The sequence below is a fragment of the Vidua chalybeata genome, chromosome 10 (genome assembly GCF_026979565.1).
Source record: "Vidua chalybeata isolate OUT-0048 chromosome 10, bVidCha1 merged haplotype, whole genome shotgun sequence".
Classification (NCBI taxonomy): Eukaryota; Metazoa; Chordata; class Aves; order Passeriformes; family Viduidae; genus Vidua; species Vidua chalybeata.
Genome location: NC_071539.1, coordinates 10,075,866 through 10,145,975, shown reverse-complemented (window position 1 = coordinate 10,145,975; position 70,110 = coordinate 10,075,866). Strand labels below are relative to the sequence as shown.

Here is a 70,110-nt window from a genome sequence, read left to right as displayed (position 1 = left end):
TTGTCAACAACTAGGAAAACTGCAGGTGTGGTATAGGGGAGCAGGACCTCTACACCTCTGTGTTTCTAGAGAAACACACAGACCCAGAAACAAGGTACAAAGCCCAGTTCCTGCAGAGCAGGTACTGTGGTGAATTACTTCCAAGCCTGTTTTTCCCAAGCATTGCTCAAAAGAAGGAAAAAAGCCCCTTTTGTTGGTGGGATACCCATCTGGGAGGTGTGCCAGTTTTGCCTTGGCCTCCAGGGAGTTTCTTAGCACTGGTGAGCATTTGAGGTTCTTAGATACCTTTTTGAAGTTGGGTCTTCATTTCTCTGGGTTTCCAGCCTCTCTCCTTTGTGTAGCCCTTTCAGACTGTAAATGTTTCAGAGCAGGAAGTCTCTTTTATTATGTACAGCACCTAGCACCGCAGAGCCCACTTGATGATGCCATCAAAAGCCCGCTACATACCAGCAAGGGTAAAGAGGGCTGCTGAATCAAAGGAGCTCTCATTAGCAAGCCAGGCAGGGAATGCTGGAGGAGCTGCCACACTTCTTGACACGCTGCATATGCACCCAAGAAGTCAAGAGCTCCTTTCAAAGCTGCCTGACATCCCCCTGTGATGTGCTTGCAGGATGCTAACAGGGCCAGCAGGGAAGCGATGTGTGGCAGACAGTTTCTGATTGCTGTTGTAACCTGGAGTGCATCAGTAGAATTGGGTGCTGGGTCCATCCCTCGGTGTTTGTCCATGCTCAGTATTCTCATGTTGCTGTGGCAGAGCCTCCCCTCCTAGGTAATCTTCTTGGGAAGTTGTGGTGACTTTGGCTTACTCTTTGGGAAGTCGTTCTGGGGAGTGTAAAGGGAAGAATCCCGTAAGCAATTAGCAGGAGGAACACGTGCATTGCAGATGGTTAATCTGCCTGCTTTCATGTGAACAAAGGAGAAGTCCCTTGAATGAAAGGAAACGGGTAACTTTAATGCAGGCTACAGTAAATGCAAATTAACTCCACAAATAAAGAAGCTTTTCTTCTTGGAGCCAAGAAAACATTTCTCAAAGTCTGTATTTTAAATATACAATAATCTCTTTTATACCTCAGAAAGCTGTCCCTGCCGTGAGCAGTCTGATATTTTCCTTGCAGAGAGTAATCAGTCCATCACCAGTGCTCAAGGATGAATATTAATATTTGATTGTTCTCTTTGTATCCTGGCACGTCCAGTTGCAGGGCTGGAACCAGACTGACTTCCCCTGCAGCCTGCAACCTGCCTGGCCTCAGGTTTTGGCTGGAGTCCAAGAAGGTGTCTCACATCAAGCTCTGGAGCATCCAAAGACCTTGGTATGGACCTACTTCCCTCCTAAGCACTAGGGTGTATCAAAGTTTTGATCCATGATGCTGTAAAGACCCCAGATCAATTCAGCTAGCTCCAGGGAGCTCATCCCTTGGCAGGGGCTGTGCATCCCTTTGGGGACACCTCAAGGTGCTCCAGGACAGCCTGAGAGCCAGGCAGAGGCAACAGCTTTAATCTGATGAGGGGTAGAACTGAGACAAACAGAAAGTTTGGGGCACTTCTTCAGCAAGGGTGCCCATGGTAGTTATAAGCAGCACTGCTGTCCTCCTTATTCACGGCAGCACAGAGGTACCTTAGTGAACGCCCTTGGGCTGAGATCGAATTTCCATGAGGAGGGCAAAAGGTGAGGGGGACAGCAGCTCGCTGCAGCTGGGAGAGCCAGGTCTGTGCTTAGGGAGCAGCTGGAGTCACTGCTAAGGGCCTGACTAATGCAGATGCAGGGGAAGAGAGTGGAGCCAGATGGAGGCAACAGGCTGAGCCTCGGGCCAAGAGTCCAGGGAAGCTTTGCTTGAAGATATGACCAAGAGCAAAAGCTCCCAAAGGAGTAACCCTGGCCCCACTCAGCACTCACCAGCACCTTCACCCTCAACACTGCTAGTCCCACCTCCAGCCCAGTGTGACACAGAAAACAGGCACTTCAGATAATGCAGGAGAGGATATGGAATACCAGTCTCCAGCAGTGGCTAAGGTGGTCCCAGCACTGGTTCTTTCCAGCTGAAGTTTGAAAGGGACATGAAATCCAAAGCAGTGTCAGGCTTCTTAGCCCACTCAAGCACAACAGATTTGTAAGTCAGTGACGCTGGTGGTGCTTGTGAAGATTTGGTTGCAGACAGATCAAAGAAAATCCATCCCAGGAGAGAACATTTGCAATGAGAAGTAGAGTGTGTGTGTGAGGAGGGAGGAGGGAGCACAGTGGGGGTAGAGGAAAGGACACAATGCAGAAGATTACTTTAATTTCCTTCTCCTTCGGGCTCTTTATTAACACCCAGCCTGATCTCTCTCCCTGGCTGTTGCAGCAGTGGTAGGGGCCAGGCTAAATGTGATGGCAGTGGGGTTCAAATCAGGGGCAAGAGAGACCAAAGCATCTACACATCCTGCTTCTCTCACAGCAGCCATGAGATCAGATGGGGCTGGAGGGGACATGGGAATAAAGGACCAGTGACAAGCTTCTGCTTCTCTGACCAATCCAAGTGACCTGCTGCAGACACAACTCTGAGAGGTGCTAATATGTGAAGATGTAATTTTCTGGCCAGTCCACACCTGCTCAAGCCTGCACATCACCTACTGCCAGCACAGCTGTGCCAGTCCAGTAGCCACTTGCCTCCAAGGCTTGCCTGCAAGGTGGCATTCATGGCCTGATCCTAAGCAGGACACACAGGCAGGGAGAGAGGAGAAAGCCTACAGAAGCTCTGGCTGGTTCTGGGGTTAAAGTCCATCCTGAGGCTGTAGAAAAGCGGATCTTGTACAGAAAACAAAAGCCAGTTTCAGCCCTCCAATACAGAGCTGCTGCCTCGATGCTGCCAGAGCTGCTGCTTCACCCTTGGCTTCCTAAAGAGATGAAGCTCATGTGGACCAGCTGAACCTTGGAGTACCACGCTGCCAAAGGGCTGCCAGTCCCCTTGCTGATGCTTTTAAACCTTCTGGCCATTTCCAGAGAGGAAGAGATCCTAGAGAAGTGAGTCCCCACAAATGTTGTGAGCTAGCAGATGTGACTAAGCTGAGGAAGGGCTCCTGCTATTTTTTCCACCAAGGCAGAGCAGCTGGAGCTCAGCCCCTCGGTCCACAGCAGGGAATATACACAAATACACACAGAGACAAGCACACAGGCATGGAGCCAAGCTGGGATGCACTTTCACATCTTCTCCATGCCAGAGTGCAATTGTGAGAGATGGAGGCACAGGAAAGATGGCTTGATACAGGCTCAAAGACAGCTCTAAGTCATTTCCAAAATAAGAACACATATAAGTGAAATAAAGCCAGGACTGAGGGAGATATTAAGGAGAGGGAGCACTTTCCAACTCTCCTTGAGGTGCCTCAGCAGGTGGGTAACTGAGCAAGTGCCTGGAAGCCTCTACTCTGTCAGGGGCACAGGAAGTTAAAGCACCACCAGCGAGGCAAGCCCTGGAGTATTAGTGCTAATAGCCATCCCAGCCAAATTAATTCAAATTGCGTTCAGCCAACCATGAAAGCGTTGTTGGTGGCAGCACTTCCCCATCCGCTCACATTTTCGTGAAGTAATTAAAGCCATTAGAATGTAAACCAGCTCTTTTGGCTTGGGAAGGAAAGAAAGCAGGAAGGGAAAAGGGAAACTGAATGACAGCTTAGCTAATTCAGCTAATATTCCCACTATTTCCGTATATACTGATTAGTTCCATTCTCCAGCCATTTCCATACCGATGCAAAGGCTCGGGTCCTCTGCAGAGGTTCTTACACCTCCATGCAGCAGCACATCCTGTCCCCAGCTCAGCATCCCCCCCATGGAGCATTTGGGCTTTCTTTCTATCAGCCCTCACCCCTCAAGCATTCACATCCCAGGATGCAACTCAGTTCTCTCCCCCACCAGTAATATGAGGAAGGAGGAGAGATAGCAAACAGGCTTTGTGCTCACAGGAAAGAAACCCCACCATGAACTTCTAAACAAATGGACATAAGCAGTAGATTTGAGGCAAACACAGTGCTCTGGAAAGTCATTTCATGTCTGAAAAATCCTGCACATTACATTCAGCTGCTACATTCATCTTCTCAAGTGATGGAGCTACTTCTTCAGTGTCTTTATTTATTGGGCAAGCAAAGGGAAGCAGCATTGTGGATAACAGATGGCCAGAGCTGGTACATGGGGCTTAGTTCTCTGCCTGGTGCTGGCCCGCATGCCAGAGGGCAGGCAAAGTTCAGGGCCAGCAGGATCTGGAGTGAGGGTGGTCTTGTGGCAAGTCCAGGTTAGAGAGAAATGAGCTTGAAAGTAGAGAGGCAAGAGAAGGAGATGCCAAGCAAGGTGCAGAGAGTTGCAGGGGAGAGATAAAAATGGCAATGCCAGGAGGAGGAAATACTGCTAAACGCCAAGGCCAGATGTCAGCTGTATCTAAGCTGGTCTCCACTAGTGCCACTGGGGCTGGGCCAGTGGCAGATTCTCCAGATCCTCCCTGGACAGTAGCTGGGAACTGCTGTCTCCATGTGCATCTCCAGATGCTGCCTGCAGGGCTGTGTCTGCCTAGGGACATTTCCTCACACTATCCTGGTTAAATAGAGGTGGAAAAGCAGCAACTGGTTACAGCAGCAACTGTCCTGCTCATACAGCTTTTTCCTACCTTCCACCCACTTCATCCCTGCTGAAGCAGCCCTGTGCCATGGCAGGTGTCTGGACTGCAGTGAGGACCTGGGCAGCACAAGGTGTCAGTGAAGCCTGAAAAGCAGGACTAGCCCCACGTCTTCCTGTGTGCGCTGGAGCCATGCACAAAGTGCTGTGATGGACGAAGAGGGCACAATAGAGTCATTCAAATACCTGCAGAGAAGTTCTTTGTGGAGGTGCTCTGTGTGTCCCTGGCTCTGTAGTCCCTCCCTCATCAGCCTGCCTCTGCTTCATGCAGGCCATGTGGGGGTATCCTGACATTTATTTTTGAGGCAGAGGAGTTCAAGAGCATCAGAGGGACATATTTTGTCTGTGAACAACAGCAGTAATTCCCTCTTTGGGAGGACTTTGTAGGAGACCAAGAGGCAAGTAATATTGGATGCAGCAGCTATCTGGGGCTTCTGAGCTCAGCCTGTGCTTTATTGGACCATGTCTCCCTTGGTGGACTTTTCTCAACACTTCAGAGCTAAAAGCCTGGCAGCATTATGCAGTCTACAGGATCCAGAATGATTTAACCAGCTGGGCCTGTTGTGTCTCACATTGGCAGGCTGGAGCATTAGACTGAGATCAACTTTCCCAAAGGATCAGTCTAACTGAAGGATGATTCCCCCACAGACAAGCTGTGCTAGCAGGCTGGTGAGCACTGCTGCAACCAGCTCAGCCGGCTGACTTTTGCACAGGACTGACCTAGGAGCACTCACATGGATTGTCCTGTGTGCCACCTGTGGAGGGCTACTGGAACTCAGTGCATGCAGGTCAGTGACAGGATCTGGGCTGAGAAAGGTATTCTTTATCTGTATACTTGGACAGCAAAGAAAAAAACCAGTCAGGAAGATAAGGAGCAAATTTACCCCAAGGATTACTGAGATAGCAGGTACTAGTGCAAAATCCAAGGGGTTTGCCCAAGAAATACAATATTATTGATCCCAATGGGAGCAAGGAGTGCCTATAGTGCAACCCTCAAACTGAGGTTCCCACCAGGAGCTGCTCTTGCACACATGCCCCAGAGATCTTGGAGTAAGAAGAACGGGGAAGCAGCAGGAGGAGGAAGGAGCTGCATTTAACTGGCAGATCTCTGTAGTGGGATTCCACTCCCAACTCCCCCAGTGCAATCCCACCACTGCTCTCACAAAGTGTGCCTCGAGGAGCACAGTACAATGCATCCATCACCCAGGCATTCATCCCACCTGGGCCTCCTGGCGCAATGTGGCGAGCAGCACTTTCAATCAGGCAACATTAAAATGAGAGAAATTCACTTTTTCATTGACATCAGCAAAAAAAAAAAAAAAAGAAGAAGAAGAAGATGACACCAATTGAACCCAATGGGCTAAATAGCATCTTTCACTCAGTTTTCTATGGGCTCCCAAAACTATGGGAGAAAATTGAAATCTGTCTCTTTCTGTCTCCTTTTCTTCCTTTTTTTGTAATAATTCCTGGTATGCAAGGCCTTGTGCCAGGGCTGGTATTGTGGGTGATGAATCCTGAGTCAGGCAGCGGGGAGGTTTCTGTCCTATCAGCGCGGCTTGCCATGGTTTGGGATAATGTGCCTGCGGCTTGTCAGGTGCTGATGGGGAGCAGGAGGGGTGGGGGGATGAATGCATTTTTGATTGCTATAATTGCCACAGATTGGATGCTTGAGAGGAGCTAATTAACAAGGAGGCTATGGGCGGATTATACTTGCAGAACAGAATCCCATGCAGATCCTTTCCCTTTGTGCCACATGTATGAGATCATTGGTAGGTGATTATGGCTGTGAATACGGTGCTAATTTACTTTGCACGTCTGACGAAAATCCTGTACATAATAAAACGCGGAGGCAACTTAAAGTAGCCCAGTTCAGAGGGGAAGGACAGCCTTGCTGCTAAAACTGAACCCAGAGCTAAGCTCCTGAGGTCTCCTACTTTCCCTGAGTAGCCGTGGCTGTATGACAGCTCTTCCCCCTGCCTCAGTTTCCCTCCCTACCAAAGGGAGAAGGCAAGCTTATAACTGTGGATGTTTGGCAAGGCACTATGCACCCTGTCAGGGAAGATGTAAAGGATAGAACAGAAATATCATCACGCCACAGGAGCAGATCAAACAGCGCAGCAAAAATAGCAGCCCAAAAGCTGTGCACTTGGAAAAAATACACATCTTTGTGAGGACTCTTGCACTCAGAAGAAAGGAGTGTAAGCAGTAGTTACAGCTGTTTCTGCAGCCTCGGGATTAGAAAGAACTGACAGGCAGGAATAGCTCTGTCATCCTGGACTTGCTTCTCCAACCTTGTCTTACCAGCATAGCTCCTATGTTCCCACAGGGCCTGAGGGGAAAAGGAGCAAAGGTTTCTCCATAAACATTCTCCTCATCCAGCTGGAGATGTTTGGGCTGGGGTTTAACCCAGGCTCTGACTTCAGGGCAAGGCTACATTTGTTTTCCTCTCTGGTATCTGGGCACTCATAGCGTTTGAAAATGAGGAATTATCCAGTAGATTCTGTGCCAACACACAGCTGGAACATCACCAGCCAAGCAGGGAAAAGAGTTACTGGTGAGGGATGCTGAGCATCCATCCATCCATCCATCCATCCATCCATCCATCCATCCATCCATCCATCCACCCACCCATCCCTCTCTCCATCCCTGCAGGTTTTAAGAGTAGGTTGAACTACAGTACCCATCTTTATTTGGAGAGCTGCTGAAGGGTTTGCCCAGGGTCCTTTCCCTGCTGTCTGTGCTGGTGGGAGTTAGGCTGGCCAAGCCTGCTGGACTTTGGTTTTTCCATGCAGGAACACTTGCTGGGAGTCAGGCAGCTTGATGAAGTACTGGTAGACTTTTTTAGAAAGTTGCAGTATCCCTCACAAATAAGTCACATCTTTACATTCAAAAATGGAAGTGATATTTATAGTATTGGATAATTTTCACTTGAAATATTTTCTGCATTTTTCAATGGAATTTTGGGGGGGCATTAAAGTCAGCATTTTCAGAAGAAAAGAAACAAAACCATTTTCCAACCTTTTTTCCTTTAAAGTCAGCATTTTGGATTCCAAATTATATACAGGGATTTAGACCTTTTCCTTCCACAGATCATTTTACCACAGTAATTTTTAATTAAGGTTACTGTTTCCATAATAATGGCTACACATTGATTCCAAAATGAAAATATCACTTGCAGATCTCCTAATAAGAATACACTGTTTCATAATATTTCCTTAGTTTTATTTCATTTTGTGCTTATTTACTATGCTCTGGATGATGACTCCTAGAAAACAAAACTCCACAGCCAGCCTTCTCCTACAGTCAAGAACTACTCACCTAAATTTTACATTTAAATTAATCAAGACCAAGAGAGAAAGCAATCTGTCTGCAGGTTTAAAAAGAATTTAAATGTTGGACTCATTTCAACAACAGGAAAGGGTTTTTTTTTCCAGACAAAAAGCCCAAGAGGTGTAAAAATGGATTTCCATTTCTGTCATGACTGAATTTGAGGAGAACAATCCATGAATGAGAAAGAATTGCTCTGCTGAGGGAAGAGACTGCTGCCTATTAGCAATCTGGGCTGCTGGAGTCCAGGGAGATAAACTGGAGAGGAAATACTTCATTTATTGAGAGACAGGAGTGACTGTCTGTGAATGCCTTTAGACAAGATAACAATTGAACCTTGCCTCTGTGCAGCTCCTCTGTTCCTACAGGGATGAGCACAGAACATCCATGGACTCTCTCTCACTGCAGAAAAGAAGAGTAGCCTGAAACATGAAACAATACAGAGAAAGGAAAAGGCAGCCAGGATAAAACACTGTTCCAAGAAAGAGTTCCAGTTTCTTGCCAAAGCAACCATTTGTGACACTCTGGTCCAGGTCCCAGTTTTACTGCTGGCCATTTTCTGACAATGTCTCAACCCCAGGTTTTGTTTTGGACCATTTCAAACAATGTCCCTCATCATGCTGAAGTTTCTCTCTTTGAACAAGAGAGAAACTTCATTCTTCTTCTCCTCCCCTTAGCAAAATATTTTCCATCCTTCCACGTCAAACTCTGGATATTTGCCTTTGGAAAGTTGAAGAGTGGAGCAGATGGCAGGAAGGGATCAAACTCAAAACCACTTCCAAAGAAAATGTGGTGGGAAGCTCAGCAGGACAAGAGTGATGTGTAAAAAGAAAGAGGACACTTAAGAGGATGGTGTAAGAGTGTTGGCCTTTTTTAATCACTCATATTGAAACATTAGCATGATTTGCCGTAATTTCTATGCAAAATATGTATCTCTGGTGCTGAGGAGAGGTAGGTTGTCACATATGTGGAACAAGTAAGGTAGAGACGCTGGCAGAACACACTGCTGAAGGATCAGCATTAGCATATTGGCATTTGGGCTGACACCTTATCTTGGGCTGACTTCTGAATGAAAAGTAATTCCAGCTACTCTCCTTCTCCTGGAGCAGTCTGTTACTTTATTATTGAGATTGACTTTTGTCCTGTCGAGCTCTGCCTTCCCCCACTGAGTGACCAGAGAGGCCAACTCCTGCTCTGGGGAGAGGAGGGGGCAGTGGTGGAGGCACAGCCTTGTCTCCTGACAGCACTAGCGGGTACTGAGGCACGGGGGTGGCTGATAAGGGACAGAAGGGGAGCAGAAGAAAGGCCCAGTGACAAATTTGGCACAGGCAGAAGTGCTATCCAGGCATGCAGGCTGGCAGTGCTGGAGTGCACAGCCCAGATAACAAAGCATCGTCCTGGTGCAGAGCCTGCGACCGCCTCCCCCGCGATGTCAGGGTGCTGCTGTCCCCTCTGTCACTGCCCAGCATCCCCAGCCCCAGACATGGCTTCATGAGGTTCAGCTGCTGCTCCAGCTCTGGGTCCCTCTCTCCAGCCCCCCATGATTTGTAGACAACGTTCCTCCCTGCTGACAGCTCTCCCCGTGAGATTCTGCTTCTACAAAGGGCTCTTGTCCCTCCCACCTTTAAATAGAGTCCCATTAAATACTATAAAGTATTTATTGGCCAATGGGTAAAATGAGTGGGTTTCTTTACGGCTGCAATGATCATTAATGAAACTTTAGGGTCCCTGTTGGGACCGTGGAGCAGAATAAATGACCTCTTGCTAGTCATCATCTCCCTGGTTTCTAGGACTCTGCACCAGAAATGATCCAACTTCATTTAAGGAAAATTAAATTAAAAACAGATTAAAGTAAAAGCACCTCATGCCCCTGTTCTGATTTAACTGTGATGAAAGACAGACCATGGAGTAACTTTATAATGGGAGGAAGCTCATTTAAATATTCCCCTCCCAACAGAAAGAGATTTAAGAATTAAATGAATGAGGAGATTTTCCTTTTAATGAGATTAGCCTTTTATAATTGCTCATTATGGACCACTCCAGAGATTTGGAAGAAAAAAAGTTATACAACATACCTGGAAAACACTGCATTAGAAACCAGCCAACCCTGCCCCTTCACCATCAGTTCCAAAAAGTGATATTCAAACTAGTTTCTACTTACAAGTCACTCATCTCAAGTGGCTCCAGCTCCTCCAGATCCTCTCTGCAATTACTGGCTTTGTAAAGAAAGTGAAACAGAGGTTTGAGATTAGCAAGGCTTAATACATTTGCTAAAAATTCTCCCCTTTTCCCATGGAAACACATTTATTTTTGACTGTCAGCTGTCTGGCAAAGCCATGTGATTTCATTTCATCTTTCCAAATTTCAGTCCTACCTAAAATAAAGGCTGGGCAGAGCCGCCCCTTCTGGCTTGGAAAGGCTGGCCTGATTCAGAGACACTATTGGGAGGTTAGACCAGAATTTTTTGTCTGAACTTGAAGCATTTGACTCTGAAGTCCCAGCTTTGGGCTGTACAATAATACCAGAGTAAGGACACATAGACATGTATAATTTCATTCATCTCTGACTGTGATTTATGTTTAGTGTCAGGTTCTTTTGGATGAGCTGAAACTAATACTCAGGGCACGAATTTCTGACAAAGTGGGACTGGGCAGCTGTTTGCTCCATTCCTGTTGACAGCACCAAGCAGTAAAGGAGATCAATGGCTCTCTTTGTTTCCTCCATGTGCTGGGTATTCACAGCTATCAAAGTCTTGCTCCTTCTCCTTATCTCTTCACCTGAAGTGGCTGCAATGGATGAGCATCTGGCCTTGCTGGCATGCAAGGCTGCAGGATGGATTTGCACCTTTCCCACTGGTACCCCTAGATGCCTTTCCCATCTGTTCCATTAGGGTGTGAAAGCTACTAAATGCAGGGAAACACTCCATTCCCTGCAATCTGGCTGCCTTGGAGCTGGCCATGTCCTGCTCTCCCTGCAGTCAGAGGGGAGATGGGCACTTCCAGAGCATGTTTTGCTCCACTCCAGGAAGGGGTTTCAAGGCAGATGGGATGATGATGTGGCAGGACACCACCTTGTCTTGTCCTCTCCTGCAGGACCAGCTCAGAGCAGACTCCTCATTGTCAAGGCCTGAAGTCCAGATCCTGGACCAGGATCCACTCGGTTTTGAGAAGGCACAATTGAGTGCAACCACACAGGCCCACTGGCTGTGACACTGGGAACTCAGGCTGGGTGACCACAGCCATGCCCTGGAATGCTCACAGGGAATGGCCAAACCAGCTCACCAAGGCCATTTGGCACTCAGCACTGGTCAATGTGTCAGTGGCTGCTTACCCGCCTGCCAGAGCTGCTCAGCCCTTTTCTGTCAAATCATTTGGCTCTCAAGGCAATATTTTATTCCAGTGTCATTTTGTTATCAGAAGTCAAGTCCATTTCTAGAGCTGTCAGTACTAGTTTACTTTGATTTATACTTCCTTTCCATATTTACCAAGTCAAACAGACACAGTTTTCCAAGCATCTCTGCTACCCACTGACTGCATTCCCTTGCAAATCTGTGCTGGTACCAGAACCAGGCAGAAAGGGAAAAGTGTCATTAATGAATCCAACCTCTCATTCCCACCATCAGATACTGTCTGCTCCCTCCCATCTCATCGGGGCTTTGTCGATAAGAGGAATTCAGCCTAACTTTGGCCTTTAATGCATACAAATGGGCTTTATGTTAATATTTGCAAATAGCTTCTCAGAGGAGCAAGATATTTCCCAAGCCTCCCATATTCTCGGGCTCTCCAGGCAATGGAGTGGGACAGATGAATTCATCAGCACAGCTCAGGGATGAGGTCAGAGACAGAATCACAGATATTCTGTTTAAATCACCCAGCTGATGGGGAGTTTAGAAGCCCTGTGAGGTCTTGGCACTCCAGAGCACTCTGTGGGCAGCCTCCTGAGTGGACCTGGGCAACTTTATCCAGTGAATAAAGAGGGGTGTTTTTGTTGAAAACCAGACCTTCAGGAGGGACAGAACTATTTGAGAATTCAGGTCAAATGCAGCAAAGAGTCTTGATGGAGACAAAAGGATGGTGTTTTGAGACAGAATGTCAACACATATTCTCTGTCTTTCTCCCCCCATTACAAAGTAATTTTTTTTTCTTCAAAAACTGCCCTAATTTTCTGGAGACACTAAAACAAAACACAGACAAAGAAATCCATCTGCACAGGACAGAGTGAAGATGGGGGCCAACTGGAACCCACATTTTCCTATCTTTGCTTTCACATGGGCAGCACAGAGGGCTCAGTGAGAAAGGGCTGCTGTTGTAAAGAAGAAAAATAACCCCTTTAATCTCACCCAGATCATTCTCCACAGACAGACACTGACCTTCCCACGCTGTTAGTGATACAGCTCCTCCCCTGGAGCAGATAAGGATGGAGTAGCTGGGACAACATCCTGTCAAAGACCCCTGAAGCTAAGGCTCCAGGGTGTCCATACAGGCTGAGTTTGGAGGCTCCAGATCACCTCTTTTTTTCAGGCAAAGAAAAGGAATTGTCATGTTCATTGCTGGGTTGGCAGTGTCCTAGCCCCTGCCCTGCTCCCTTAGGTTGCTGCCTGGGGACTGATACCTGTTGCCCCAGCCCCAGTGCATGGCAGAGGAGAGCCTTTCACTCCTGCCATGCCGTCACCCTGGCACCATCTACACCTGCCAGAGATGAGGAAATTAAAATAATAAACAAAGCAAGCAACACTGCATGTAGAGGCTAATGTACCATAATGCTCTGAAACTCGGGCAGCTGTTGCCTCATGCTGAGCACAGAGGATGTGTTTGAAAAATATATCTTCCTACAACAGCAGTTATTTCAACATTATCTTTCTCTTTTTTTACTTCAAATAAGACATTTACTTTCCCCCAGCTCATAATCTCCATATGGAGGAGAGCAGAGGGCAGTGGGGAAAGGCAGAGAAATTACACTTTTTAACACAGTGGGATTTAAATCATAGGAAAACAAATGGAATTTAACTGCCTGGCTGAAGTCTCATTCGTGTTGTGGGTATTTATGGCAATCATCACTAACAACAGGAAGAGATTAGATATTGCTGAGAGCCTGAGTGCCGGCTGGGGAGCAGGGACTGGCTGTCAGTGTGTGTGATCTCAAAAGCAAGGACAGGATGTGTGCCTGTACACACACATCCCTGCAAGTACCCATGTGTGTGAGACTGTGCTTGGTCCCTGTATTCAGTGGCCATTCCAGAAAGGTCTTTGCTGGACAACATCAATTTCACACTTTAATCTCAATTTCTACCTGAGATTTGATGAAGAAAGGGGAGCTCATTCTGTTGGAACTGACAGAGAGGGACTACAAGATTAACTCCAAATGTAGATGTGGGTGTACGTTGAACATCTCTACCAGCAGAGACGTGTACTCATTTTCCAGCTAAGAGTGAGTCTAAACAGGAACTGTAATGGATATGGAGAGCCTTCTGAGATTGGAAAGGTGGTTTATCTCAGATCTGAGAGAATGCTGTTTGTCTAGTTGAGGCATGCAAACACTGCTTAGGGTGTGCAATGTGTTGTACAGTCAGAGAACATCACTTCTAGCAGCTGCCCAGGAGCCAGGTGAGCAGACAGCATCCCTCACCTTGTCCCTGTCCCCATGCTTGGAATGGGTCAAGACCCAGATCACCCTTTCCCTGAAATGTAGGTTTGACCAGGGATGCAGCAGCACCTAAATACTGACTGCTGGTATTTTACTAACCTGAGCATGTCCCCCCAGCCAGCTGAGCTGAAACCTAACGGGTCAGTTCCCCAGCAAAACCATCTCATCCTTACTCTAGGAAAATAAACCACAAACAGCCAGAACCACTGCATTGTTTCAAAGGATAAAATTCACTCAGAAATCCTCCTTTTCCAATTCCCCAGCAAACATGTCCATATTAATAAAGCAAAGTGCTCTCACCCAGAACAGCTCTGGCAGGGAAAAGCATTTTAATGGACTGACTGGGAGGGAAAATTGACTTGCAAGAAGAAGAGTTCTGGCTGGTTCCCCTGAGCCTGGGCAGGGGCACGGTTTAGAGACCTGTTTTAATAAAATTGCTTTTAAAAAGCAGAAAGGGAAAAGCTCTCTGACAAATTTGACCTTTGGGCACCTCAAAGATGAGGGCACAAAATGTATTATACACTGGCTCAGAGGAAAGAAAATAGGGTGGGATTAGGTGGAGTCTCATCTTGGAAGTGGAAAGTAAAGGAGGGAAGAGGACAGACAGATCATCTGCTGGCTGGTGGTGTTGGATTCAAACCCACCTCAAGGCTATAGATAGGACCCATAAGTCATCCCCAGTGGGAACAGCATCAGCATCCTCTTGGCCAACTCCCTGCTATGATCTTACTCCACGCTTAGGTTTATTGGTGTTGGGGGCTCTGCAAGGAAAGACAACCATGAGAACTCACCGCACCTGGGGGGAACCAAACAAAACAATTAGCAAAAACATAATGGAAAATAAATTAAACGTGCACCAAAGGAATGGGAAATCTCCACTGCCCACCTCTGCCCCCTGAACAGCACTTCACAAAGGAGAGGTTGGAGACAGTGGCTGACTTAAAACTCTCTGGTGCAATGTGGATATTGAAATCCCAGAGGCACCAAGCACATCTGCCCAGATGGGAAAATCAGAAGTTACAGCACTTGGGTGGTATGATAACTCTTTTTTTTTTTTTGCACCCTGAAAAACAACTCAATTGTGGGAGGAATGTGTCAGTTGTAATTTTGCAACTTAATGAAATAAATCAACCAGATGGAAAGATGAGATGAAGATGAGCCCACACAGTCTCGTGGGAACACAAAGGCCACATGAAGCCAGCTGCTGGGAAACCAAGAGCTTGCCTGGAAGACTTGGGAGCCCCCTTTGTGGTGATGACAATTAATTTCCCAAGTGAGGAAGCATCTTTGAACTTTCTCCAGCCACTGGGGCTGAGGTTTCAGGAACACTTGGTCACTGGACCACGAGAGGGCAACTGCTTGCTCAGCTGAGCAGTGATATCAGGGGTCTGTAGGGAGAGTTCTGCTCCTCCTCACTTGCCAGGATGCCTCCTAAGGGGAACAAAACCTGAATACCTAGAAGGCTGAAATTTGTAGGATGAGGAGGGAGCAGCCGAAGGAAGAACCAGAGCCATGCAGAAAGGTTGGGAGAAATGGCATGGCTAAACCCTGCAAAGCTGAGGAGACACTGCTGGCACCCTCCTGAGTCTAAGTCAACTGAGTAAACACAGACCTGAAGAGTCAGAGCAAGACTTGATAAACCCTTGTCACTTAAAGGAGGCAGAAAATGCATGGCAGTTAAATAAGGAGCATCTTTCCTCAGCAAAAGCCCAAGACAGAACATCCTTTGTCCAAGGATATGGAACGCTGCCATCCTAAAATAAACCCCAAAGGCCCACAGCACCCAGCTCTGCAGAAAGGAGACTTTACAGCAGCAAATTGATTTCCAGAGGCTCCCTCATTAATTTTCATGGCACCCAGAATGTGGTTTCAGAACAAGCAGAATTATTAATGTTCAAAGTTACCCAAGCACTGTCGGGAGCACAAGGCCCTCTGAGAGTCAAAGCAGGGCTGACAAACTGAGGAAGAAAAAGCCAGAATTGAGAAAGTTCATTCTTCAGGGTTCAACCAGGCTTGACCTTGGAGGCAGGCAGATGGAGAAAAGCAGGAACCTTCGAGAAAAGGTCCTGTGCCCCCTTGATGGCTCTGCTGTTTGGAAGGAATAAAATATAACAGACACTTAGCTTTTAAAAGGAGAGAAAATTGCCTAATTGCACTAATTCAGAGCTGCCCTGCTTCTGAGCCAGTTCGACTTTCAGGGAGTGGGACAGCAGGCAAAATATTCACAAGGGGTAGATCTCACCACTGGCTGCCAACACTGCTCTTGCCCTCGAAATCACATCTGAGCTTTAGTGACATTTCAGCTAATTAATGAGAAAGTCAGCCCAAGTCTCCCTGATTGAAGAATTGGTTCTGGACAGACATAAGTCAGTCCTGAACTATCCCCTGGCTCACCTGGGAGGGAAGATGGGAGCCTTATAGCTGCAAAGGTATCTGTCTAGCTTTCCCCCTCCTGTTTTTGCACCCAGAGCCTCATTCCCAAGCACCTCAGTGCTTTTGGGCTGCCCCATGCCCAGAGCCTCCTCCTGCCTGCCCCAGCTATTCCTAATCCCAGCCACTTCTTTGCATCTCCAAACACAAGACCCAGCCATGGCGAGCTGAAGGATGTTGCTGTGCCAGAGGATACTCTTTGGCTGGCACCACATCGCCTCTGATCTTGCCCTGTCGGAGCAAGAGAAAATAAGTACCATTTGTTAACATGCCAATCGTTCTTTACACTGGCTGATTAAAAAATAATTACCCACAGCCATTATTGAGCACTCTTGCAAATGAGCTGTGGGAAGCTGTGACCGTGTGCTTAGCACACAGTGTGTCTTGCTTGTTTCAATATTATTTTAATTAAGTATCTGGGTAAAAGGCCTTTCTAATGTAACTTTCTTTTCATGAGCAGAGAGCCGGGCTCTGTGCTTGGCTGAGTGGTGACGAACTGCTGGAGCCCAGCATCGCTCCAGGCTGCTCCCACTCTGGTGACACAGTGGGACACGCTGCTCATTGGAATTCAGGAGGACTAATCTTAGGCAGCCCCATGATGGGAAGAGAGTTCTCTTTACCCGAGAGAGCTCTCATGGCCACAGCATGAGCTGTGATAGCTCTGGCAGCCCATCACCCTGAGACCGACCAGCTGGGACCACCTGGTTTGGTCTGGGATGTGGACAGGATGGAGATGATCACCCAGGACATCATTTGTGGATGAGGGACTTTGGGCTACCTCTCCTGCTGGCACATGGGACCAGAGGAGAGCTGGCCCTCTCAGCCAGGTGAGAGGAGAGGATCTCAGCTTCATCCCACAACAGGACCACAGACCCCCAGCACAGCTTCATTTGCCAGGGACTTCTTTCTATTCTTTCCACAAAAGATTTTGCAAAGGAAAAAAACAGAAGAGGTGGAGGAAAACCCACGTTCTGGTTGCCCATCCACCTCCTGTAGCTGCCTTTGTGCATGACTCAAAGCAGTCACATCAGACAATCCCACCTCTTTCTTATTTACATGTTTTCCACTTTCTGCATCCCAGCTGGAGCTGTATTTAGCAAAGCACGTGGCCACCATCCATTATTTTGGGGGGTGTTTGCTCTTTCACATCAGCTTACATTCTCTCATGTAGCATTTAAGCTGCAGCACTGGTGTCAATTGTTGTTTGCAAGCAAATTAACCTGGCAAACAGAATTCAGATCCTCAGCTGGTGTAGGATGAACGTGGCACTGGAGAAATTGAATTACTGCACAGGTTCAAGCAGCACAAAACAGCCCTAGAACTTCCTCTTGATCTTTCTTTTATCAGATGAAATTCCCTCTCCAGATATTTCTAGCAGGATAAAAAGAAGGCTCTGAGCAGGTGCACTCTGAAGTCCCTCTCAGACCTGCCAACAGGAAATTGAAGTTGTTGCTGAGGCCTGGCTTGGGTCTCAGTGACATATTCTGTTTTGGGGCATGCAAAACCTGAGGATAAATAAGATTATTGGACACAAAAGGAAATTTTTTTCACTATGATAACAATTAGTCATTGGAATCTTCTTCCCAGTGGCATATTGCCCATCACTGGGCACTTCTAACATTCAGCTGGAGACAGTTCCAGGCCATCTTGTCTGGACCATGCTTTTGCCAAGAATGGTGGACCAGATAATCCCTGAGGTCCCTTCCAACCTGGTATTCTCTGTTTCTATATAAGAAGGTGTGGAGAAAGGTGCAGCCATAACAGACTATCAGCACCTGGTGAGCTTGCAGCAGGATGGGTAAATGAGCTCTGACTGATTCTTTGGCAGAGTCAGACCAGTCATGTTCTACTCCTGGAGCAACACAGCAATAAAGCAGCTTTTTGATCAAATGGACACTTAACATTTCCCCAGATAATTCCTCCCTGTGAGTTGAGAAGTGCAGTAATTCCAATAGACACTCCAGCAACCTGAAACCCTGAGCTTCAGAATTTGAATAGACTAAATAAAAATCAGAGGGCTTTTCTCTTGCTTCAACAAAAACATATGTTCTCACCAGACGTTTTTGATGGGAAAAAAATAACACATTTCCCAAACAGCTCTAGTTACTGCAGACAACTTCATTTCCCATCTCAGACACTGCTGTGGCAGGAATGTAAAAAGCAGAATTGATCAGACCAGATTAGGTTAGATAGGGAGCCTGGTGATGAAAAGCTGCTGCTGCTCTCCTTGCACCCACTCAGGGCCATTAGCAACCTCCATCCCTTACACTCAGGGATGCTGCCCCATTGCTGAATTATGCTCTAAAAAGCTATTTCATGTCTCTCAATTTCTCCCTGCAGTCTCTGTTTGCAAGCACATTTTTCCCCCATGTGTCCTTCCCCCACTGGAGATGGAGCTCCAGAAAAATGGCAAGGAATTTCTGTACACACAATTTGGCAACACACTTTGGGATCCCTTAGGATAAAGATTACTAGATTGGTCCACTTTACTATCACAAGGATGATGATGACTATCCATTTTCCCCTGAAAGCTTTTTTTTTGTTTGTTTGTTTTTCTTTTTTCCTTTTCTTTTAATGCAGTAACACTTCCTTGTAGCTTCCCCCAGGAAATCGATCTTTCCAGCGTAGCTTCACACTAGGTCACTCAAATAAGCTGGAAAGAGCCATTTTACCAGCCCCTCCTGTCTTCAGCATAAAACTACTATATCTTATTTGCCAGTGCATTAAGCTGGCTGAGAGTGGAGCAGGTTGTGGATGCAGTGCAGTTTGCTTTAACTCTCTCCTTTTTTCTTTCCTTGGATAATTTCATGGTCCATTAGTTTCCTGTAGCTGCTTCCCACAAACACACAGGCAACACCATGGTGTATGAGCTTCCCTCCGACTACCACAGGCACTGGGCAGAATACACATGTAGCTGCCACACTTGCTCCAGGGCACAGGAAGAGCAGCTCAGCCATGTCCAGAGCAGGATCCCCAGGGATGCTGATGGCCGGAACAGCCAGCACATGCTACGGGGAGGTGCGGAAGCGCTGAGCTGAACCACTGGGTGGGACTGGTCCACACTGAGACTGTGCCAGCACAGTGTGGTTTACAGGAGACCCATCTGGCACCCACTGCATAGAAAATACAGCAGGGAGAAGGATTAGAGAGGGTTTTCCCACCAGTGTTTTCCCAGCATCCAGCCCTTCAGCTACAGCAGGAGCTGGAGCATCCCATCACAATCCCTGGCCAGAGCAACCTCTGGGCTGCCCCAGCTCACCCTTAGAAGGCAACAAGTCCACTGCCCACAGCACCCTGCCCTTGCAAAGAGAGCAGCTGGAGCCTCATTAAGACTCTTGCTCTGGAAGACACAATTTTGTGTCTCTTCTTTTTAAATCACCTGGAGGGAAAAAACAAAACAAAACAAATCTGTGCATGAGTATTTTGCAGCTGCATTTCACCACTCAGTTCTGAAACGTGGAGATTTGGGGAACCACTTTGCAACAGAGAAGTCTGCGCTCAGAAGATGTGAGACTGAATTTTCAGGGAGAGACTTCCCTCTCCCACATGGAAAGGCTGGGGGCAGCAGGGCGAGCAGCCCCCTGGACAGGCATGGTGTGGGTGGAGGGGACTGCTGAGATTGGTGTCTCTCCAAAACAACAGCTTTTACTTGGACTACACTTTCTTTCTCTGACAACTGAAGGATAAAAATAAACAAAAAAAAAAACCCCACTCCAAATAACGCTCAACAAAACAAAGGAAGGTGGGGGTGGGGGTAGATCTGATGGGTCTAACACACAAAGAAATGTTATTCACAGGCATTATTGATTAAGTTTTCCTCACCAACACGTACATAAATACTTATCTCTCAAATGAATAAGAGGCTCTGTAATGCTGGAGGGAAGGAGGAAAAAGATTATTGAAGACATGAGGGTCAGAGAAGCATCCGGCTGCAACAGATGCACTGAGAAGATAAACGAAGATGTCTTTGTCAACACACTGGTCTGCCAAAGACCAAATGTGATAGAAGGCAGTGACTTTCAGGCACTGGAAACCATGCTTGGACTATGATAACAATGAAATAGACACTATGGAGCAGATCCTCATGTGGGCTAATTGTGTGCCAGAGCCCTCATCACAGGGCAGCCACATCAATTTACACCACCTGAGGATCCTGCTGGCTCTGGACAACGCAGCCCATTAGCAGCAGGGCAGAAGCAGAGATTTATGACACCTCTGTAGGACACAGGAGAAAAGAGAAGAGCAGCGATGAATGAGATCAAAGGAGAAACAGAGGAGTGGTGGCTCTGACCCATGAGCACCCCAAACCTGCCTGACTCCCTGGGAACCATCCCTCCCCAGCACTGCCTTGCCTGCTGCCACACGGTGGAGCACACAGCTGTTTCTGGGATGGCTGGGACATCGAGGAATTGTGCCAGATCCAGTGACGCTAGACCTGGCCAGTGAGCCAGCCCAGTGTCACGTGTGGCACCTTGCAAACCAGGGCTGGGACCCCCCACACACTCCCCCTCAAATGAAAGGGAGCAGAGAGGAAGGTTTGGTGCTGAGCATTTGGTGATATCAGCCCAGAAGCTTTTGAGCCATCTGAAGGCTATGAGGGACCATCAGGATAATCTGTTCAGCACCCCCATGGGATCACCTCATGCATCCTGCCTGGAATTCACATCTCCATCACCATGGCTTTCTCTCAGGGCAGCAGGATTGTCTCAGGGATATTTCCAACCCACTCAGCACAGCTCAGGTCTTACCTTTCTACAGCTACATCTCTGCATCTGCCACCATGCAGGGCAGAAATGCCTGGACCATAAAGCAGGATTTTTCTTGAATAGGACATTGCAGTGGGTGTGTCGACAATGAAGTTAAGAAGAAGTGAGCTTCCCCCAGCACAGAGACTTAGCAGAGGGGTGCTGGGCTTGCAGAGGTGTATGAGTGCAGGATTGAGGGTGCATCTGCAGCTGGAGACACTACAGTTCTCCCAGAGAAGCTCTGGTGCTTCCAGTCCCAGCCATCAGGTTTGCCCAGCTGTTCCCCAGATCGGGTCCCCCCAGGCTCTCCCAGCAGGTCTGTGGATTGTGCTGTTATTACACACACACAGACAGACGGACGCACAGACACACACAGGGTGTGCTCCTGCCCCCTTTCGTGGCAGCAGCCACAGACAGGCATGGGCTCTGTCTGTGATAACGTCCCCCACGCAGCTCCTGCTACCTCAGTTCCTCTGTCTTGAGCAGGGACACAAGGTACATCCCTGAGGTCACAGGTTTGCTGCGACACCTGACAGTAGGAGAAAAAAAAAAAAAAAGACTTCAGGTCTTCTCCTGATTCCTCCAGCACAGGCAGCAAAGCTGCAGTTATCCCAAGGAGTGGAAGCTCAGGAGCTGGAGCAGGGCAGCCTCTAGTGGCTGCAAGCCAGGAAATGTGGTCCCCAAACCCGTGCGGAGGGATGTTTGCTCCCCACATCATCTACCTGAAGAAGCCACAGCTGTGCTGCTGGACTGCCCAACAGCCCAGAAATATGGGTCCTTGGACTCCCCCTCCCTCTTTTACATCCCCACCTCCCTGCTGCCACAGCCATCTCTCAGCTCCTTCTTATTGCTACTTCATAACTATTCTGTTCTGAAATAACCTCTGCTCTCAAAGGTGTGACACCTTGGAGTGACAGGTGACAGCCACCCACCTCAGAAAATGCATCATGGGCCAGTTAAAGCAAGACAATGCCCAAAACAGCACTGAACAAGTTGTGGGGGAGGACAAATGAAAGCAGGACAGGGGCAAGATAAAACCTTTCATCCCCTGCATTCACCAGGACATTTGTCTCTTCTTCATTGAAGCAGACCTTCTCAGCAGCACCTGCACCAAAGGACCTGAGTCCAGCTCCTCCTGGGCAGTGTGGATGAGGACAGCAGCTGAGTGGAGTGGGAGGTGTTTTCAGACAGACTTTTGCCTCCAGGAACACTCAACATTGTCTGTGCTGGCTCCTCAACACCAAGGCAATGGCAAAATTAATGGCTGTGCCTCTGAAAGGGATTTAAACATCAATAATGAAGAGGGGACACAGCTCTGTAAGGCACATTAGCAGCCATCCAGGCTTCACTTGGCTTAGACAGTTGTGAAATCATGTTTGTTACACCAGGGTCCTCTTGTGATGGGTGTCCATCTGTTGGGAGTGGGGTGGAGATGTGAGGGAGCCTGGCATTAATCTTACCTCAACAGTACCACACTGATCCTGTCTCCCCCTCACTCTCTTCCCTTAAGGCCACAGTGGGTCAGGGCATTTGGTTTCTCAAGAGATGGAAAGATTGTGTTAGATGCAAATCTCCTCTGATGTTGCACTGCTTTCCATCTCACATACAGATTACCTGATATGTCCCTAAAATTTGCTGTCCTTCTGAGACTGTGTGTTTGCCTGTTTGAAAGCACAGAAACATTTGTCTTGATCAAAACAGGAGAGGGGCCAATGCAGTTTTGTTTCCATCAGAGCAGCTGTCAAAACTGTTCAGAGGAGGAGCAGGAGTTGCATCCATCTCACCCCATTCATCTGATGACAGCATTGGGGCACAATAAAATCAGAAATTCGGTGTCAGAGGGTCTGGCAGCTCCCACAACATCTTCCCCGACATCAGCACCAAGTCCTTCCCCCATTCAGTGAGACAAATAACCCACGTACCCTGTTCCCCTGTTCCCAGGAAGTTCAAGCTGCAGAGATGCTGCAGACAAATGAGCTCCCCAGGAGGCTGCTTCGGTCACAGGCAGCTCACACATCCAACACCTCGGTGTCCCCAGACATTGAGACACATTCATTATCTGCACTGCATTGTGGGAGAGGTGTGCAAAGGCAAGGCCTCCTGGCCTGAATCTGACAAAGTGTCCTCTGAGTTCTCCTTACTCATTTTCTGGTTGCTGAGCTTCTAAGCCAATCTCAGGCCACAATTTTCAAGCTGTGTTCTATGATTATGAGGCATAAAACTTCTTTCTTTTTTTTTTCTTTTTTTTTTTTTTTTTTTTTCTTTTTTTTTTTTTTTTTGCTAAAAGCTTAGAATAACAAGAATTTGTCTGAATGTCTGAATCCAGATTCCAAAGCTTTGGAACAAATGCCCATTCTTGCAAACATCACAATAAAATTATGTGAGCAAGCGATACTTGAAATAACACCCAATTTATCTTCCTATTTCCCCTGTGTGATTATGGCTTTCATTTTGCTGGGGTAAAGAACCTTGAAAACAAATGAGTCAGTTTGATTTTTGTTTCATGGAGGAGTTCATTTCCTGGCTCCTTTGCTGGCTTGCAACGCTCAGCTGACGGTCTGCAGTTCTCTGAAAAATTGAAAGACTTTGGAAACTTTGGGCCTTGTGGGACAGGAGAGCAAGTGCCCAGAAACCACTTACCACCCTCCAATTCTGCAGTGGCATTCCAGTGCCTGTAGCACCTGAAGCAAAGAAGCACTGCCCTCCCACCTTTCCTTCCCAAAACATTCCCACCACTGAACTCAACACTGAAGACGACTGAGAGCCTCAAAGTCTGGCAAGATTTACCTGACACATTTAAAGTGTGAATAGCAAATAAACCACCTCAGCATCACATGGTGTGCTACAGGGTGGCAGTAGAAGCTTACAAGCCCTTACTCCTGCTGTGTAACCCTGACCACTGCCAGGACACAACCACAGAGCATCATTTACCTCCTGGGAATTAAAGAGGACAGAGTCTTTCACCTCATCCTGAGGAACAGCCTTGCACCCTTGGTCTCAAGCTTCTTGACTTGCTTTTCAAGGTGACTCCACCAGGTGATGGAGCAGTCCAGGGACTGTGGAACCCTTCCCTTCTCCAGACCTTTGGCTGTTTTCCTCCCTCCATTAGGTTTGAGCCTATCACCCTTGCCAAGACGTTAATTGTATCTCAGAGCCAAAACTGGCACTGAGCACTGCTCCCCATACCTACAGGAGCAGCCCCCCCATATTTCCAGCCAAGGAGGCACTTGAAAACCTCATTCTCCTTTCCCAAATCCTCAGCACTTCTTTTCACCCTTGCAGCACAACCACACACTCACACAGTCTTGCCCAGTCCCATGAGATGTGGCCAATTTTGCATAAAAATGAATGTACGTACATAGAAGTTCTGATTCAAACACTTTCATTAGATTTAGTCACTGGCTCCCAGATACAAAATGATGGTGACACCAATTCCTCCTCAGCCCGAGTGACTAATTGTCACACAGAGGCAATTAGGCTTAGTTAAATGATCCATGTCCCTTCAAAATAATGGTCTGTCAAACTGCATTTGCCCAAAATAACCTGGGATTGACTTGACAATCAAAATATCTGTTTCTTCAAAATTAATACAAACCCAGAGTTCCTTGTTTCTCCACAGTGCAGCTGCAAGATGAAAGGGCTTCCTCACTGTGCTTGGGGGAGGATGGGCCACACCAGAGAGGGGTGAACAGGCAAGAAAAAAGAACTATCACAAACTACTTGCTGCAGGCAGAACACAGCTGGAATAGGGCTGGATAGACTGCTCTGGCCTTTAGAAAACCTCCATCCAAAGTCTCCAGCATAAAAAATAGCTGGAATGCAGGAAGATGGAACAGACAGGCATCTCTGGTCACCTCCACCAGATTGTTACAGAGCCCCCAAGCCACCAACATGATATTTCCTGGTTGCGCTCTGGGGTAACATTCCATTTCTAGGAGTTTCCCTCTAAAGAAGGCCTGCAAACAAAAAAAAAAAAAATCTGTGGCCCTTGAGGTGATCCTGCAAAATCCAGAGCCCCTTCAGTCCTGAGAAGGGGAAGAGCCACCTGATGGAAATGCCTTGCAGAGAATACTGTGCTAACAGGGACTGTATGACACTGCCTGCCCTGGGGCCAGGGACACTCAGGAGATGGGAGCAGAGTTGCTCCAGGATTCAGACAGCAAAATCCAGAGCAACCTGCACTTCCCCACCCAACATCCTAACCCACAGTTAATAAAGACCAACCCTCAAGTTTGTTACCTGTCGGCCTCCACAGGGAGCTCCAACTAATTAAGTGTAATGGTTTAATTGGAAGAACCCACACAAACCTCCCTAAGAAGCAAGCCCCAGGAATGAGCTGTCCCCACCCCTGTGACCCCATACCACCCCATAAGATGTTTTTTTTAGCACACGCACTACAGTGGAGTCACCCACCTCCATGGGACCCCAGTGAAGGATGTCCTGGCAGTTTAGCTAATTCCTATATCACCCCCAAATTGTGCCAATGCAATTTCCATCTGCTCTGCACAGATCACTGCACCAGCCCTGAAAAGGGAATGACAAAGTAATTACCCATGTTAATGGAAGCAAATATTCCATCCTGCCTGTCTTACTCCCTCTCCCCGCCCCCGAGGGCTGATGGCAGAAGGTGCCACAGAGCCATCTAAGCTCAGCTTTTAACTTGTCTGCGCCTGCCTCCCACCCATCACACCCAGTCTTCCACAGACAGCAGATACATGAAGGTGGCTTTTTAGGGACTTTCCCAAGTGGATTCTCACGTCTGAGGCTTTGAGTTCACCCCTTGGAGACACCAATTTGGGTCTTTCTCTTCCACCTTTCATTGAACTGAAGAGGAATTTAACATCTTTGAGACTATCAGTTGCCTAAAGGTGCCTGGTGCTGGGGTGAGAGACAGGAGGCCAAGCCCCTCAGCTCATTCCCGGGACATGAAGCTGGAAATGAGAGATTTCACATTCAGAGCAAATTACCACCTAGGAGGTAAGAAGAGTCACTGCCTCTTCCTGAAACATTGGTCCATCCCACACAATTTCCTCCTCCGTGCAACTGTTTAAACCAGTGTGGACTGAGGACTGACATGCTGGGGGAGACTGACCCTTATATTTGTGTGCTGGATGAGCCCTTGCCGGCAGCAGAAGATGGGGGTGGGATCCCTGAAGTCTATGTGATGTTGTGCATGTGACAGAAGGGAGTCAGACCTTATGATGCCTTAGGTCTCCAACTCCTGTTCTTTACAGAGAACTCAAGCAGCACAGTCAGTAATGCACAGAAATAGCAACTTAGTACTGGGAGAGATTTTTCACCAAACTGTCGTTTCATCTGTGACTGTCTGGGCTGATCTGCACATTATCAGTGTAAAATACCTCTGAAGAGATGTGGGAATAGAAACCGTTCTCTATGGTGAAACTAAAAAATCTCTGACCTTTGAAGGGACAGTGAGTTATTCATGCTAGTGCTCATGGCGTGTTACAATCACGCTCCCCCAGCACCCCCTGCATGTCACAAGGAGATTAATTACTTGTATTCCTCATTTTTCAATGAAGAAAACTGGCCTTTTACTTCTGCTCTAGCTAAGCCTCTCTGCTCCACAGGTACCAGCAGCTTTAGCTCCTAGGCTAAATGGACCAACATGCCCACTTAAACTCAGGATGGTTGCTTTCAATTTACTCCTAAATCCAAGGCTTCCTTAAAACACACACAGTGACTCAGCCAGGCCTCCTAGCTCTGTGGATCCAGCCTCTGACACCCTGGGGCTCCTACAAGTTCCTAGATTTCGGCAAGAAGAACAACCACAGCTCCAAGCAAGGATGGAGGTGGGCAGGAGGGTGTTAAATCGGGAGCTGCACTAGCTCTCCCCCTCCTGCAGTGGAGACTTCATCCTTTATTTATGGGCCAGCCTTCTCTGGATACAAGACATTTAAATTTTTCAGCGAGGTCTATGTCCCATCACCCAGGGCAGTTTAAATTTTCACTCATCATGTGCAGACATCCAGCAGGGGGATAGTAATTACAGCAGGAAAAGGATGAAAATAAGAGTCAGTTCTGCAGCCATTATCCCCTATGTAAAATGGAATGATGTACATTTTACAGGGTGAAAATGATCGGCCTGTTGCACTCAGCCCTGCCTGAAGAGAGCAGAGACTTTAAAGGAGCTCCTCATTAAGGTGTTGTCTCAGCCAAAGGACACTGCTGCTGGAAACAGCCACTGAACATGAGAAAGCCCCAGGTAGCAATCAGCTGGTGTGAGCAGGATGTGACCAACAATATCTGATTCCTCACCAAAAGGCAGCCCAAGAACAGAAAGTTCTTTGGCAGAGGAGTCCCCAAACAGAGTGGAACATGGATTTTAACATCCATGTAGGATGTTAAAATCCAACTCTTCAGGGCTCAAATTTTCAGACTTGTGAAAACCCAGCTCTGAGACAGCAGGAGAGTAGTCACAGTCCAAGGAAGTCCTCAGGCTTGCTGCCTCCTGTCACAAACCACACCAAGAGCAGAAGCCACCACTGCTCCAGCTGCCAAAAGAGATGCTGATCACCAGACCATGTCTGAACATTAGGCACGCTCAGACAGATTGGCTTTATGTGTCAGAAAAGGTTCAGGCTCCCAGCAGAAGCTCCTGGGCAATTTGCACAGCTCAATATAGCAATTTGCTCGTGGAAAAGGTAATGGGAGAGAGCAGGAATGCTGTCTGTGTGCTAAAGAAGAGATCTGTTCATTGCCTTGCCATCACTCCATGGTCATTTTCCCAGATTTCATTTAAGTGGCTGTTATTGCTGGGAGAGAAGGGACAGACTCTGAGCTGCACAAGGACACATCCCCAGCCAGAAAGGAGGGTAGAGAGCACAGGGGCTCCAATTCTCCCCCATCCAAGCACAAGGGCTCCAGTCACCCCCATAGCGGGGCTGCTGCAAGGACAGAAATGGAACTCCCACATCACAACCCCCCCTCAGGAAACCCCAGCTGCTTTTTCTTGCATTCAAAGACACCTACCCCCATCCAATGGAGCTGCACATTTGCCTCTTTCCCATCTCTCCCAGACACTGCCCCACATTAGAGGGCTGCACATGGTCACCAAGTGTTGTGGATTCCCTAAGAGCACAGCCCAGAGGAGTCCTACACAGGAACTTCTGCTCTCAGGCCACCATAGCAGAGGGAAGGGGGAAGTCCCTGGGAACCCCACTTGGCACTTCCAGAAGTGGAGGCAAAAACTTTGTTTGTTTTTCTTTCATGCACTGGAAGGCCTCTAATTGCACTAGACTGTTTCTATGAGAAGGATGTAATTAAAAGTGAATGGCTCCAAGTCTTTTATGATCATGAATATTAAATAAAGATAAACACTACATCAATATTAATTTAAGCAGAAAGAGCAAATGAAAGGCAGGACTTGATCCCAGCTGACACTTCAGCATTTTATAGATGAAATTATGCAGCTAGGGGGTGAAAAAAAGACTCCAAAAGCCAACCAACCAAAAAAAAAAAAAAAAAAAAAAAAAAGACCACAAAACATTTTTGACCTTGGCACAAAGCAGATAGGACAGGCTGGAAGTGACAGCCACCCCATGCTGTACCCTCCTTCATCACCCAGTTCCCAAAGTTAGTTGCTTCAGAGGAAGGTACAGGACATTCCCAGGCTGACAGTTCCAGCAGTAAGTGCCCCAGGATCTGGGATTCAGCTCAGCTTTGCTCACAGCACTGGTGCACAAGTGTTTGCTGGAGTAACTCCACGGATACACAGCCCAAACTGGATGCTCTCATTGACTACACCAAGAGCCCATCGTGCTCCAGTGCTGCTGTGGGGTGATCCAAAACCTGAGTGGGCCAACCCCTCCCCTTGCAGTCTTCTAATACGTTCAAGATTTTTCTCACTTGGAAATGGATCTAAAGTCACATTTCCCATCCAGCATCTCCTTCTCCATCCCTGCTCATACCTTTTGTTTCTCTTGTGAGCACTTCCCCAGCACTGATAAGACATGAAGCATATCTCACCACCAGCACCTGCTGGAGGTAGCTGGATGGTTCCTCAGTCTCTTGTTAAGGCTGCTGGTGTCTCATCACCGACCTGTCTTTGTGGGTTTGGTCTCTTTATTACTGTTTATAGCATGGTAGCACACAGAATCTTCATCCTCCTACACTAGCTATCAACACAGCTTATCCCCTGCACATTGTGCCCTCTGGCCTCCACTCATCATAGACTGGCTTTCCCCAGGGAGTCCAGACTGAGAGCTGAAAAAAGGTTTGTGAGTCCCAGCTCAGCCTCCACTAAAAGATACCATTAAGGAGAAATCACATATAGCTGGCTTGCAAGGAAGTCCTCCTGGGCAAGCCAAGCCTACATCCTTCTCCTGCAGGAGGCCACAGGTGCCCCCACCCAAATCACCAAGCTTTCCTAAGGACCAGGCACACCACACCTCACCCAGACTGCATCTCTCAGCTTTCTGAGCAGCTTCTCACACTCCTGTGTGCCCCAAGCCTGATGGAAACAGCAGAGGAGGGAGGCAGAGCAAAGGAATCATGGGGAAACTCTTCCCAAGGCCCAGGATAACAAAACAACTCTCAGCTTCTCTGTAGCTATTTCTGCAGTTTCTAACTGGTCTGAAGGCAAAACCAGTGCAGCTGTGTCAGACCAGCAAGCACCACTAACCCCCAGCTTCCAGCCATGCTCAGCACCCTGCTCTGAGATGGGAGCACAGTCCAGAGCCGTGCCCCAAGGCTGCGGAGCTTTCCCTGAGGTGTAAAACTGCTGTTTAAATTTCTTCTGTCTGTAAGCAAGGGCGCAGAGTGTCTGGGTTGCTGCCTGACAGTGGCTCAGGCAGACACTGGCTTCTGACTTCTCCCTTGCTCAGGCTGCCCAGTCTCTCCCCTGCACTGGTGACGTGCTCAGGTACCTGAACTCTGCCCCAGAAGTGGCCACGTGCCGACAGCAACTGAAATCACCTGTGTGCAGTCAATTTGTGATGCTACAAATGTTCAATATCATTTTTCTTTTATGCTCAGATACACTCCCAAGGAACTCACTCATGAATGAATAATGCAGAAATTTCTCTCCACAAATTCAGCCCAGGGCACCATCCCTCTCTGCCCACTGCTGCCCTCAGGACTAACAACCTGCTTTTCCCAAACCCATGGCTCATCATCAGCTGAATTTTTATGTCCTGGAGGGATCGGTTGGAGCATGAGTAAGAACTAGATTTGAAAGACATTGTAAATGTGGTTGTCCCGAAAAGCACAAGCCACAGCAGATGTTGAAGATAACTAATGGGCCATTGCTGGGTCTCATATACCCAGGTGAGCTGTTGAAATCAGCCCCCCACCCCCCATACTCCTGTGTCCAGCTAGGTGATCTATGAACTGTTTTCACCTCCAGCCTACAGAACAGATTATGCATTTCCTGCCATTCTGCACAGCCCCTAACGACCCGCGGTGGGTGATTAACGGGCTGTAATGAGGGCAGAGCTGCTGCTTGTCGATAATCTCCACAGCAAGACTCACAAAGCCCTCATGAAGAACGACAGCTCCCGAGCTAGTTCAGAGCAGTGCACAGAGGCAGGCGAACAGCTCACAGTCCTCTCCTGCATCCCTCAGTCCCTGAGTCTTCTTCTACTCCCCTGTCTGCACATAGCCACAAGTTTCCAGTCTTCCTACTGCTGCTCCAAGGGATGGCCAGTGAAGGGTTAAATATCCAAACCTTCCTTGGGTGGGGGTGCTCGGTGGGATGGGACAGCTGGCCTTTCAGTTGGCCACGTGAGAGGCAGCAGTTTGGAAAGCACATTTACCAGTTAGCGGCTCGATGGTCTCAACATTTGTATTGTCATTGTGTCCAATGGCACCATGAGAAATTGAGGGGGGGGACATCCGGCCTCTGCCATGGATGTTGCACTGTGTGAAAGGTGCAAGGCACACACCCAGCTGTGGCTGGGGGTCTGGGGGTCTCCTCAGCAGTGACACGGTGTGCACCAGTGTCAAAGGATGTGTCTGAGACACCGTCTCCTTCTTGCAACACCCTCATGCTCCTGCCTTGCCTTCCAGCCTTAGCAACACTTCAGCAGCCCAGCTGCCATGTCCCACCCCAGAAATGGGAAGCAAGAGGGATGATCTCTGGAGTGACTGAAAGGCCCTACAAACATGTGGGTTTCCATGCTGGCAGCAGCAGTTTCCCCTTGTGGCCAGGAGGAAATGAGTCACTTGGCACAGATGTCTGTACGAGCCACCTCATCACTGAAGCAGCCCCAGCACCAGGGCTTTCCCAACAGTTTTGGCCTCACCAAGTCCAGAAGCACTGGATGTCACCATGACATTTCTCTGTACACCAGACCTTCTTGGGCTCATTTTCATTCCAGGCCGTGTTCTTGAGATAGCCAACATTGTGAGGACATCACCAGCCTTAAAAATGCTTCCTACCACAGGCACAGACAACAGGGGCCTCAAGCATAAATTTGCATTTCATGGCACACGTGGGCAGTGTCCTCAGCACCAGTGACACACAGCAAATTGCTTCAGAGGAAGCAATTGCCTACCCCTGCTCCACCAAGGACCAAATGGCAGCCTCAGGAGCCGCCACTCATGACAAATTGCTCCCCAGTCACCACTCTACTTGGTGCCACTATAACCTAGACCCCATGGAGCAGGTGGACCCAACACAACACTCTCAGGGACGGGATTGTTCATTGCTGCAACTAACAAAGATCTGCAGGCTTCCACATCCATCACATCCTCACCACTATGTCTAGAAGTAACTACAGCCACCCAGGGCAGAGGGCTTCCCCTTTGGGGAGCTTCAGGAGATCTACTGGTCCTGAGAAAAAACGCACATGCCCTAGCAGGAAGTTTTGGGTTCCCAGGGCATTTTTTCTCAGGCTTCCCAAGAGGAGAAAGAGGCTGAATTTAGGGTAGAGAGTGACACACCTGGAGCAGGGGCTGCAGACCTGAATGCTGGGAGCTACGAGCTTCAGGGAATTGCAGTGAACCCTGGGCATGTGAGCAGGGGCTGGTGCTATCAGGACCAGCAATGACTCACATCATGGTCCAACACCCACCAGCTTCAGCGGGGCCAAGCTTTTGGAAATTAAAAAAAGAGAAGGAAACAATGCTCTGGGATTTTTCTGGGTCTATTTTTTTCCAGCAAAGCAAGAAAACAAACTGTTGACTGAGCTCAGCCTGCTCACATTATCTGTGTTCAGGAGCACAGCTCAGCCCCCTCCAGGGCCATGGATTTGCTATCATCCCCTGCCACCCACATAATCTGTCACACCACGCTCTGTCCCGCTGCAATTTCACAGCTGCTCTGTCAGGGGGAAATCACAGCGATTTGGGCTTGTCTGAAAGCATTACAACTGCGCTCTGCCTCTTAAGAGGACACTGGTTTGCACAGAGGGATTGGTTGTGGTGTGACCCTTACGGGCTGCAGAGCTCCCCAGTGACTCACTTGTCACCAAGAAAAGTGCTTGGACAAACAAAGGATATTGAGTCTGGGCACCTGGGGATGGAAAACTGAGCCCTTCTCATACCAAGCACTCCCCTGAACTGGGGAGAGTGTGGGGCATCAGGTTATGAGACAGGACCAGGTTCCAAAGCCTGTCCCTACCCCAGGTTTTCCCTGGATTGCTCAAAATAAATTTCAGAGGTCTTTTTCTCTCAAAGGTGTGCAAGAGATGCTCTGCTGCTTCCCTCTGTGGGTACTAAGTGCCTCAGCCCTTCACAAGTCTTATGCCTTGTCCTTCAACAGTGGTGTAGGCTCAGCCAAGCCTGTATCCTGTCAGGTGGGTGATGCCTCAGCACCTCAGGCCTCACACTCTCAAAAGCACTCATGGGCTTCCCTTCCAGTGGAATACAAAGGGGAGCAATGAAAAAACATCCATCAAAGTCAGGCCCAGCACGCACGGTTACACAGCAGCACAAAGTCACAGATCTGGCAGCTGTCAGGAGCCAGTGATGCAGCGGCTGGGATCCAGAGGAGAAGATATATGTTTGACTTGGCCAATATATGACACAACATCCAGATTTATCTGGTTTTATTTCAATGTTATATGCATTTTCTTTCCTCTGTGCACCCTTTTGGGGTCACCCAGGCATCCTTCAGTTTCAGCAGAGAGGGGAATGTCTGGTTGCTGAAACAATCCTGATTATCTCGTGCCAGTCCTGAACGTGCTGTGACAGTCGGGGTGCCTCCCATGACCTCACAGTGTGCATGTAGAGGCAGAGGATGGGACAAAAAATGAGAGAAAGGGCTCTATATTTCCATCCACAGCATTATGGATCTGATTTTCTCTCACAGCCAAAGAAAGCATTGATTTATAGAATAACCACTGGGCTGTGCTGAGAGTGCACTAGATTTTTTTGAGGTTCCTTCCAGTGGAAGCTGTGTGGTACCTCAGCAGGTCACATCTTCAAGACACTGTGGCATGAGCCTCTCTGCATGGCAAGTGCCAGAGGAGGGCCAGCACAGCCCAGGGACAGGAGGGCAATGCCTGTCCCAAAAGCCTCTTACCCCAGGACAGCATCACCCATGGGAACTGCTGCCAAGAGGATTTTGGGAGCCCCCGGAGCCCAGCGCATCCCAGGACCCCCGTGTCGCTCCGCGCTGTCCCGCGAGCGCCCCGCGCAGAGGCTCAAGTGCCATCTAGTGGCACTGGGGCCCCGTGGGACAGACGGGCGTCCCCAGCTCCGTGGCAGCGAGCCTTGCCCTGCCCTGCACGCCGCTTCCCAGCCGCTCTCCCCTCTTCTCCACAGACACCCTTTGCCATCATCCCACAGCCCCTTTCCCCACCTTTGTGTCGCCTCCTCCCCCGATCTCCACCTCCCTTCTTTTTCCCATTGTCTCACGTCCCCCCTTTCCCATACATCCTCCCTTTCCGCCACGCCGGATCTGGGCTGTGGCCACCTCCCCTGGGGCTGTCACATCGAGCAGCAGGCTCCGAGGACAGGCACTGCAAAGCCACTGGAGGACTCATCTCCTGCCAGGCTCACAAAGCAGGGAAATGGCTTTGGTATGGGACTGTCTGCCCTGCTCACTCTCCTGAGTGTCTCTGTTGTCACCCGTATGCCCTGCCCCCCCATGACATCCCCAAGGTGACTCTAGCTGCCTCCCCAGCACTGGAGCTGCACAGGAGCTGCAGCAGAGGTGCTGTAGGCCCCCCAGCAGCTCCCCAAGGGTGGCTTCGGTGGGATCTTGTCAGTGGCAGGAGCCACGAGGGGGCTCCAGGAACCCATCAGAGATGGGGGAGAAATGCCAGGAGCCGAGCCTGCTTCTCCTGCAGGACTGAGGAAAGATGTTAAGAGCAGAGCTCACAGTTCCTGGAGAATGAGGTCTTCTCCAGCATCCCAGGTGGAGGAGAGCAGAGGAGATGCCACAGCTCAGACCAGGAGCAGGATCTGCCAGCACTTTTGTCCCTGTCACATACATCATGACAAGGAGCAGTGCACACATTGCAGTGTGCCCAGCACAGAGACAGGCTGTGGTGAGGGCTGTGCTGGCCAGCAGGGTCAAAAACATTTGCAAGATATTGGTTTTCAGTGTATGACCATTTATACCAGTCATAGATTCACTCCACAGTCGTGTTCCTGTGGGTCCATACTTATCCTTCACATCTGTTTTATCCCTGTCTAAGTCCACTCAGTGTTGGGGTATTATTGCAAGGAGGTAAATTTGTCCCCAGCATTAAAGAAATGCTTTGGAAAACACTGCTGAGCTCAGTCCTTGATGAGCATCATGGACATGCAGAAGTAATTCCAGAAATGATCTTTCCAAGTATGGGAGATGCTAGTGAGAAAGCAGGTCCAAGCCTGTCTGCTGACCTGTCACAGTCTAACTCCACTGTTCCACCAGCACCTGGGGAAGAAAACACTGCTTCCTAAAAACTCAGCATGCCCACTCCAGTCTCTGCATGAGCTTTGAGGGGGATGTGATTCTGCACACCAAGGGGGTTGGGGGATGGGGACAAGCACTGGATCAAGGAAAACCCCTAAGATTCAGCAGCCAAGCAGGGAAATCAGTTCAGAGGGCTGCTGATGGGATCTGCAGTGTGCTGCCTCTTGGGCATCCTCTCCTGCCTTCCGGAGCCTACACGGTCAGCATGGATGCTCTAAGCCCATGCTACATCCACCAACATGGTCCAAAAACCTGCAGAGCTTCTGTTACCACTTTACACTTCCCAGTCCAGCCCTGAAGTGTAAACACTGACTTTGACCTGAGGTGATCTGTCTTGAAAGAAGTATCCGCAGGCATACTTCAGAATTAATATTGCCCCTGAATTAGAGAAGCCATTCCGAAAAGCTATAGAAGACTGCCGTGATGGAAAAATTAATGCATAAAGGACCCACCCCGCAGAAGAGGCAGGGAAAAAATAGATCACAGTGTATTCAGGGCTCAGACAGGACCACACTTGCCTGCAAAAATAAATCCTTGCATTTGACACATTGCTTACATATTAATCAGTTTGATCAGCTTGCCTGGGTGTGTTAGCATGAGTGAGAGCTCATGTCTGTTTAGTGATAAGCTGTTAAAACTTCCCAAATAGAGCTAGAAATTATGGCAGACTGAGATCTTCCCTTTACTCAAGGCCTTTCTCCTGTTTTCTAGTGCTTTTTCACCCATATTTTTCTATTTTATTTCACTGTGTCTCTTAGGTACCATTTCTTTCTCAGTGCAGAACCAGAGACTCACAGGAATGAGAGAAGCAGCTTCTGCAACGGAAACCAAGGAACCATAAACCCCCCCAAAATACAAAGACAAGAAATGGAAAAGAAAATTTTACTTTTTTTCACTCTATCTCTTTCCCTTCCAGCTCCTCTAGGATTGCTGGAGGGGCAAAGCCTGTGCAGAGGCTGAAGGTACCATCGCCCCTTTAACGGCAGCGCCACAGCCTGACATCAGCGAGCTGTGGAGCCCGTGAGGGCTGGGAGCTGCTGCTCCAGGAGTGGTGCCAACACATCCCTGTTTCCCTGCCTCTTCCCGGTTCTTGTTTTTGTGTGCCTTTCAACATGCCGCATGTGCATCCTTGCCTGCCAGTGGATATCTGAGGGGTTTACATTAACCAGCTCAAGCTGAAGTTGGTAAACGGCTATTAAAGTTTTGCTCCTCATGTGTCCAAGAAGATTTCTGAATGAGGGAGTCACTTGCATCCTTTGACGTCCTACGTGCTATTCCCTTATTTGCAGCCCAGATAGATCTTCCCACTTAGCTATGCAGACAGGGGAGTTTGGGTTGGTTTGTGCCTGGCACAGGGAGGGGAAATCAATCTCCCGTGGCTTAGCGGGGAGTGTTCATGTTTTTACCTGTTTCCTGAAGAGGAGGCAGTCAGGCTCAAAACGCTGAAACTTTAGTGTTTAAAGTTTTTGCTCATGAGCAGAGTCCACTTCTAAAGCTGCTTTTTTGCCTTGGGACAAAATACTGAATCTGGCAATTCCTCCGTTCTACAGGAGGATGCAAATTAGGGCTTGATTTTATTCATACTGTCACAGCTCCAAAGTTTCTTGGAAGCCAGATACCCATCCCAAACGCTGCTCGGCACTAAGCAGAGATGCTGAAAGCAATTCCCGAGCGCCGATCCCAGCGGCAGCACCACCACTAAAGCTATTTATCCCCGCACAGGTTTGTTTTTTTTTTTTTTTTTTTTTTCACACATTCTTGCCTTCTGTTTTTGCTGGAGCCTCAGACCCTATTGAGAGGCAAATTTTAGCCATCTGGCAAAGCAAGCTGTGAGGGGGGAGAAAAAAAGAGAGAGAGCAAACACAATGTGCCTGGGCACACACACATACACACAAAACTCTGGAGATTAGGGAAGACAAAAACTCCGCTGAATGCTGGAGCGCAGGGCAGCCCCGCGGCGGAGAGGAGGGAGAGGCGGGCGGGGAGGAGGGCTCGGATGCGGGCAGGTCTGCCTGCCTGCCTGCCTGGATGTGGGGAACGGCTGCAGGCACGGGAAGGCGTGACCTGCATGGAAAATGCCAGACAGCTCCAGACGCACACACACATAGGCGCACACAAGCTCGCAAATCTCCGGACAGAGATAAGGCGGCCAGCGGAGCGTTGGGAAAGAAGCAAAGCCGTCCCCCGCAAGCGAGCCATCGATCCTCCGCACCAAATCCGCCGGGAAACTCGCCCAGCAGCAAAATGAGGTGAGTAGCTCCGCCACGGGCTGAGCCCGGGCTCCCGCACTCCGCGGTCTCAGGGCACGGCCGGGCAGGGGGGGCCGTCCTGCTGCGGAAGGTTTCTCGATGATGACCGCGGCTCCAGCTCCCCTGTCCCTGCGGTGCTCACGCCCCGGCTTCGTGCCGCAGCTTGCACGCCGGCAAAGCCAAAGGCACATCCTGGCACGGGCACCGCTGCGCCACGGCCGAGGGGCAGAGGGACAAGCGAGGCAGGACCTGCTGCGCGGGCTTCAGGTTTCTGTGCACACCACGGTCATTTATCACTTTCACATGAGGTTAAGACTTTCCTGTCACGAGGAAGAAGTTTGATGGTGTTTTGCCTCCCCTGATTCAGAGAAATCAGAGCCGCACAAGAAAAGAGCCTGTTGAAATGGAGGAGGTGATGCCCATTTACACCAGCTCATCATCCAGCCCCATGCATGTACTCTTGACCAGAGGAGTAACAGTTTTTCTCTTCACACATTTTTGTGGTTTCAGAACATCTGTCAGAAAAAGGCATGTTTAACCTCACTCTGCTTGAAAGAAAAATCAATCTGAATTTCTCAGCTCCCATTTACTTTTATTTGTGATGAAGAGCTGAGAAAAGTGATGGCACTACACAGATGAACCCCAGAAATTTACTGCCCTGGTTTTGAAAGAACACAGACAGGTTAAAAATAATCCACTAATGCATCTTCTTTCCTCACCAGACTACCTAAATCAAGCCCTGATTTTGAAACCAGGTGTACATGTGAGTAGTTCCAATGTCTGTTGTACACACCTACAAGCCTTTGCCAGGCCTTACTGCCTATTTTAGAAATTTTAATCTCTAATGGCTCTTACTTCCTGCATGTTTCTTTTCCTTTGTATGCTCCACTATGTGTAAAGAGCCTGAGGTCTGCTCCTCTTTCTGGGTCCTATGCAATAGCACAAGCTTTTGTGTTCACACCTCCAGCATGGGTGGTGTTCTCTCCTTGTGCAGAGGAATACTCAGTTCATGCTCCCTTTCATGTCAAATGAAGCTCGAGGCTGGTGTGAAGTCAGCTGGACCACCACAGATTTACCTGTTCTCTCTGCCCTCCTTTGGATAAATAAATTAGTAACAAGTTGGGACAAACTCTTCAGACTGAGATTTTTTTAAAAGAGGGGTTTGATGACAAAACATCTTTATGAATCTCAGCCTCTGCATGATGAGAAGAGAAGAGAAGAGAAGAGAAGAGAAGAGAAGAGAAGAGAAGAGAAGAGAAGAGAAGAGAAGAGAAGAGAAGAGAAGAGAAGAGAAGAGAAGAGAAGAGAAGAGAAGTAACATGCAGGGTTGCAAAGCTGAGGCCTGGTTCCATCTTTGCCCAGCTGCAAAGATGTACACTGTTTACTGAGAGCTAATGCTCCCAATTTGGCAGGTTGAGGCTCAGCAGTAACAGTGATAATAACAATAATGATATTTAGCAGTTATTGCCATGATGCTTTCACTAAATTGATTTAGAAATCATCATTATTTTATTAAGCATGCTTATGTTTATTCTTCCATTAAATGAAGATTTGCCCACCAGAGCTCCATTAGTTAACAGATACGTTGCCAATGGCTGCTGCTCCCAGAAGCATGGGAAACATCAAGCTCCTGATGGCACTTCAGGCTGGCTGGGAGCTGTGGAGGTGCCTTTGCATCACTTGTGGCACCTGTGGCACCCATCTTTCAAAGGGGCTTTCCCCTCATGGGAGCCACATGCAGATCACACCTCCACCTCCCAGGGGTTGCTCGTGGTACCAATGGTGCTGCATCTCCTCTTGCACAGTCCACTTGGGAAAAGAGATGAGCCTTCCTACAGGTATTGTCACTGCCAGAGTTTCATTTCACCTCCTCACATGTGTGTTCCAGGTATCCCCTGGCCTGGCCCTTCTGTGCCTTGCTGCTCTGCATGGCAGATGCCGTGGAGCTGACAGACATGTTTGGGGAGATCCAGTCTCCCAACTTCCCTGACTCCTATCCCAGTGACTCGGAAATGACGTGGAACATCTCTGTGCCTGATGGATTTAAAATCAAGCTGTACTTCATGCATTTTGACTTGGAGTCATCCTACCTCTGTGAATACGACTACGTGAAGGTGAGCTGTGACATCTCAGGGCAGATGGTGGGATAGACAGCAGAGCTCCTTGGCCAGCTGAGAAAGGGTAGTGCTGGAAAAGCTGGGAACAAGACAGTTTTCTCCATTTTATTGGGCTCGGGAGTTGTCAGTCCAATGGACCACAGGGAGAGCACAGGTAAGCTGGCAGCATCCACTGGACCAACAGTGAGTGGGACACCAGAGTCAGAGCTTACCCAGAGACAAACACATTTCTGAAAGTATTTGGGCACCCAAATTCTTTACTGCACCCAAATTCTTTACTGCACCCAAAGGGATTTTCACACCTATGGGCTGATAAAACACTTGTGGTTAAACACCAGTTTGTGCCACTCTGATGCCAGCAAGCAGAACCCCTGAGCTGGGCACACTTTGTCAGGCCATGGCTGTGGGTGCCTCTTGCAGCCAGCCTGGATCCTTGGCCACGCCTTGCAGGCTCTTGGGACACCCTGTCCAGCCCCACGGGAAGCAAAAGGGAAATGTTAGACCTGAGCTTGAAGCTGCTATGGAGGTTTCCAGGGAACTGTCATGGCCAAAACCTCCAAATATTTCAGTCTGTTTCTCTGCTGAGTTATGGTAACCCACCCAAAACTGTGGTGGCCACACACTGTGCCCCAGAGCAGCCTTGCCTTTACACCACAGGTTTCTCCTAGCAGGACACGGGTGTCTCTCCATATCTTTGAAAATGTTCGTGTGGTGTTTCTGGCTGATCAGCAGTAGCAAGCGGGTGCTTTCTAGGTTGCCTGGCTGAACATACCCTATATCATCACCCAGGATAAGCTCCACCCTGCTCCTTCACACAGAGGCAGGTGGAGCTTTCTCCCAGGTCTGGAACCACAGAACTTGGCCCTGGTGCTTGTTGCCAGATAATTGAAATTATTGTTTTATTCTTGCCCTAAGAAAACAAAGCAAACATTTGTGTGTTTTTATCTCTAGGATCTGTTGCTCCCTGCTTTAATTTCCCCATTGTGCTGGCACTCACTCAGCTCTCATTGAGGTTTGATTAGCTCTTTCTGCTTCTCCTGGATCTTCTCCAAACACAAGGGCCCAGGGACATATATAGAGATATATTGTTTTAAAACCCCAGTAAGCTCAAGGAACAGATTTCTTGGAGACTTTCCCCATTCCAAGCTTTACCCCTCCTCCTGCCCTTCACCCCCTGCTCTTTTTTCCTTTTTCATAAGGCTCCCTGTTATTTGGCCATGGTGCCAACTTGGCACCACAGCTCTCCTTGCCGTGGATTTCCATAAGAAGGAGGTATTTTTCACAGGGATTTAGATCTCAGCTGTATAAATTTGCTCGGGGCTGTAACTCCACTTGTGGAGCCTCCACCACAGAATTACATTTGGAAAGTGATGAAAATGGATGGATTACAGGAGATCCAGAGGTTACTCTGCTGGGTAAGGCTGCAGTCTTGATGCTACTAAACCACTGGCTTGGAAAACATTAAGGAGAGCAGTGAATGACTCCATGGCTGTTTTCCTCCTTGGGTTTGTGTGTCCAGCTCTGTCTCCACCAATGCAAGCTGTAAAAACAGCATCAGTCAGCCCCCTCTTTGACAGAAGCCACATGCATGGCTATAGAATATAACTATAGAACTAGCACATACAGGTGCTTCTCTGTAATATTCTGCTGGTGACAGTGAGGAAGGTCAGAAACACAGGCAGAGCTCTGTGTTCCATGGTGCTCAATGGATTCCTCATCGATGAACTTGTACCATTGCTTTCTGAGCTCATGGGTAACTTTAATCTCTGCAGCAGCACATGCCAGAGAGTTGGACAGGTTAAATATATGATTATGTGCCTCTGTGTGTGTGAAGAAACACCTTCTTGTTTGTTCAGGGTCTTCATCATCTTGACTGCCATAAGAAGCAGGTTAAAAAGGGGCTGAGCAGGTGGGTACTCAATTCAGGGCAGGCAAAATGCCCCTGTGCCCTGGCCTTTGCTTCCCTCACTCCCTGGCTGCCCACACACCCAAGCTCTTAAGCGGTGTAGAAGCTCATCCCAAGTGGCAAGCTCAGGGTGATCTGAGCTGTAAACCCACAAAGACCTCTGCCTTCGGGGTGGTCTGCAGAAGGGAACAGTTTCCAGAGCTCTGAAACAATGGCTAATTAAAACAATAGCTGTTTATTTGTATATATGCACATGCACGCGTGCCTGTGTGTATATATATAAAAAGAACGTGGCTCCTAAAGAAATGCTCGCAGCATGGGAGGCTCGTTTGTGCAAATGGGGATGGCAGAGAAGGGGAGTTGCACTTCAGTAAGGAAGTGAGCCAGGAGGAATGGGAGGAACAGCCATCCCCAAAATACCCACCTGGAGAAGCCCCCCATGCAGGTAGAAAACCAAACTGGAGAACCAAACTCTGGGCCTCAGCACACTGGGTACAGCCTCTCCTCAGGTTTTGGGTGGCTGCTGTCAGCCACCTGCCAGGTGCATGTGGACAGGGATGGAGCAGCCACCCTCCCTGGGCTGCCCTCTTCCTGCTCCTTCCCTTTGCTGTGCTGCTCATAAGGCTCTGCCCAGCTCATCACCATCCACAGGGAACCACTTTGGGGGTTCCTCATTTGCAGAGGGTTTCACCATGGTTTGCAAGTCTGTAGCACTGGCCCAGGGCACCCAAAAAGCCACAGCCCTGACTAGAAAATCAGGTTAAATGACTTGAGCAGTGTCACTGAGGAGCACAATGACAGGGAGATGGGCAACGAGATCCTGGCTTCCAAGGGACCATCGTGAGTAAATCCCCAAGCTTATTATACAGATCTGAGCCTGGGGGCCTGTCTGTGAGGTTTTGCACATTGCTCAATCAAGCCCTGGAATGAAATCAGCCCCCAAGAGCTTGGCAGCCAGCTCCTTGATTGGAATGAAGATGGGGGGACACCCGTCAATGATTGATGGGACACTGGTGGCACATGCAGGACCAGGGAACAGGCTTGGTTTTTCATTCAGGGCAGTGCATGCCCAGGCTGGGGCTGCAGGAAGGGTGCACAGGACCCATGTACACCTTTCTCTATTCAAACAAGTGAGAAAAAGCACAAATCAAGGTTTGGCATGAACTGGGGGTTCAGGAGGAGAGCATCCTCTTTTGGTCTTGTCAGCCAGCCCCAGCCAGAGGGTCATTCATTCTCTGGGAGTGTGGGGTCCCAAAAGGAGCACTTTGAGCCCCAGGAGGCAGCTGGGAGTAGGGAGAGCCCAGGGCTTTGCTGCTTGTCTTTCCTATCCTGATAGGAAAGTGCCAACAGACACCTCTCTGCAGAGGCCATTCCCCTGTGCCACTGGGGACAGTGCAGGGGGAGGAGGAAGACAAGGCATGGGAGCAAGTGATCAGCTCTTGCAGGACCCCAGCATCTTGCCTGGGTCTCTTTTCATTCCCAGCCCCTCCAGGGAACAAGCCTTGCCCAGAAATAGGGCACATGGGTGCAGCTGCCATGCAGGAGGGGACAGTCTCTGGATCCAAGCCAAATCCACAGCACAGGAAACCAGCTATCCTCCTTTGTCACCCATAGGGGTTGCCACCTATGTTCCCCTGGAAATTCAGGGCAATTTCATGTTTGCATATGAAAGGACCCTTGATGTATCTTCGGGAGAAGATCTCCAGGAGACTTAGATGGAGGCTTTTGCAGGGGCAGGTCCCTGCTTCATTCCCAGCAGTCAGTAGCAGCATCATTCTGGAAAAAAAGCCCCGTTGCTCTGGGTGTTGCCTTCTTGCCACACTCTGCGGGGCCGCTCGGCGGGGGCTGCTTCATGCCCTGCCCTGGCTCTGAGCGTCTCCTCCCCATGTCATGTTCCCAGTGTCTTCAGCCCAGCACTGCGATTTCTCTGCCTAATGAGCCATTTATATATATTACAAGTGGTATGTTTGGCCTTCATCAGTCCAATTAGTGCATTCCTGGAGGGCTGGAGAGGGGGGGCTGGTGGCGGCTGTGTTTCCGTATTGCCGACTGCCTGCTCCTCTCTAGCAGCAGACACCAAACTGCTGGGCCAAATTCCCCTCGGTGTTTCTGGCATTTCATTAAGCCCCTGGCTGCAGGAGGCACCTCCAGAGCATCAGTGCTCCCAGGCATCGCCAACAGCCCCTGCCCTGGGACAGCATTTTTTTCCTGCCAGCCAGGGCATCCCAGCTCCTTCACCCAAGGGGGGAATCAGTGTGGGGAAGAGAGAGGCCCCACAGCTTGGGACACCCATTAGCCACAGCACCAGCCAAAACGCAGAGGGATAGAGCCACAGCCAGAGAGGGACACCAATCTGCCTCCATCCAGAAGGGCAGAAGTCTTAATGAGGGACTGAGGATGCAAGAAGAAACAGGGAAGACAGCAGGAGGCATTGGCAAGGGTAGATTTAAAGCACAAGGGTGTCGCTATATTTTATTTTTCAAAGGAAGATTCTTTCAGCGTATTTTTATAGGGAATTTCTCTGTGGCAATTGATATTTCCCTCAGGGACACATCTTCTCTAGTGAAAACGTCGACATCGTGACCCGAGAGGGAGAAACTCCAAACAAACAACCAGGATTTAATTACCAGCCTGCTAGCTGGATGTAAATGATCTACAAAAAAGTATACAGTCCCCAGCAGAAGCAGCAAAAATTAACCAGGGATGATGACCTCTCTGTTTAGTTTACTGCTGAAGGGCTGCCTCTGCTCCCTGTGGCTCGGGGCATGGGACCCGTCTCAGATAAGGGGCTGTGGATACCTCCAGTGAGGAGAGCACAGCTCTCCCGGGGCCCATCCTGCTGCTCCAGGGATGCTGGGGGCAGTGTTGGGGCTGGCCCCATGGCTGGAGCATCCTAAAGCCGAGACACAGGACACTGGGAAGAGTTTCCAGCACTTCATGGGTGCTGCGCTGCAGGTCCTGCACTCTGGGGTTGAAGGCAAGGAATGGGAGCTCATTCTTGAGTCCTGGCAGAGGTGACAGCCACCAGCCCCACACAGAGCAGCTGGTTGGAAATTCCTCCTTCCCACAGATTTCCATAAGAAAAAGCATTTTCTGTGAAAGAGGCTGTGTCCCACGTGCTGGCACAGCCTCGTCTGCGCGTCAGGGCTGAAGTGCCTTTTTCCTTCACTTCTGGTGATGGCACTCCTGGTTTTCAGTCTGAAACACTATTTCATTTCAAAACAATCTTTCAGATTTAAAAGCAATTCTAAAGCACCACAGTATATTTCAAAGGGATTGAAACCAGATGGAGCCCAAATTACTTGTTTTCTTTTTTTGCCCCAGAATGCTGTTACAAAAAAAAAAAAAAAAAAAAAAGAAAAAAAATTTCAATTGGGTTTTTGTCCCCAAAGCAGGGTGCGTGTTTTTTCTCGAAATTCCCAAAATTTATCATCGGAAAGTGTCTCTCTTTTCTGGCCAGCTCCAGCTTGTATGAGAGGATGGAAAATATCTGGAGGCAATGTCAAGGCACGCTGAGTTGCCATTTCCATGTTGGCTTTCCCTGGTGTGAACGAGTTTCCGCCTGTTTGTTCAGCTCTGGGAAATTTCCCTTTCAGCCCCAGACCCTCCCCAGCAGGCACATCCTGAGGGTCTCTAGGTGACTGGGATGGAGTCAGAGAAGGGTCTCTTCTTGCTGAGGCCAAGCAAGCCAGGGACAGCATTCCAACACCTCCAGGACCCCATGGGCCCCTGAGCAGATGACTGTTTTCACCAGGCATATGCTGGGGGGCTGTGGACTTCATCACAGCCTCAATAGCGGTGGCTTGGCTCGAGCAGTGGAGGCTGCCTGGTGGTGTTCATCACATTCCTCTGCCGAGCCTTATTCATACTCAAATCCCCTGGGGAAAGCAGGCAGGGTGCTGGGAACTGCCTGGGAGAGATCATGGTTGAGATGGGATGGGGTTGGGGATGGGATGTGTAGGAGAAGGAGATGGATCAATGCTGGAGAAAATGGCAAGGAAAAAGGAAAGGAGAGGATTTCCAGGGAAAACTGAAGGGTTTTCTGCAGGGATTACAGTGCTTTAAGGCACAGCTAAGGCTGTGTTTTAAAGGGATGCACATAGAGACTACCAAATGTGCTGATATGACACAGGGCACCCTGGCTCATCACTCCCCTTCCTCAACCCTCTGGGAGCATGGTCAGAGTCCCAGCAGTGCCTGGAACTACAGCTCTGGAGCCAGACAGAGAGCCTGGGTGGGAGGGACAGTACCAAGCTTGTCCAAAGCAGCCCAAGGGACAGAAACTACAGCTGCTGCTTTGAGCTGATGCAAAACCAATAGGCAGGGACTCCTCTAGGCCCCTCACATGGATCAGTGTTTGAGCCATGGGAAGAGGTGAGGGGAAGCATCTCAGGTACCACCAGCTCTGAGTGGGAATGACACAGCCCAGGGCTGATTTTTACATCCCTTCTTCTGCACTGCCACCCCATGATCTATCCCACCTCCCAAATGTGCTCCCACCCTGCCTCCTCCCCTTACACCCCCCAGCTCCTCCCTACACCCTGGATGCCACCTGCTCTTGGCATCTGCCTCACAGGCCTCTCCAGGCAGAACAGGCAGACCTGAGTCCTTGTGCCTCATGGAGACACTGGTGAGTCCTGGAAGCGGACAGCCTGGGCAAGCACAGGCAGAGGTGTGAGCTCCTGGATAGAGAGGATGATTCCAATCCCAGCCTGACCTCCCCAGAGAACGCACAGCAGGCTCTCCAGGCTCACTCCTTCTTTCTGCTAACAGATTGAAACTGAGGACCAGGAGCTGGCAACCTTCTGTGGCAGGGAGACAACGGACACAGAGCAGGCTCCAGGACAGCAAGTGATCCTGTCCCCAGGGCCCTACATGGGGCTCACCTTCAGGTCTGACTTCTCCAACGAGGAACGCTTCACTGGCTTTGATGCCCATTACACCGCTGTGGGTAAGCAGCATTTGAGCCTGCAGGGCCAGCATGATAGGATAGGGAACCAGATTTGCAGGGACCACATCTCAGGTCAGCCTTGGGTTCCCTGACAAGAGAAGAACTCATGTGCAGCCCTTGGGCCATGTGGGACTCACTGGGTGCTCATGTGACCCACAACATGGGATAACAGATTTCTCAGTGTTGTGACAAATGTCCCCACAAAGAGTGACGTGTGGAGAGCTTCAGGGTGACCTCCCTTCCTTGGTAACTCCATTCTAGATGTGGATGAGTGCCAGGAGAAGAGTGATGAGGAGCTGGCTTGTGACCACTACTGCCACAACTACATCGGCGGGTACTACTGCTCCTGCAGGTTTGGCTACATCCTCCACTCCGACAACAGGACCTGCAAAGGTACCACAGGCACAGCCCAGACACAGGGATGGGCACACAGAGGGTCCCTGAGTAGTCATCACACCTTCCAAGCACCAGCAAAACAGCCCTCTTTTTGCTGGCAGGAGAGATGAGGTGCTTCTCCCCCTACAAACCAGTAGTCTGGGACTCCTTCTCCCATGGGCTGTACTCCTTAGCTAAGTTCTACGAATCTCCTCAAGTCAGAAAAATGAAAAGCTTTAGTCCTTGCTCTGAATCTGCATCATGTAGATTAGCTGGGACTAGCTCTCAGCCCAGGGCTTCTGTGCCATGGGCATATTTGGAAATTGGCTGTTGAGATTCTCCTTGTAAGGTCACATATTTGGGATCCATGTACCCATATTTGGAATCCATGGATCCACCCAACAGACCCCACTCCACTGGGAGGATTCCTGAGTATGGTCAGGGCTGGGGCATGACTGTCAGGGCCCTGATGGAGCCACGATTGTGTTTCAGTGGAGTGCAGTGACAACCTCTACACCCAGAGGAGCGGGGTGATCACCAGTGCCGACTTCCCCAGCCCCTACCCCAAGAGCTCGGACTGCCTGTACCGGATCGAGCTGGAGGAGGGTTTCTTCATCACCCTGAATTTTGAGGACAGCTTTGATGTGGAAGACCACCCCGAGGTGACCTGTCCATATGACCACATCAAGGTGAGCTGGGCTCTGCACGCTCCTCCTCTTGTACTCGCCTTTTGTGTCCCCAGTCTAAACAGGGATGTCAGAATCAGCAGGAGCCTTGTGCTCCACTGACCCCATGTCTCTCACCACATCTTCTTGTGACCCATCTAGCCAACAGTAACCCTCTTTCTGTTCACATCCCCTCAACACATGGTGCTTAAGCCCCACTCCAGCCCCATGCATTGGCCTCAGGGATCAAAGAGCCCCCTCAAATCACTCACTCATCTTTGCCTCGGCAGATCAAAGCAGGCCAAAAGGAATTTGGACCTTTTTGTGGAGAAAAGTCCCCAGGACGCATTGAAACCCAAACCAACAGCGTGCAGATCCGCTTCCACAGTGACAACTCCGGGGAGAACAGGGGCTGGAAGTTGTCATACACAGCAATTGGTAACTCCTGCTGCTTTCCTCTGTTTGCTGGGCTTGGGAATGGAAAGGGCTTTATAAAGCCTGCAGGTTGACACCACGAATTTGGTAGTCCATGATCCTGTCTCCAGAAAGGATCTGTTCCAAAAATCACAACAGGAGAGGCAAAAAATAACACAGAGCCCTCCCTCCAAAGGATTCTTTTTTTCCTCTACAACAACTGGGCTCTGAAACAAGACCATATTGCAGAGCAGAGCAGTTCTGGGCAGGATAATTGCACAAGCTACTGTTATTAGCTCCCAGATTTGTAATGCTCAAAGACAGAGAATTACAGACTGAAGGAAAGTCATGGAGCCTCCACGCCTTCTAAAAGAGCCTGGCTGAGCCATGCCAGTGTAGACTAAGGGTAAAACCAGGGCAGAGATGCTCAAATTCTGCTACTTGGGCTGGGTAGAAGAGCTGGGACTTTACATCTGCTCCATTTATTCCTCTGTTTAGCCTCATTTGCTTTCTATTCAAAGGAAACCCGTGCCCACTGGTGCAACCACCAATCAATGGGAAAATTGAGCCTTCTCAAGCCAAGTACACCTTCAAAGACCAGGTTGTCATCAGCTGCAACACTGGATACAAAGTGCTGAAGGTATGGATTGACAACATGGAGCTGGGAATATGGGTAGGAAGAAGAGGATACTTCCTCTCAAAGCCATTGCATCTCTGGGAGAGCGAACACAATCACACATCATCCTCATCCCCTTCCCAGGGGCAAGGAAAACACCTCCTCTGAGAGCAAACACCTTTCCTTTCCAAAGATGCAGAGGGAAAGAGGAGATAGCACTTCCCTCAGCCACCCTCTCAGCATCGCTCCGGAGTCAGCAACCTCATAGAATGTCAGGCCTGGCACCCCTGCCAGAGAAAAAGTCAGCAAAAACTCTGAGGCAGCTGCCAGGGCTCTGCCTGCCCCCTACCTCAGTGGGCACTGTCTCAGCAGCCCTGCAGAGGCCAGCCTCCACTGACTGGGAGGTCCTCAGGGACTTGGGGAGGACTTTAGTGAGTCAAGGGGGACAAGACTTTGGCAGTCTCTCTCTGGGAAACAGCTGAGAACCACAGAGCATGGCTGACTCATGGGGTGGCTGTCTTCCCTCCAAGGCAGTAGCCCACTTTGACTTCCAACGTGGACTTGGGTGTTTCTCTGATCTCCTCCCAGTCCCATCCTTCATACAGAGCTGCCTCCTTACCCATCTTAACATTTACAACAGGAATAAGTGACTCCACTTCTTTGGCTTTCAGCGTGCCACTGAGTTGCTGGCAGCAAGAAAACTCCTCAAGTTTTTCATTATGATTTTATTGCAATTTTTAAGTAAAAGAGTCCTCTTCCAGGGGATGCTAGCTATAACCTGACAAAATCACCAAGAAATTCCCTTTTTATTGAAAGATTTCTTTCTTTTCTTGAACATTGATAGGCGGTTTTTTTGTTGTTTTTTTGTTTGTTTTTTTTTTTTATTGGTACCTTCTGCACAGGATAATGTGGAAAGTGACTCCTTCCAGATCGAGTGTCTGAAGGATGGCACATGGAGTAACAAGATCCCTATCTGCAAAAGTAAGGACACCCTTCCCTACCCTGCCAATGTCCTTCTCCTGCTCAAATAATTTCATGCTAACGGGAGCTGCCCTGCCAGAGTGGAGTTCCTTACTCAGAGACACAAACCCAGCCAGAGAGGCTACATAACCCTGCAAAGCTCTTTTGGCTTGTTCTTGGATAACATAACAGGGCTCAGGCCAAATGCCACAAGCAGGAGATTGGTGCTTTTATTTAGATTACTCGTATAACTTGATTTGTGAGCCACTTTGCTGTCTCCTTGTCAAAGAAAGAGCAAACCTGGCTCTTGAGAACTGTCTCTGTCAGGTAAGCCTGGGACAACGTGGGATAATCTAGTTCCTGCTCTAAATTTCCTTCCAAATGGAGGCTATTAAAATGCAGGGCATTAGAGAGGTCCCAGGTACTAGCCTAAACTGAGCACTGCTCAGGTAAGGGAGAGGGGAGAGAAAAATGTCAAAATATTTACAAACCTTAAAATGGGAGAAAATGAGAGAAGAAAAGAAATGCCATTTGAAAGGACAGGTGATAATTTGAATAATCTTCTTTCATCTAGCCCAGCTCTTCTCTCAGCTCAGGTGTGGGAGATGTACCTGATCACACCTTTTGCCTTTCCCCCAAACCTCTCAGAGCTCAGGGAGGCTCTCACTGCTGCTCAGTGCTGTAAGGCTTGCCCAGAGAGGAGAAAAGCAGCAAACGTGGTCAGAGATTGTCCCAGGTCCTTCCAGGAGAGGCAGCGGGGGGGATGCTTTCTAGGGGTGTTGGGATCCAGGTTCTTTTCATCTGGGCAGACTCTTTTTCTTTTAATAATTGCACATCTTACCTTGAAAGAAAGAGTATTTCTGGAGTTCTAATTAATGTTTTCTCAAGCCAAATGGAAACTGGGAGGTTCTCAGACTTGCTAAATAGATTAATAACTGAAAGGGCTCCTTAAAAGCTGTGGGGTCAGTGATGCCTCTGCCCTACTGAGGAACTCCCCACTCCTACACTCTCACTACCACAGATTCCTATTGATTTTGTCCAGCTTGAACAGTGATCAGAGAAAATTTTGCATTGTCTAAAAATTAGAAAAAAACTAGGTAAATATTTTTAACACCAAAAATTATTATTTTTTTGAGAAAATTTAAATTATTACCTGCATTATTCCAGCTGGGCTGGAAGTAATCCCTTCTTGTGTAATATGACTCATGACACTAAATTTCTAAGACCTCTTTGGAAAGCCAAGAAGCCCCTTAATGGGCAATTTAGGCCTCCAGACTGCAAAGATTCCCACCTCCCTGGGATGGCTGTGCGAGGCAGGGCACAAACAATGCAGAAAATAGAAAACTTCTCAGCAAAGTGGATAAAATCCAGCTCCATAGCCTGGAGAGGCTGAACAGAAACCTGTGACAGCTTCTCCCAGCCACCACCCCCAGGTTGCCCTGGCTGAGCAGAGTGAGGGGTCCCCAGCAGGGCCGTGGCTCCGCTGGCATCCACAGCACCCTGGCACAGCTCACTGGGAGCTCATTAACGATTTCTGGTGGTTTGGGGGCTGGGTTTCCTGCATGTCTCTCTCTGCTCATCTACTAATTGGGCTTTCTCTCTCTGCTCTCCTCCTTCCCCTCTGCTTTCGGTGCAGCTGCAGATAGAGCCGACAACCAGACAGAGGGAAGAGCCGGCTCGGAGCAAGTGGCCGCGTGAGGCTGGCGCCGGCCGTGCCGCCCCGACGGGCAGCCTGCCTCGATGCCCCTCTGATCTGTCCAGTACCCAGGGCAGGTTCTCTTTCCACTGGCCTGGCTACCAAATCCATCTCTGTGGCTTGTCTAACCGGCATGGCACTCTTAACCCCCACGCCTGGTGCTTTCTTAACTCCGTCTCGAGAAGGGTGAAGGAAATTGGCGTCGAGCCCCCCTTTCCCACTGACACACTGCCCCAGGGGAAGGGGGCCCACCTGGCCCCAGCACCGCCACCTGGGCACCACGGGCTGCTGCCAGCTCCCAGCATTTCTGCATCCTTCCCTCTCCCCTCAGACTCCTGGGCTGCCCTGGCTCCCCCTCCAAGGCAGCCGTGCAAGGACTGTGGCACAGCCGCCCGGTTGGTCGGTTGGTGGGTTGGATTCAGTCTCCCACTGTCCTTCCTCACTGGCCCAGCATCACAAATAAGAAACACTCCTTCCTCTCCTCTCTCCAAGAGTCCTGGTGCCTTTCAGACCCTCCGGACAAGGAGGCCTGGAGGATGGGTTGGCATCCCCAGCCCTTTCCTGCAGGCACCAAGCCCTGGCACCGACACAGGGGGATGAATGTTCCTCCGCTTCCCCTTTGCTCCCCACGGCTGGCCTGGCAGAGGTGAGGGCAGACTGGCCTCAGGCTGACTGCAGCTAAAGGAGGTCAGAGCCTGGTATCTGGCTCCATTCACATCCCCAGGAACCATGGGCACGCACCCTGTGCTCCCCGGGGCATTGGAGGCTCCACTAGGAGGATGCTGGGATGTGGACCAGAGGCTGGGAGAGGAGGAGGAGGAGGAGGAGGAGGTGTGTGTTGGGGATGTCAGTCCACTTCTGGTCCTCCAAAGACAGAGATGCTATATGGTCCCTTTCCTGAGGGAAAACTCTAGAAAGGCTCATAGAATGAATGCCCTCCCCTCTCCCTTTCAGCAGGACCTGGGACACTGGTGCAGCAACACCTCTCTGCAAGAGCCCATTCTCCAGGGATCAGGCCTGCCCCGGTCTGAGGGACACACAGGGATGAGATGGGCTGTGCAGGCCAGTGAATGCTGCCTTGCAGCCATAAACAATCCCAGAGTAGAGATGGTCAGGATGGTCCCCTGACATTCATTCCCTCTTTCCTGCAAGGAAACAGGTACCCAGAGTCTCCACCCAGCCTGCCTGCACCTACACACTCATACCATCACCTGCTGCCTCTACAGACAGTGGAGGGGACCCTGGTAAATGGTGAGCTGCAGTATTTTGCCATAAATCAGGCTTTTTTCACCCAAGGAATTAGGCAATCCTGAGCAGTGGTACATATTCCTGGTTCCAACTACCGTGTCTAGGTAATTCTTTGTTAGCCTGGATCAGTTAGGACTGCTCTCCTTGTTCCCTTCACATCCTGGAACACATGGGAACCAACAGACCTCACATCATCCCTGATCCACAGGACCTGCTTATTGCAAAGTCACTGATTCCCTCCTCAACCCCTCATCCTAAACATAGCAGAACGCAGCTCCACAGCACTGCATTTCTTGGCAGGATCAAACCCAGGATGGGGTAGGGGAAGGCTGCACAGCATCACCTGAATGTGCTGTGAACTGCCCACGTGGTAGGGAGGCTCAGCTCCAAGGAGGTGACTCCTGTGTTGTAGTGGATTTGGTAGATGAACCCTCCCACAGCCTATAGTCCTCTCTGGAGTGTTTGGCACAAACCTAATAATGGGGACAAGCCATGGGGAGAGGCTGGGCAGAGCACTCTGAGGGATCATGGGGAGAAAGGGAACCGTGAACAGGCCATGGGGAAGGGCAATGGCACCCCAAAATTCTTCTCCCTCCATCACACCCTGAGTCGACACCAGGGACTGGTAAAGCAGAGCCAACCCTGCTGATGTCTTGGGGGATGGAGCAGGTTTGGTCTCACCCACATGTGCTGGCCCCAGCCCTGCCTGCACTCTCACTCTCAATGTCCTTCATCTCCTGCTGTCGTAGGACAGCCAGGACCAAGAGTTGTTCCACCTGATCTGTAAATGTTCACAGCACTGTTTGGTGAGCAAGACCAGAGCAGGAAGGACAGGGCTGTGCTCTCAGCAAATCCTTGTGCATAGAGGAGCACCCCTGATGCACAGCTGGTGAGTCACTGCCTGCCTCTCCCTGCACACTTCTTCAATGCAAAGACACACTCTGGGACCATCTCACAACAGACCTCACCTGCCAGGACAGGCTTCTTCCCCTCTCACTGGTGCAGCAGAGAGATCTTGATCCCTCATGGAGGGGCTCCCAGGCCTGAGGTCTCCACCAGAGAGTGGTGTTGGTCACACAGCCTGTGGGTGGGACACGCTGCTGGTGTTCCATGGTGCCACTCATGTGCTCTGTCTGTGCAGGGTGGCCGTGGGAGGGTTTCACAGAGCCAGGCTGCCCTGCCAGGACAGAGCCTCCTGCAGTGCCATAGAGAAAATGGACACAGCATCACAGAGGCCCTTGGTCTGCCCCACAAGACCACCATCCCATGCCAAAGCCCAGCACTACCTGCCTGCTGGCTGGCTGAACACCCCAAGATGCAGCACAGGGTTCAACCCCCCTTCTGTGTTGGCTTTCAGTTGCTGACTGCAAAGCGCCGCCGGAGCTGGAGCACGGCTTTGTCACCTTCTCCACCAGGAACAACCTGACCACCTACCAAGCAGCCATCCAGTACCACTGCCAGCACCCCTACTACCACATGGCCCCCAACAGCACCGGTGAGCAGTGGGGCCAGGCCACGTCCCCACGGCACAGTGAGGGTGGGCACACGGGATGCAAGTGGGGGAGCCTGGGATGGCAGCTCGAGGGTGTTCTGCAAACAGCAGGCTGTGGATGTAGCCTACACACACCAAACCCTGTGTCTGCCCTGTGACTGTCAGATGGGACAAATCCTGCTCCACAATGAGGTAGGATGGAGTTGGCCCTGCCAGCTGCTTTGCCTGAGTGTTTCACAGCCTAGGCAGAGCAGTGTGGGTGTTTGTTTTGCATTCTGCCTTCTTACCCTGCCATCTGCTCCCTGCAGACTACAAAATTTTCTGTGTCTCTGTGAAAGTTGCTGCTGTAGGAGAGAGCACCAGGTCCAGCAGCCTCTGGAAGGGCTCTGCAAAGCTTCTCATCCCAGCACCCAAATGTTCAGCACGGACAAAGCTGAACAGATAGCAGTGGGATCATATCTGACTGAGTTTTTCTTGCCATCCCCCTTGGTCCACAACCACAGAAAAACCACAAGGTGGTTTATCAAGCACCACAGTTCTCTGTACCCTTCAGACCCAGTTCTGGACAGTAGAGAGGGTGCATACACAGCCCAGCCTTCTCCCTTCTCCTCCCTCAGCAACCAAAGCCAAAAGAATTCCTCACATTCTTGTCTTCCTGCTTTTATCTCCCTGCATATGGTCCCAGCATCACATATGTATTAGCAGAATGGGCATTGGCAGCATTTTTATATGGAGGCAGTTGCCAGCAGAGGCTGAGGCTATAGCACAGCCCTCCAGACAGCTCAAGGCAATGAAACTGAGGATGGAGACATGTTCCCTGCATGGGGGCAGGGCAACCCATGACCCCGGGAATGGAGCACAGAGAGCATTAAAAGGGAGGTCACTTCCTGCTCTTAAAAAGGGTTCAAAGGGCCCTGACAGCTGGGCAAGATCTCCTCACTGGAAAGGACAATCCCTCATGCCAGGATCAGAGCCCAGCTAACACTTTGCTCTCTTGCAGCCACCTACACGTGCGATGCATTGGGGCAGTGGAGGAGTGAGGAGCTGGGGACCAAGCTGCCATCCTGCCGACCAGGTACTGCGCTGGGGTGGCTTCACCACAGCAGGGGTGTGGAGCAGGGGCACGCAGGGAGGGGATGCTGCCGTGCAGGAGCCCTGCTCCTGGTGACAGTGCCAGCTATACCCAAGTACCACAATGCGTGGCCAGGAGGGTGGTGGGGAGAGAGGCTTCCGGCTATCCCAGCAGGCCCAGAGGGTCAGGTTGTGGTGGCACCGGGGCCACAGCCATCCCAGCTGTCAGGAGTCCCCAAGCTCCCCACTCCAGCACACAAGAAAACCAGCTGCCCACTGGCCACGCTCAGCCCCCAGCATGCCTGGAGATGGTTTTAGCCCAGAGCAGAGCATTACCTGGCTGTCAGCTCCTGTTGGCAGTGTGTACACATCCAGTAGCAATTATCACCTCTTCAAGCCTTCCAGAAAAAAACAGACTGCTTTACAGGGAAGGAAAAGTCCCAAGTCTTTGAGCAGTGGCAGAAATGTTTGCAGCCAGCAAGTTTCCAGGCCAGGCACCTGCTTGGGATTAAACAAAAGTCTCTGGGAGTTTCCAGCCATAGCCAAGCATGGGGCCAGGCTGGCTGGCACGTCAGGGGCCTGGAGGCAGCTTGGGTGTGGATTTGACGTACTGCAGGATGTCAGACAGGGCAGGGATGGCTTTCCAGAGAGGTGCAGGGATCCGGCTGCCATGCAGCAGCTGCAGCTGCAACCACCCTGGGGTTCAGACACTGGCCCAACCCCATGGAGGGTATCTGCTCTCCAGCCATGCTGAGACACTGCAAGGCTAGAGGAAGAACTCCTAAGATTCCCTGCATCCCACAAAACTCTAAGACCAGGACTGTGGCTGCTCTTGTTGTGGCAGCTGCTCTCTGCATCTCTGCTTGATGTTTCAGCCTGAACTAATTTGAGCTGGGAGCATACGGGGACAGCTTTGGGGCCGTAGCTGCTTTCATGGGCCATTTCCAGGCCTTGTGATTAGTGACAGGAGTCAAAGAGACTTCAGGAAAATGGAAAATCCCAGAGAGAGGGTGACACTCTCCTGAGATCAGCATCTGCAGGCAGCAGCTGGCCAGCTGCTCTTCAGATCTTCCCCTGTGTCTCATGCACCTCCCCATCAATAGGAACCTCTCTTCCAGGAACCTCTGCTCCATGCCTGCCTCTGCCATTAGTGGGAGCATTTGCAGCCTGGTCAGCATTTTTGATATGTAATTTAATAGAATAAATATTTGGCTGGATGCACTTCATCTAAAAGCATCTCCCTGGGACATCCATGAGCTTCAGTGCAGCAGAGCAGCTGGGCTGGGACTCAGGAATTCTTTTCCTGAGCATGTTTTTTATTTCTTTCAGCACTGGGAAAGACAGGGGTGTGGAGCACATGCAGACACACATTTACCATGTTCCCTCCCTGCTAGAGTTACATTTTTCCTAGAGACAGACCCCAGCCTCAACAAATCCACAGTAGCAGCTTCCAGTGCTCCTGCCCTGGTTCCAAGACTGATTCTCACCCTGACCCCACCACCCTGAAGGGTCAGAGCCTCTGTGAGGCTTTGCATCCTCCCCTCACAGCACAGGTGGCATTGAGGCAGAGTCCAAGCACTTTTCATGGAGAATCTGGGGTTTTTTTTGTAGACTGAGAGGGATGAGACCAGCACCTGAGTTGCTGTGATTCGTGACTCTTTCAGATATAGGACAAGCCCATATAGGCTTCCACAACCTCCCAGTGACAGTAGCATTCCCAAGCCACCTGAGAGTCCCGCTCCACAGTGCTGCCACAGGCAGGAATCAGCCCCACCAAAAGCCATATCCCAAGGCTTAGATTCCTTAGGGACAGGATTGTCCCTCCCCACCCTGTCCAACCTCTCAGAGCCACCTTCAGCATCCTGATTCCCTCATCTTCCTAACACTGTGACTAGATAAAGCTCCTGGAAGCAAAGCAGGCACCACGTCAGGGTTATTCAGGCATTAATTCTGGGTCTGTTGAAGAGCTGAGCAGAGAGCTTCTGGTTTGGCTGCCAGAATTGTGGCTGATGAGACGCAGGAGTAAAGCCCATGGTGCTAGGCAACATCCCATGGCCGAGCCTTCTCCAGCCACAGCAGCTCCAGGAGGGCAAATGCCATGGCTGTGAGAACACAAACCTCGTGACAGGTCTCAGAGTGAGGGGTGAGACTGGGCTGATGTCAAGCTCCAGTCCTCCCACCATCATTCCCCTGTGTCTCTTGGCACACTGAGCAGGAGCCAGGCAAGTGCCTTAAAGGTCTGGGAAGGGCTGGGTGAGCTCACAGGTCACAGTGAGTCTGTAAGATTACTCATTTGGCCTTTCTGCTTATGAAGTGGTGTGCATCTAGCCAAATCACTCCAAAAATTGAAAATGGAAAGAAAAACAAAACCAAACAGGACAAAAGAGTTTGCTTTGAAGATAACCAGGCACATGACCCTTTTCATTGGTTCCCTAGATAAATAAGCTGGAAGTAACTGTCCTGTCCTTCTGTCCCCAGTGTGTGGCCGGCCAGCTCGTCCTCTGCCTGGCATCATCAAGCGCATCATCGGCGGGCGGAACGCAGAGCCCGGCTTCTTCCCCTGGCAGGCCCTGATTGTGGTGGAGGACATGTCCCGGGTGCCCAATGACAAATGGTTTGGCAGCGGGGCCCTGCTCTCAGAGTCCTGGGTGCTGACGGCTGCCCATGTGCTCCGGTCCCAGCGGCGGGACAAGACCGTCATCCCCGTCTCCAAGGAGCACGTCACCATCTATCTGGCCCTTCATGATGTGAGGAACAAGATGGAAGCAGTCAACAGGACAGTGGAGAGGATCATCCTCCATGAGGAGTTTGACATCCAGAACTACAACCATGACATCGCACTGGTCAAGCTGAAGGAGAAGGTGACCATGGGGAAGTATGTGATGCCTGTCTGCCTGCCCCAGTTTGAGCACGAGTTGGAGGGGCCTCACCCCAACACACTGGGGCTGGTGGCTGGCTGGGGGATCTCCAACCCCAATATCACGGTGGATGAGATCATCAGCTCAGGCATGAGGACCCTGTCTGACATCCTGCAGTACGTCAAACTGCCCGTGGTGCTGCACGCCGAGTGCAAGACCAGCTACGAGTCGCGCTCAGGCAACTACAGCGTGACCGAGAACATGTTCTGCGCCGGCTACTACGAGGGGGGGAAGGACACTTGTCTGGGAGACAGCGGGGGAGCCTTCGTCATCCAGGACCCAGGAACGCGGAGGTGGGTGGCCCAAGGGCTGGTCTCATGGGGTGGCCCGGAGGAGTGCGGCAGCAAGCAGGTGTACGGTGTGTACACCAAGGTCTCAAACTACGTGGACTGGGTGGAGCAGAAAACGGGCTCCTCAGAGAGATGGACATTTCTGGACCCAGAGCTGGAGAGATGAGTGACTAAGCAGCCTGCTGCCACCGCGGCTCCCTTTCTTCTTGTTATTGTTTAATGTGCTCCAGACTCCGGTCTTTCGCAAGCAATAGCCACGATACTCCACGCATGCCAAGCCCTTGCCAGGTCATTTGTTTCGCTTGGTCCCGCGTCCCTTCGCTCGCATTCTTAGGAAATGCTTGCTAGGGAGCTGGAAGGAGGGGGTGAAGGACAAGATCTCAGCTGGTGTCCTCTGCATGTGCTGCCCATCTGCAAACCTCACCCACACTCCAGGGAACTTCCCTCCAAGCCAGGAAAAAGGCGCAGCAATTGAGGCGGCATTTCCCTGACACCAAAGCTTTGTGCTGTGTACAGGGAATTATCCCCACCCCCAGGACTCTCTGGCCAGAGCTCTCCATCAGAAGATGCAACTACAGAGCTTCAGAGCCTAGGGATGGTGCAGGTAACCCATGTGGGCAGGTAAACCATGTGGGCAGGCCTGCACTTCACAGGTTCCCCACATTAGTGAAGCCCTTTTCTGTGCAAGGAGTAGTGAGAGAGTCCTGGGAGTTTGCCTTTATTTTTATATGCAAATAAACATCCCTTCCTGGTAGCATCTCGGGTGATACCCACCTGACCCCAAAGATGTGAGGATGCATCCACATTCAGCCCTAAACTTCAGCCATGGCTGCCAAGACATCACCAGCCCAAAAAGGATACCTATATCCCACCATGTGGGATGAGTGACCCACAGAGAACACGAGGACACAGAGCAGGATTTGAACTCAGCATCACCCCGACCTCCAGCCACAAAAATTTCTCCAATCTTCTATCACCTGAAGCACTCTCCAGTTAGAGATTAGCTCTGTGGTTTCCAGCCACAGCAGACCACCCAAGGAAAATTTTCCATTACAAGACAGCTTCACATCAGCTGTATCTAAGCAATACTTATTTTAAGCAGAATCATTTCATATAAAACACCCTTTCTTGGCTTTCATCTCTTTCTCAGGGGCCTGGTTAGTCCTGCATGACAGTTTATTCATTCTTGCAAGAACCTAGTCCCTTTTCACTGCTTTTGAGGCCACTGATTTAGCTGATTTACAGGTTACCAGTAGTGTTCAGTGTTTGTTCATGGCTCTTGTGGCCTATTGCAGGTGTCCAAGTCCTTCTAGACTGCCTCAAACCCACCTAACATCAGAAATATTCATATATCCCCAGATTCCCTCCATGGCCCATGCAGACAAGTCCCAACAAGGAACAAGGTCAGGTGAGCTGTCCTTCCTTCAGCAGGACCTTCTCCTTCATTTGCCAGCATAGCTGTAAGCAACATGCAAAAACTGCCTGCTGTGCTCTCTGCATGCCTGTAGCCTCCTTCAGGCCTCTCTTTCTCCTCCTCCTCCTCCTTTGGTTTTTCCATGAACAGAAGAATCCAACAGTGGATGAGCCACTCTGACATTTTGCTATCATCCAAAAAGGCATCTGTAGGACTTGTAGAGGAGCAGAAGGCCTAAGGAAGGTTGAACTTGCAGATACACTATGAACTGTACTCTTGGCTATGTCATGTAACTGCAAGGTATTTTTTAATATATATATATTTCTTTTTTTATATATATTACATTCTGTAAAATACCTGATGTCAGGTAAGGATGGCTCTCATAGTCTTCCTCATGAGAACAAAATAAAACTTTTGTATGTACTGAGCTTCTGCCCTGTGGCTTTTATTCCAAGAGGAACGTGGTTAAGGCTGGTTGCTGATGTCTGCCATGCACGCCTGCACTCCCAGGAGAATCTTCACACCATCACTCACTCTGACGGCTGCTCAGCCTTGGCCTGTGCAGCTTCTTGGGCTGAGACAGACCCTGAGCAGCCCCTGAATACAAATCACAAAAAAGGGCGACAGAGGAGATGCTGCCTTCAATTATTTATAGCCTTAGCCCATCAATGATGATGAGGGTAGTGGCAGGAGCAGAGGGCAGCAACCTATTTTGCTGAGAATAGCAATTAAGTCTGAGTTCAATTGACATGAGGAAAAAATATGAGGTATGTGACTTTTGCTTTAAAAGGTGTGAAAAACCAGCCCATTCCCACTAGTTGTTGGATTGAAAGAGCATGTCCTCACAGCAGAGGACCTGCAGTGAGCTCAGATGTGAGCTGAGGCAGGGACAAAACTCTGCCGGACATCTCTGCGTCAGAGACTGTGAGAATCTCCACTCTGGAGAGAGCTTAAAATAATGGGGGCTGTTTCCTCCCATGTTCCTGGATCCAGGGCTGGGAGCTGGGTTATTGATCCCTATTTTCATATGGCACAGAACTGAACAACAGCACCAGGCTCCTCTGCGTTGATGACAGGGAGGAGGGCGGTGGGTCTGGCTGGCTCACAGGTCTGCTAACACTTCCAGAGACATCATGGGAATAAAGGAGAGGAGAGAGAAAAAGCAAAATAAAGGCCTGTTCCCCTGAGCATTAAACCATCATCTGTAGGATCTGAGCCTAGACAGCCCTGGAGCACGTTAAAAAATATTGCTGGCCTTGAACAGATCACTGGTGAATACAGATTCTCCCCCACCTCCCGTCAATAGCTTTGCCGGGAAATCCCCGACCCAGCCCAGCCCTTGCCCCCCACTCATGGAGTGCCAGCCCCGAGTGACCCATGGGCACTGCGGTGGCTGGAGGGTGGGCTGGGAACATCAGCCGAGGAGAAAAGTGAGACCAACAATGGGCTTTGAATTTCTGGCACCTCACAACCTGCCAGAGTGCTGAGAGCTTCTCTCCAGGGAGACAGGCGTGGAGACAGCTATTTATCAGTCTGGCTGTGGTGAAAAGCCAGCAAAACATCCCTGGGTGAAGTTTTGCTGTCCCTGGCTGCGAGTGCCAGGCATGAGCTGAGAGTTGGCTGTAGCAGAGCCCAATCTCAAACAGACTGGTGGGGGCAGACAGGACCTGCACAGAATCCACAGCATCCTTCTTCCTTCATCCCCTGGCATGGGCTTGCTGCTCCCATGACAGCTGCGGGCCTGGCCAGGCCAGGGGTGCTTGCTCTGAATCCAAAAGTGCCAGGAGCCACAGAAAGAAAAATTTTGAAGGCAGTTTGCTAAGAAACTAGTAATGGTCACAGCTGCATGTTGGAAAGGGGTATCCTGGAAAAGACCCCAAAAATGAGTCCATGGCTGAGAAGCCCATGTATGCACAGGTGGCTCTGAGTACTGGGGAGGAGATGAAGGGGCTGCATGAGGGAGGGGACATGCTTGCACAGGATGAAGACACAGGCAGGCAAGAAGGCAGCAGCGACAAGGGGACCAGGGGAAAAGGAGCATATTCACACAAGGCCATGGAAGAGGGAACACAGGAGGTGTGTAAAAGACTTGCAGAGGAGCAAGAGGTGGGTTTGCCCTTGTAAAAGAGCAGAGAGACTCAAGCAGGAAAATAAGGACTCCTGCAGGGATGTAGTCTCCACCAGAGTTAGCATCTCAGTCAGAGGCAAGGGAGTTCCCACTCAGCAGCTGGGTGGCTGGGGAGGCGGCAGACAGCCCAGATGTCACACTGTGACACGAAATAACTCAGAGAAGCAGGCTAGATGTAAAAGGAAAGAAAAAAAAAAAAACCAAAGAAGCAAACTTTATTTTCTGACTCCACTATATATACAATAGCAAAAATGATAGTGGATTGGAGGGCGAAACTCCTACCTCTTCAACTACACTGGTCAAACCAACAGTCTATCAATTCTGTCCACTCACAAAGAATGCAAAACAATTATTATTTACATGAACAGTGTGTGAGAAAACTCAGTTGAAAGATGTAAATATCAGAAGGCATAGGAACTTTTAGAAGAACTTTAAAACTCTCAAAAGAATAGGGTGACTCCCAGACATGGTAACTAGGGCTGGGAAAACCTCAGCATGGAAAGAAGAGGGCTATGGGCAATGGCAGCGAGAAACTTGGCCGTATCTTTGCTGGCGGGGAGGGAGCGGGCTGCTCCCAGCCCAGGAGGGAAGGAAGCTGGGCCGGGCAGCAGGATCAGCCTCATCCGAGCACAGCCCCGGCAGAGCCGCAGCAGAAGCACTCATCAGAGGCAGTCACTCACAGACCAATCCCCACGCAGGGTGGGCTTTGGGGACACCATGCTACAGGGCAGCAGCTGGTCACAGAAATAGGAGGGAGGGCATCCCCCATGTGGGGAATGCTGTCCCGTCCCAGTGCTGGCGGGTCACTGGTCCCAGTGGCTCCCAAAGCAGAGCCGGAGATCTGCAGCTCCATCTGGTGGCTCCGCGGCCAGGGCTGCTGAGGCTACAGAGAGAAGGTGCTGGTGAAGGGAAGAGTTCGTGGGATAAAAGCAGATTAGAACACTTAAGAAACCAAATCCACACGGCGTCTGGACCACACAGCTTTCTTGTTATATTCATTTTTTTAACCAATAGCCTGCAGGTTGCCTAGCTGAGAATAAAGACGAACCTTACAGTAGCAGAAAAAGTAGCATAAAAGGCCCTTCAGAATACTGCAGGGAACAGAGGACAGCATCTGGGAAGCTGCACAGCCAGGGATTGATTTTGTGTGAGCCACAGTGAGTTTGGTTATTTTTTTTCCTTCAGCCCATCATTCTTCCACTAATTTAGTCACAAAATCTTCGATATCATACCCATCTCCAGGACCAAATAATTTGCAAAGCCAGGAGAGGATAGATACAGCTGCCTCAGTGGTTCCACAGGTCTGCTCCTTGTTGGACTAATTTGACAGACAGGCCTAAAATCAATTTCAGTACCTGAAGTAGTTTGGGGGTTGTTCAATTCAGCTTTTGCTTCTCAGGTAAGCAGCATGTCCCCTGGTGTCTTTGTTTCAGCTCCTCCACCACACAGGCAGTGCATGAATCACAGAGAAAACAGCAAAGAAGAGAGAGCCATGAATGTGTTAGAAACCCCCACTTAACCCCTGCAATCAGCATCCTAGCACAGCAGGTGCCTGGGGCCACTGAAGCAGAGTAAGCCAGGAAGTTGATGGAGTTAATAGAAGTCATTCACCAGCCAGGATCGCTGGCCAACCTCTCTGTGAGTGATATCAAATGAAAACAAAAGCTATGATGGGAATGCAAGCACACCAAGGGGTGCTGTCTCTTAAATTGCTCCTAAACCCACCCAGGGCTCAGCAGTGAGCTGGTGACTGCATGCTCATCACTGGCACCTCGCTTCCCCAGGGAATGGCTGCATCTCCTGGATTCTCCTGTGGCCCCATGGAGATGGATTTCCCATGGCATCCATGGTGTCCCCAGTGCACTCCCAGGTGACAGCCCTCACAATGCTCTCTCTCACAGGGCACACCATACCCCCCCACCACCACTTGCTCACCCCAGGATCCCAGAGAAGACAGACCTTGGTAACCATGGTTGTGTTTGAGGCTTGTGATGTACAGGCTACAGGCTATTTCAAAAGTTTATTAAGTTGCTGTGGTTTAAGCTCAGCCAGCAACTAAGTACAGCACAGCCTCTCACTCAGTCAAACCACCCTGCCCCAGCAGGATGAGGAGGAGAATTGGAAAAGGGTAAAGTCTGTGAGTTGAGATAAGAACAGTTCAATAATTGAAACAAAGTAAATATTAATAATAACAACAATCCTGAACAGAGAGTTAAAGAGAGAGACATAATAAAGACAAGAGATGCACACTACAGTTGTTCACCACCCTCTGACCAATGTCCAGCCCATCCCCCAGAGCCATCAGCCCCTCCCAGCCAACTCCTCCAGTTTATCCACTGAGCCCGATGATCTATAGTGTGGAAAGTCCCTTGGGCCAGTTCTGGTCAGCTGTCCTGGCCGTGCTCCCTCCCAGCTCCTTGTCCACCTGCTCCACTGGCAGAGCACAGGAAACAGAAAAGTCCTTGATTTAGAGTGAGCACTATTTGCAACTACTAAAACATCAGTGTACTATCAACATTATTATTCCCATATTAAATCCAAAGTACAGTGCAGTAACAGCTACAAAGAAGAAAATTATCTCCATCCCAGCTGAAATCAGTTGTGGCCACAGGACATACTGTCCCCACAGATAAGTTCTGCAGGAGCCCAGCTCCCCTGCAAGGAAGGTAAGAGTCAGGATGTTAGGCTGCATGGGGACAGCATGTTTCCTCCCAACTTTATGACACCCACCAGGTCCCTAAAGCCCTGCAGGGTGAAGTAGCAGAAGGCAAGAGTCTGCATCTTCGCCTTTGCCCGGACCCTGTAGCCCAATATTTGCAATTTCCGCATAATTGGGGCATGAACTTTGAACTTGCTGCCACAGCCTTCTTGCACTTGCCAAGTTTGGCACCCTTTGCCCCCTCTGCAGGGTACCCAGACAGCTGGCCAAAGGCAGGACATACTGGGCATGTGCCTCCCTGTAAGCAGAGCTCTGCTGTGAGATAAAAACAGCCCCGAGCTTCCCTTCGAGATGCCCACACACACCTAGAAAAAGCTTTTGAGAAATTAAAAAGCACAAATGCATTCTTGGGCTGAAGAGAAGGGGATTGCTTTATTCTTGCAAGTAATAAACCTAATCCTGTGCATGGGGTAGCTGGGAGATTCATCCTCATATAGAATATGTCCCATAAGAATCCATCAGACCCATCAGTCTTCCAGAGACTGTGGGACAAGGTGTCTGGTTGAGGCATCCCAATGTGTTGCCATGACACCAGGAGCTGGGGAGTTTGCTGAGCCAAGAGCCAGGGCTGATCTTGGGTACCCAATTTTCCAGGCAGTTCATCAGCTTCCCTGGCCATCTCCCCACTCCTCTTTGTGATCCCCAGGTCCTTCTACAGAACGGGAAAATAAAGCACAATGAAGATTATCAGTGCCAAAACACAGAGCAAAGAGCTGCCGATGCAGCAGCACCGTTTCCAGGGGAAGTTGCTGTTGGAGGGTGAGGGGTGGTGGATCGGGGCTTCATGGGGCCTTAAGCCCTGGTGTTTTGGGGTCTGAGAGGTCCTGGACACGTTTGTATTCCAGGCAACCCGTGCTGGGGCTGACTGCAACTTAGTGTGATGGGTCCTGGCCTTGCCCACACCAATCAAGGGCTTGCAGTCATCTGATCCCAGGGATGACCATGATTCCGTGCAATGGGTTCCAGCCTCCCCCTTATTTTTTAAGGACTTCCAGATATCTGATGGCCAGGCCAGCCCTGACTCGATGCTGTGTATCCTGGCCTTGTCCTCATCCATCAAGGGCTTCCAGGCATCCAGTGCCGGGGCTCTCTGTGACCTGTTGCAAATGCCGAGCTCACAGGCCTCACAGTGGGCACGGTCGTGTGGGCCCATCACTGGTGTATCTACCACGACTTCCAGGAGGTCAGAGGGCTGGACAGGCTTCTTGTAGAAATACTGGAGGATCTTTATCACCAGGTTGTGCAGAATTGTCTCCACAGTGTCCAGGCTGAACTCAGGATCCTCCAGCCGGGAGTTAGGGCAGCGCCTGCATTTCTGGCGAAAGATTCGCATCGATACTGTGCCGCAGCCTTGGCAGTGGCACATGTGGAACAGGATGTGCACTTTGGCGGAAGACCAGTTATAAAAGCACTGGGAGCAGTGAAACCTGTCAGGGCAAAGAGGAGACCAGCTCATCCCAGGTGCCCCATGCTGAGCTAGAGGCTTTTGGCAGTCAGTAGGGATGAGGGTTAACACAGACTATAGACTAACTTCACTCATGCAAGCTTTACACCAAGCTGTCCTCCCCCTAATAGCATGATACCAGTCTGGGAAGTTCACCACAGATGTGAGCTGAGGGCTGGTCCCAGCATAAAAGATTTCAGAAGCCAGGCTGTCTTTTGGGATCCTGGTCCCACTGCCAAAAGCAGGGGCCCTTGGAGTGGGAAGCATCAGGTCCCTGTTTGGGACTCCAGCCCCTCACCCATGCTGGCTCATCACAGCTCAGTGGAAAGCCAGCATCAAGCCCAAGTCTGGGTAAGACAATAAAAAGAAGCAAAATAGAAGGAAGGTGTGGGTGGAGGGTGCAGGGCAGGTGAAGAGCTATCTTGAGGAGCCAAAAGGTGTGCAGCTCACAGCTCTTCGTCTTGCGCAATCTGCATGGGGGTGTCCATTTGCTGCCACTCAGGCAGGGTGTCTGAACAATGCTCAGGGTGGAAATGTTTGGAATGGGGCTTCTCATGAGCAATGCAGAGCCACAGCCTCCCTCTGCCCAAGGCCCTGCAGACTGGTGCAGGTGCAGCAACTGCTGAGGCATCACCCCATGTCCCAGCACACAGTGGTTCTCCTTCTCCTCACTGTCTGAGTGTAAACCCAGAAGATTTGGTACTAGTGAGGTATAACTCCCCCTACTTGCTGAAGGAGCTCTTTTCGTCTTGACAACGACATGGAGAAATTCTGGCCAAAAAAGCAGCTGCCCTTTGGACCTGCTGAACTATTGTCCCCTCCAAATACCATATTTTCCAGTTTGGCATTAAGCCACTGAGATTCAAATAAAAATGAAGAAACCCTTCGCAGCCTCATCCACCTCCAACTCCCCCTTTTGCTCAAAAACCTGTTTCCTGCAAGCAAATTTTGAAAAAGGAAAAGGTCCACATGGCAACTCATCAACCCTGATCCCACTCCAACAGGGACTGTCAGCAGACCCTTACCTCCCAAGAGCACGGCGCTGCACAAACTCCTTCCAGCCAGGCCTGCAGGCTTGCACCTGCAGGGCATCATCCTCCAGAAGTGTCCACGGATCTGTTATGTTCATTTCTTCCATCTTCACTGCAAAAATGTGCTGCCACGTGCTCATAGTTCCACTTGAAGCTGGGGAAGGGGTAGTGACCAAGCTTGAAAGTCAAGCTTGCAGCTCCTGAATGCACATATGCAACTGCCTTTTCCCTATACTTTCCCTCTTTGTACAATGTTTTTGTGCTTGGAGAGGGGAACCTTTGCTCCTGCATGTCCAGCACCGCCCCATCCCAATCTCTGGGTCAACAGTCTCTGCTGACACTGCACCAGGTCTTGGCTAGGTGAAATGTCCCCTAAGGCAAATACAAGGTGTGTTTCCTCAATATATGTACATGAACCCCTGACCTTGGAAAGCCACAATGCTGCTCTGTCCATAGGCAGAAGGACTAGAAACAAAACCCCCTGCCAGGCTGCCATGCCCATCACATTCATGGCAGTGGGGAGAACTTAGAGAGATTTGCCCAGCTTAGGAATAATGAAAGTGAAACCCATTGAAAATGCAGGACTCAGCAGCTAATAAAGCTCCAGATAACCTTATCTCTCCCAATAGCTACCACCAACCATGGGCTATTTTTACCAATTTTCAGCCAATTTGAGCAGAAAAAGGCCTAACATGAAACTTCAGGGTGGAAAGTTGGGGAGGATAGCAGGGTACACAAAACCAAAAGAGATGAAGTGTGCTCTAACCTGAGAGCACTCAGGCAAGGTATAAACAGCAGGGCTGGGGCCACCTGCAGCCCTCTGCCTCCCAGCTCACAGGAAATCCCATGGAGAGCAATGCAGGACAAATCCAATGGAGAGAAAGCAGGTTAGATAAGACGCCAAATGATAACAGGGCTTGAGTTTGAGAAAGATCTTGATAAGGCAGGTCCTGAATCTCTGTAGCTCCAGGCAGTCCATGTAGGTAAATCACAAGAACCACAGCCTGGCAGGGAGGCTCTAATTTTTGCTGCTGGAAGGGAAAAGCCAGTAAGTCGTTTTTACCAACAGCCCTATAACACCTTCACAACCTGCGCTGCCCCTCCTGTGAGAGCGGAGGCAGGAGACACCGGAGATGCCAGGGCAGAGCAAACCTTCAGATTCCACATTTTCCTTCTTTGAGGCTCCTTCCACTCTTGATTACACCTTGATACCATCATCTGGAGCAGGGCTGGAAGGACAGAAAGTGCTTGGAAGCAGACAAGGTCTTCGGGAGGCTTATGAAGGAAGCCCTAACCTATGGATAGACCCTGAGTCACCCCTTTGTCAAGACCCCTGTCATGGGTTCATTGGGTCTGCTTGGGCTGGGGCAGGGAACTACAAGCAGGACAGTGAAGGAGGGATAATCCCACCAGTGTTTTCAGTGTTCACAGAAGGGAGCTGGGGGACATCCCTGGCTCAGGGCTGGTGCATGAGGAGGAAGAGATGAAGCAGCAGATCTTTCCAGCCTCCTCTCATTCCTTTCCCTAGGGCCGCCATGTCTATAGGTTCATTATAGAAGACCCCTTCATGTATCCTGCCACAGAGGGGTCTTCAGGGCTACAAATCTCATGGTGCAGAAGGTGGGAGCTAAGAAGGGAAAGGGTTGGCCTCACAGCTGGCCATCATGGCCGAGCATGGCATGGGGACCCAGCCAGCAGCACGGTGACCAGGATGGAGCCCCCACCCTGCAGCATCTGCCTGTCCTCTTGACACCTTCTGTGTTATTGTCCAAGATTTACCCGGGGGGGTTGAATGCAGGAAAGACCTTCCCTTTACATTTGGGCATACCTGTGTTAAACACCTCCAGCTATTTTGAGGAGGAGAAGCCCCTTGGGGACACTGTCATATTCATCCAAACAAGGATCTGTGGTTTCAGCCCAGCTTTTCCTCCTCAAGGCTGCTGACACAGGGCAGAGGGATTCTCTCCACAGGACAGGCACCACTCCCCATACTTCCCACCCCAGGGGCCAAAACACTGTCCCTCTGGCACACTGCTCAGTGGGAATACAGTGGCATACCTGGTTCCTGGTGTGGGAATGGGTCCCTGCCTTCAAAACCTGGCTGTGATGGAAACCAGTGCCCTGTTACGTCATGGCAACACAACTCAAATCACGACCCACCGTGTGCTGAGCCCTCACAGTCATCTCTGAGACAGCCGAGTGCTGGTCCCTCTATTAAAGCTTTTGACTTGCTTTTACTAAAGGGACTTTCCTAGAGCAACCCACAGAGACGAAATTGCTTTGACATCCTGTTCCATTTCACACACATCTCCTGGCTCTGCCCAAGCACCTTGCTGCTTATCAGTACTGCCTGGAAACAAAAGCTGTTCCTACAGGATCTCCCCACAGCCGGGCTTCAGCAGGGAGTGGGGATAAGCTCTGTCCTGCACACAGCAGACCTCGTTGGGCTGGCAGCCCTTGCCAGGGTCAGACCCTGCCAATCCTCTTCACTCCAGCACACTGGTCATGGCTTCTCCGTGTGATGCGTGAAGGAAGCACACAAGGTGCAGCCTGGGTGGTAATTTCCCTGCTGCTTTTGCACAGCACGAAATTATTTTTGACTTGAGCTCCCACCCCTGGGTGAGCCGCCTCTGTGTGCGCAGGAAGGTTTCCCAAAGTTCTTTCTCCTCCTCTTCATCTCTCACTATGTGTCAGCCTCCACATTCCCCACTCTTCCAGCCAAGGGACAAAGTGCCCACATTGCTCATAAGGACTCTCCTTGGCCCACATGTGCCCCATTCCTGCTGGGACATCCATCCCTTCCTTTGGCATGGGTCACCCCATACCCTGGTCCATCCTGCCAGCAGTCCCTGGAAGGGGCAGAAAGGGGCATTCAACCCCATGCAGGACTGCAGAAAGGAACACCCCCTCAGCAGTGGGGATGCTGTGTCCATGAGTTCATCAAGGTTTACAGGACACATGAACTGACATCTAAGCAACAGGGCAGAACCCTAAACACTTCTCACTGATTGCTTCATACTGAGGTTTTTGCCCCTTCTGAAGACTTCCCTCTTTTTTTCCTGTGCTGAACACACCCAATTCTTTTCCATCAGTCATTCTTTCGGGAAATTTTTGTTCTTTTCTTCAGGTCATCAGGGTGAATTCAATTTCTAACCCCCCACCCAAACAGCCCCTACACCCTCTTTCAATAGCATATTGCTTTCATGTGAGCCTGGCTTCCCCAGAAAATCTCAGTTGGATGTGTCTGCTGCACAAGCTATTGATAATTGCTCATGGCATAGAGCTTCTTGAGAATCCATCCACCCACAGAGGCAGAATTTCCCATTTCCTCATTTGCTTATGAGAATGTAATGTAAGGCAGCACAAAGATAGCATCACTCCTGCTTTCCCTGGTACCCAGTCTGTCACCCTAATGAAGAGAAAATGAGGATGATTTGATACAAGTTCCTGCTAAATCTGTGTTCTCATCCCCAGCACTGCCCTGTCAGTGTTTGCCACTTGGTGGTAATTTGTTCCAGCAGTTTTCTGGGTACTGAGGCAGGTTGACTCATCTAGAATTTCCCAGATCCTCTTTTTTTCTACTTCCATGAAACAGATGGTGAATTCATATCCTCCTGGGACATGGCTCAATGACAGCTCTCTGTGCCTCAGTCCCCCTCCAATCTTGATACGTTTGACAATGAATGGTTGCCACCTTGTCATGGTGAAAACCACCAGCTCAACGGACAAGCAGTAGCTACAGATTCCCTTCCATGCTGGAC

At 49.9% G+C, this 70,110-nt stretch overlaps 2 protein-coding genes and 1 long non-coding RNA gene across 5 annotated transcripts; 1 reads left to right on the top strand and 2 right to left on the bottom strand.

Annotated features, from left to right (window-relative positions):
• Nucleotides 1-36,673: 36,673 nt before the first annotated feature.
• Nucleotides 36,674-59,454, top strand: MASP1 (MBL associated serine protease 1). Of its 2 annotated transcripts, XM_053951765.1 has the most exons (11): nucleotides 36,674-36,894; nucleotides 38,783-39,008; nucleotides 45,691-45,868; nucleotides 46,130-46,261; nucleotides 46,736-46,932; nucleotides 47,199-47,346; nucleotides 47,844-47,962; nucleotides 48,841-48,919; nucleotides 53,200-53,337; nucleotides 54,335-54,409; nucleotides 56,884-59,454. In XM_053951765.1, the coding sequence occupies exons 1-11, from the start codon at nucleotides 36,674-36,676 to the stop codon at nucleotides 57,777-57,779; spliced, it is 2,409 nt and encodes an 802-aa protein (XP_053807740.1). In that variant the 3' UTR covers nucleotides 57,780-59,454. The 2 variants fall into 2 exon arrangements, with proteins under 2 accessions (XP_053807740.1, XP_053807741.1); XM_053951766.1 differs by lacking the exons at nucleotides 53,200-53,337; nucleotides 54,335-54,409; nucleotides 56,884-59,454 and adding an exon at nucleotides 50,535-51,045 and having other exon boundaries at nucleotides 36,817-36,894.
• A 4,136-nt stretch (nucleotides 59,455-63,590) lies between these two features.
• Nucleotides 63,591-67,139, bottom strand: RTP2 (receptor transporter protein 2). Of its 2 annotated transcripts, XM_053951779.1 has the most exons (3): nucleotides 67,116-67,139; nucleotides 66,344-66,503; nucleotides 63,591-65,301 (listed from the first exon to the last, which is right to left on the bottom strand). In XM_053951779.1, the coding sequence occupies exons 2-3, from the start codon at nucleotides 66,487-66,489 to the stop codon at nucleotides 64,527-64,529; spliced, it is 921 nt and encodes a 306-aa protein (XP_053807754.1). In that variant the 5' UTR covers nucleotides 66,490-66,503; nucleotides 67,116-67,139; the 3' UTR covers nucleotides 63,591-64,526. The 2 variants fall into 2 exon arrangements, with proteins under 2 accessions (XP_053807754.1, XP_053807753.1); XM_053951778.1 differs by lacking the exon at nucleotides 67,116-67,139 and having other exon boundaries at nucleotides 66,344-66,583.
• Nucleotides 67,140-67,293: 154 nt separating this feature from the next.
• On the bottom strand, nucleotides 67,294-68,356 carry LOC128792893 (uncharacterized). Its single transcript, XR_008432585.1, has 3 exons — nucleotides 68,178-68,356; nucleotides 67,502-67,578; nucleotides 67,294-67,380 (listed from the first exon to the last, which is right to left on the bottom strand). It is a non-coding gene; the product is annotated as an uncharacterized LOC128792893 (long non-coding RNA).
• Nucleotides 68,357-70,110: the final 1,754 nt, after the last annotated feature.

What these genes read in the sequence shown, in the direction of transcription:
- RTP2 (XM_053951779.1), bottom strand. Translation starts at nt 66,489, where the DNA reads ATGAGCACGTGGCAGCACATTTTTGCAGTGAAGATGGAAGAAATGAAC. An exon ending in CAGCGCCGTGCTCTTGGGAG is followed by an intron (nt 65,302 to 66,343) that starts GTAAGGGTCTGC and finishes TTGCCCTGACAG; the next exon opens with GTTTCACTGCTCCCAGTGCT.
- MASP1 (XM_053951765.1), top strand. Translation starts at nt 36,674, where the DNA reads ATGTGGGGAACGGCTGCAGGCACGGGAAGGCGTGACCTGCATGGAAAA. An exon ending in TGCCCATTACACCGCTGTGG is followed by an intron (nt 45,869 to 46,129) that starts GTAAGCAGCATT and finishes ACTCCATTCTAG; the next exon opens with ATGTGGATGAGTGCCAGGAG. An exon ending in CGACAACAGGACCTGCAAAG is followed by an intron (nt 46,262 to 46,735) that starts GTACCACAGGCA and finishes ATTGTGTTTCAG; the next exon opens with TGGAGTGCAGTGACAACCTC.